This window comes from Adiantum capillus-veneris, chromosome 1 (genome assembly GCF_014529385.1).
Source record: "Adiantum capillus-veneris isolate H3 chromosome 1, ASM1452938v2, whole genome shotgun sequence".
In the NCBI taxonomy this organism is placed as follows: Eukaryota; Viridiplantae; Streptophyta; class Polypodiopsida; order Polypodiales; family Pteridaceae; genus Adiantum; species Adiantum capillus-veneris.
The window spans coordinates 56,313,537-56,385,625 of record NC_140931.1 but is presented as its reverse complement, the minus strand read 5'-3'; positions in this window follow the sequence as shown (position 1 = coordinate 56,385,625).

Here is a 72,089-nt window from a genome sequence, read left to right as displayed (position 1 = left end):
CTAATTGCATGTTACTCAAACATAAGTGCAAATGTGGACTAGTGCACACACTAAATGCTAATTAGTGTTATCTACTATTCCTTCATTCAACCCATCTAATGGTGGGTAGTGGCCTCTTGGGTCTACCGATAAAAAATATAAGTATATTATGGCCCATTTGTATGTAAATATTTCATTGTATATAGGGCCTAAATAAAAGGATTTTTCATAATTATTTTGGTATTTATTTAAATATTTCTACCTATGGTGTGTTATTTATGCTATGTACATTGACTCAACATTACCATATTTTTTCTTACCATTTTGCATACTCTTTATTCCATATAAAAATAACTTCATGCAAGCTTCTCTTATTTTTGGTGTAACTCCATCCCAACAAAAATCCAAAAGAACTAGTTTATTTATGTGTATATTTTTTCACTATTGTCATTTTTTCCTTCCTACATCTATTCTCTATTACTCTCATAAATTAGACCACCAAAAATATTCATCTTTTTATGTGTAGACTTATAATGAGAGAGATTTATTTTGACCCCTTTATATTTTTTCCACCTATATTATTTATATTTGACATGCACATATTTTTTTAGACCCCTCAATATTTGATTTTCTTAGTTGTACTATTCACTTATATCATGATCTCAACAATATCTTCAATTATAGACCTACCAAATAAGGTCAAGGGTATGTGGCATGCATGCATGCACTATGGGGGGCTCACTCTTGCAGGTATTCAAAAGAATCATCCAAAGAAGGACCTCACAAGGACTTTGTGCAGTGGAAAAAACAATCGGTTTTGCTGAATTTTTAAAGATCACATGCTCCCCGAATTTGAAAAAGTGATACAAAAAAAGTTGTAGCTTGTGAGCTGAATTTTTACCTCAAATGTTTTCATATTTTTTTGAGCTACGACCTGTGAGCTATGATTTTATTGGTGGACCCCAGTTTGCCCATGCTATGCAGCCACACTCCCTCTTCCACTTTATCATTTTCCTCTTTCACACACACTTCTCCACTCATCATCTCTACCTCTCTCACCACCTCCTCTCTGCACCCTACTCACCTTCTTCTCAACCTTGAAGAATAAGAGAAACCATGGTGAACTCATGTCTCCTACACACACTTCCATTCCAAAATTGACCACCTAGTCTCATTTTTCCTCATCCATATTACCCATATCTATCAAAAAAACCACAAAATTCAGCCTCTTCTCTTGAAAGAAAACATCATGGTGATTGATTACTCATGTTCACTTACCTTGGCTTCCAAGGAAGGTCAAGAGTGGAGAAAAAATGTACCGTCAAAGCTAATGGACCGTCAACAAGCGTCAAAATTGACCCTACTCAAGACACTTGGAGCATCAACATTGTAAGAAATCCATGTTTCCTTACCTATTAAGAGGTTTTTCTTCCTTATTTGTATCCTACAAGGATACTTCCATTGTAAATATCCAATTCCATTTGTAAATTAATAAAAATACTAACTCTACTAATTTACTAACACTAACCTACTATGAAAAGTCCTATCACCTCCACTTCTCTCCTCTCTTTCTTCTTCATCTATCCCCACCAACTTCTTGATAATTCCAAGCAAAAGAAATTAGATAAGTGTTGAAAATCTAACCTAACCATGGTTAGAGGAGTAACCCTAGCCCTCAAAATTTCTATAAAAGGAGGGTGTAGCTAGCACAAAAAGGGGGGAGCCATAAGCAAGAGCACTATGCTATAGCTTGAGAATCCAAGCTCAACCTCTCTAGAAGGATCTCTTGAGTGGAAGCTCATTGTCTTATGCATATGCATGTGTTGTATTAGGGGTGATTAGCAAGGGAACTCTATGCCATTGTAAGAGAGAGTGATCATTCAATTCAGAGTAGGAAATATATCATTTCTCCTACTAGTGTAAGCCCAACATTTTGCTGAATCAAGGAGGGTGGATTTGGACTAAGCTTGGATACTTTGTCTCTCTTCCAATGTAAAGTAATGGACAACAATGATGTGTAAGTGTCTTGGTGTTTTTTTAAGTTCTTGATAGCTTGTCTCTGGGTGTTGTCATCAATTCAACCATAAATTCCACATACTATAAGAGATCAACAGGGTGGAGAGGACTCCCCTGGCCTTAAGACAGTGATTGGGGTGGCTTTTCTTGTGATGTGTTGTGGTGTAATTTACTCAAGCTATGTTGAACAAATACTAATCTCACTTTGATTGGTCATGACAGATTTGTAAGAAGGTATTAATGCAACAAGCACCCCTCCCCCTTCTCTCTTTTTCTTACATATATACTTGTGTTTGCTTGATCACTGTTGAACATATCAAAGCAGCCCGAGCACTCTCTCTCTCTCTCTCTCTCTCTCTCTCTCTCTCTCTCTCTCTCTCTCTCTCTACTCGTCCTTAGTTCGCATCCAAAACTAGGTGGTGCCCCAAATTTGTGTAGGGTTAGGTTGCGGGTTTGTGTGTGTGTTTGTTGTTTTTTCCAACCCCAACCCAATTGAGCAGCACGGGAGCCTAGAAGGGTGCTTAGAGGCCACTCTTCTTGTTTCCCTCCCCGGACCGCCTCACTAGGATGGCATTCAAAATAATATGCAACACATCTGCCACATGTGCTAATATATGCGATTTCACATGCTTACTGGACTACTTCATATACAAGAGATGGTTCTCACATGCTAGTTGTTGGTGCTAAGCAAAAAGCCACAAACCCAACACATCTCAAGGTCAGTCCAAAAAACAATAGAAGCGGCCTCCAAAAATGATAAACTACCATTCTCGTCTAGACCTCGATTGGCATGTCGTAAAGATAGGCTTAGAGAGCATGTTGAGCACTATAGTTTTAGTCCGTAAAGTTTCATTATGGAAACATCTCTACACTCTAGCTCACATGAATCAAACCTCACTAAATGGCTTGAAATCCACATTTAGCAGACATTCTAATAACTTGATGTCATAATATAATCTTGGCATAAAACATAAGGTACCGAAACCCCCCTAAATTCATCTAGATCATAGTCTTTTCCCCATGCTCACAATCTTTCACAATAGTAGACTATATCATGTGGACCAATTGGCTACTGCCACATTGAATCTATAAGCAAGGACTCGTATGCTTCTATAGAGTGACAGACTTCCACTTGAGAAAAATTTAAACTTGAATTTTACTGCATTGTCCTTACCTTTATCTACCTTCTTAATGCACTTGCTATTTTCCAACTTTGTGCTTCTATTCAAAGGGAAATTTTTCTTTGTAATCTTTTTGGAAAGGCATTTGAGGCACACACTATCCTTCTTTTTCTTGGAAAAAAATTCAATAGAAAAAGAGCCTTAAGTGTCCTTAGCCCTCTTTGCACCTTCTTGATCATAAGAATATTCCTTGCATTATGGGTTTTATTATTTGTGAGAAGTAGTGCCGAGAATTCGCTAAGGAATTCTCAAAGAGGGGGATCAAGCATAACACTATCTCCCAGATCTATGCATTTAGGAAAAAGGAGAAAGAGAAAGTGAAGGAAGCATCACTCCGTTTCAAGTAGTACATAGAGAGATGCCCTACTCAAGAACTACCTCAAGATGAAAGAATATCATTACTTTTCATAGAAGGATTGCGAAATGACATGCTCAAAAAGGACTTGCACTTGAAGGCATGTGTAACTTTTGAGCAAGTCGCAAAGGAGGCGTTGTATCTGGTAGATAATTGCAAGGCATATGGAGAGATGACTGAAGACACAGATCAAGGGACGAGTAGCACATCTTCAACCACTAGTGAGTCCACAACAAAATTGGGAGGGCAAAACCCAAATGTGCCGGACGTTGATCAAATGATTGAGGAAGTGATCACGAGGATAAACCAAGGAAACATGACGAACCCGAATACACGACAACCGTCCACCCAAAAATGTGACACCTGTGGAGGAGATCATCCAACCAGTGGTGAAACCTTCAACAAAAGCTAGGAGTAAACGCATAGCGAATATTGAAGTGGTGTACTACCAAACAAAAATGGACAAACCATGAAACTCACAAATGTTTCTATGATCAGAACTATGTTAGAGAGAGACAATACGGACCACATGGAGGGCAACAATTTCCGCCCCCTCTGAGGTACCAAGTAGGGACAAATAATGCAATCTTGGGGCAGGAAAAAGCTCAACCTATGTTGGGACATCAACCTCACCTACCCTAGGAAAATAGGACTATGGTAAGGATTTCTCAACCCATGGAACCACCTTCTAATCAAAGTATGGTTTAAGTAGTCTCGTATCGAGAAGAATCGGACAATACTTTACAGAAGGGGATTTGATGGGAATGCATATGCTCCAGAGGGACACAATCCATGGATAATTCTTGAAGAGATACCCGATCCCTCATACATAGCACAACCAACTACAAATCACTACTTGGTCGATGAGAATATGCTCATGTTCATGGAAAATCAGGGCTACAAACCTAGGGGGTATCCTTCTAGAGCAGGACAACTGATGGGGGATCCATTAGCTTCTCCACCATCTGTAGGACCATGCTATGAATCGTGGTGATCATTGGGCGATAATTTTTCCAAACAAAGGAGAATGGGTAAAACTTTTTGGATTCTGTGATGGATGTACGATCGACCATCTCATTGCACACTGTCCAAAAAACCATGACAACAAAGGGAAAGCAACCATGAACAAAATGGGGATTGTGCCGAGCTCCAGTGGATCAGAAATAGAGCCAAACATTCCAATAAACGCGATCACTAGAGCTCAAGCACATGAGGCAGCACATAACGTCCAAGCCAGCCAAATAGAGATAGAAAACTTGTATGTCCGAACCCCTAGGAAATCCTGGAAGGCAAAACGAGACAAGGTGAAAGCCAAGAGAGAAAAGGAAAAAACAAAATTGGAAACCAAATTACTGGAAACAGAGGAATAGGGAAATAACGAGATTAAAAAAACATCGGATATACCATCGAGAGGTTCTTTCTTGGCAGACAAGGTGTTCAAACCTTTTAACGCAATGTAAAAGCTTACAAGGCAAGACTAAAGCCTAACCAAACCCAAGAGGATAGGTGGTTAAAGTACCCTCATCCAAGCTATGAGAAAGAGAGACTAAAGATGTGCAAGGAGCTCATGTAAGCCCCTCAAGCACTTATGGAACCATCAATTCCTATTGCTCCAAAAACTGAGGTATTTATCCGAGAACTGATACAAAAGTTAGATGGGGAGGAATTGAAAAGAAGGACCGATTAGATCCTGTAGATGAAACACCATTGGATATGAGGGTGGCAGCCAATACAATAAATGGAGTTTATTCTCAAGCACCATTGCCAATTCTGGAAGTAGAAGAATAATGGCCTCAGGAGATATGGAAACAGATCAAGAATAGAAAAGATGGAAGTGCTACACTTCTGTCAGCTCCCATCCTAGAGATTCACTTAGAGCATGAGCTCTACCCAAATGACATCAGATCACTATATGGCAGTGCAGGTACAACGATATTGAAAGACAATAAACCACTGTCTCGCTGAAGACTTTACCTTCATTTATTGGTAACCATGAAACTCGATCGGAGGTAGAAAAAAGTAGCATCTCAATGGAAAGCCAATCCTAAGATGATGGATACTAAAACTCTTCACGAGTTGATGTCCTCCTCTAAACCTGCTCTTCGAAAGACTAGGATGAAACTTCAAATGGCAGGTGGGTATTTAGAAAGGCCCATTGGCATCTTAGAGCAGATTGTGGTAACCTCTTGCGGAATTGTTTATGAACACACTTTTGCTATTATGAATTTTGATGAGAGAAAAATTTTTGATATCATATTGGGCAGACCACTCATGCGTCAGCTCAAAATGGTGCAAGATTGGGGTTACGACTATATCTATCTAAGGAATAAGGATATCACTACAAAAATTAGTGTCACAGATCATAGCTATAGAGATGTAGAATGAATCCCAGGAGAAGATTCGAACTCCCCAACTGACCCAGAGGCTATAGAACAGAGCTCACCAATGGACAAGAGAGGCTTCTGAAGGTGGAAGTTTGAAAAGGGAGAATTGCATTCTTGATAGGACTGCACAAGACGAGGCATATATACCAGAGGCTTTTCTAGAAGAGATGTTTGAACCTTTTGGATGACAACAAATACTATCCACTCTTGATGTTTGTGTCAACGAGGTGACCCTCACCAAATTCTATGATGAGGAAGGATATGATATCATTCCATTCCAAATGATGGGTGTCAGCCTAACTCCAAAGTCAGAGTGGAAAGTCCCTGACAAAGATGGGTTTGCCGAGTGCCGATGCCTAGTGGATGAAATCTTTGTAAGACCTTGAACAAACGGATGAAGAAGATTTCCAAGAATCGACTGATAAGCTTTAGAGGATAATGCAGACGAAAAGCTATCTAGTAGCTCAAGTCAGAGCATCAAACGGAAGGATCAACAGGTGATTTACTATGATTTCCCAAACCAAAATACTCAAAGACAACGCAAATATCAAGACAAACGCAGAAACTACCGAGACAAACACAACCAGGACTTAGTACCTTTGTTAACTGATAAAAAGAAATACTTAAGGTTAGTAGAAGCAACGAACTCCCTCAAGGACGGGATATCAAAGAGATACATGAAACCTAACTCAGCCAAAACAAAATTAAAAAAAGCAAACAAAAACAAAAACAAAAAAAAAGAGGACAATTCTGAGAAATCAATAAAGTTGTCCAAAATGGAACATAAAATCAAATACAATGAACTGAAACGAGCCTTGAAGGAAGTTTGGACAACAGAAATGGAAACTGACGAGGAATCGAATGATGATAAATTCGATGCACCTTCCCACTATAAGAAGTATACCATTCAGGATAGGAAAATCGTGGTGCAGAAGCCTAAACGAGATCCCAAGGAACCAGGAACTTCTTATGATGGGCCTGAAAAAGCCAAATGCATCAACTTAGCAGAACCAGGCAAGGAGCCTAAACTGGCATACATTGACATGTACCTTACTGACGAGGAAGAGCAACTTCTAGTCGATATGCTTAGATGATACAAAGATATCTTTGCATGGTCATACAAAGATCTGAAGGGGATAGATCTTGAGGTTTGTTAGCACACTATACCCCTTAGCACTAGGTTGGTAACCTAACAGGACATAAAAGTGTCCTTTCAGGGTTTTGAAAAAAACCTCCAAAACCATAGTAGATCCACTCATTTTGTAAAATCCTTTCATGAGGCTATAGTTCAAGGCCTACTACACATGGAAAAAATAAGAAACTTGTAAAATTTCTCATCTTTTGGTCACACCAAGCCTCCAAAGTTGATGGACCAATACATTTTCATCAAAATAGTCATTTCTTACGTTTTGTTGCACAAAAATAAGATTAGGGATTTTTGTAGGACTTGAGATAAATTCCCTAGTTAACTTCAATGGGTTGGCGATAAGAACATATGATTGCTTCTCAATCACTATTTTTTGTTTTTCCAAAATAAATAGGTACAAAAAAGTTGAATGTTTACCATTCTGCAAACCTATCATCAAAGTTTCTATAGCCACGCTCAATACAAATACTATATGCATGTTTTCTTAGTTCCTTATTGTCCTTTAGGTTCATAAGGAGCCATGGAGCATGTCAAAGGAATAATACATCTCTTACCAAGGGGAATCTTGGGGACAAAGATGAAGTGCTAAATACAGCAAACATGAAAAAACTGGGTTCAATATTATGAGTTGTAGAATCCCATAGAAACTATTCAATATCTAGCCAAATTTGATCTTTATCACTAGATATGGTTACTACCTACAAAATGCATGTAGTTGTCACAAGAAACTAACAATATTGAAAAAGCTATACTTGATATACTAGAATGTTTCGTTTTCTTCTATAATTGAAAAAATCAACCATCGTTGTCTACTATGCAAAATAGGGTATTAGGTGCCCCAAAACCCAAGACATATTAGCTTTATGTTGCAATATGCGACATAGAAAATCAAAACTACATTTGGATATCATGAAAGCCACCAAAAAAATCATAGAAGAGCTAAAATTGGCTAAAAACCAGGATTTGAGAATTTTTGTAATTTGGTCATAACTTACAACTTTAACATTTATTTCTCCCTAGAAGCATCAGGACATGTTGAGGACTACTAAAGATAGTTCTCTAGCATTATAGACCTCACAAACATGAATTCTAGAGTGGTATACTTGCAAAAAATTGAAAAAATCCAAAAACAGGACCCGTTTTTTCACACAGTTTAGGTTGTGAAATGTTGTGCAAGGACAAGGTGAAAGATGAAATTGATATTCCAAAAAAATGTTGAGTTTTTTTCAGCTCATGAGACAAATTTCTAGACAGATAGCATGTCAAAATCCATTTTGAAACTCTTGACATAATTCAAGGAAAATGGTCACTTCACAGGACATAAAAGTGTCCCATTACCAACCTAGTGTTAAGAGTGATGCCAGACCACATAGACAACGTCCTTACACATACAATGAAACTTTTTCCAAGAAAATTAAGGAAGATATAGACAAACTGAAGGATGCTGAGTAAATTTATCTATGAGATTGAACACACTGATTGGGTGTCCCCTATTGTGGTGGTACCCAAAAAGAATGGAAACCTTTGAGTGTGTATAAACCTCAAACAAGTAAACGCAGCCACCATCAGGGATAACTATCCTCTGCCAATAACAAATTATGTTATTGAGAGGGTAGCAATTAATTTCTGCTCCAATTTTTCAAGCCCTTGATTGGAGCAAAATCTTTCATGTTCATCTAGATGCATCAACCTATGCCATCGGGTGCATATTAGCCCAGCTAGGAGAGAAGAAAATGGATTTTCCCATTTGCTACTCTAGTCAGCAGTTAAACAACGCAGAGAAAAATCATACCACCACGGAAAGAGAAGGTATGGGGATGATTTATGCTGTCAAACAATTTAGACACTACCTTCTAGAAAACAAATTTGTTTTCTTCGTGCATCACCAAGCACTACTATATCTAGTAAACAAACCTTGCAACACTGAAGAATCATTTGCTGGTTTATATTATTTCTTGAGTTTGACTTCACAATCATCGTAAAAAAGGGGACCCACACACAAGAGCAGATCATCTTTCTCGACTATTTCATGGGGAAGAACCTGAGGGTGTTGATGATGATCTTCCTGATTCGCATTCGCTTAACATCGAAATGGTACCGAGATGGAGTGAAGAAGTTATTCCTCTACTCACAATCGCCTCATTACAGATAGAAAGACAACCATCAATTATACATCAAACACGAAATCTCCAGCTTTTAGCAGGGTGACTGTACAAACATGGTAAGGATGTGATACTAAGACTATGTGTACATCCCGAAGAATCCAACTACTACCTCAAACAGGCTCAGATACAAAATACAAGATTTCACAATGGAGAAACACAGACAGGCCAATGGCTAAAGAGACTGGGAGTCTACTGGCCAAACATGGAACACAGTGTCCATACATATGTAAAATCTTGCAATAGTTGTACAAAACAACCTCTAGTGGAACATGTCACCCTGTTTTGAGTAGTCCAATCACCCAAATGGAGTGCTCACATAGTTGAGTAATTAAAAAACAAGACCTTCCGAGTGGAATGGGGGAAAGGAAGAATGAAAACTATAGAAGAAGAGGCAAAACACTATCTGCTCATTGCCAAACAGCTATATAGGGGGGGGGGGGGGGAAGGAAAAACAACTACGGCTGTGTGCTACAAAAAGTGAATATTACATTATCTTAGACCAAGCACACTTAGGACAGCCAAGGGGACAATTCTCTACTGATAAAATGACAAAGCTTGTGCTACACTCAGGCATATGGTGGCCAATCATGTTTATGGATGCAGAGACATATGTTAAATAATGTGATGAATGCCAACGCACAAAACCACCCCTACAAAGAGACAAAATGCTACTAAGGCCAATGATGGGGGTACGTGCTTTCGCCAGATGGGGAATTGACTTCATTGGTCCATCACACCTCCAAGATACAGGAATCACGCACAATACATCATAGTAGCAACAGACTACATGACGAAATGGGCGGAAGCAAAAGCGACCCAAAAAAATGCTGCAAGAACTACAGCTCAACTCTTTTTGAAAAATCATTCTCATCTTTTTGAGATCTGGACGGCCCCATTTCTCCCAGATTTGCTTTATCGCAATCACAACTCCCGCTCCACTGTCTAGGATAGCTATCGTCTTTATATCTTGATATTCGATAGGTAAGGTTGTATTACCTTCCTCACCTTCATAGTAATCTCCGACCTTGTCTATGGGCACAGGTTGGGCTTTGGGTTGACCTTCTCGTTTTTTTTCTTCTATCGTAGGGTTTTTCTAAAGAGGAATCTTTATTCCTTTGTTTTCCAAATGTTTCCCCATGTCTTCCCATAAGTGTGGTCTGACTCTCAAGAGTTCTGACAGTGTGATTGTGCAATGTTACAGGTGTCGACAGCATCTCTTGAAGACTTTTTGAATCAATCATTTGTGGAATAGCTCTCTTCTGGGATGGAACTAATCTTATTTTCGATTGTGCCTCGTGTTCGCCTATAAATGAAGGCAGGGTTTTTAGGGATTGAGCTTTGCTTTCCATTGAAGCCTCCGTTCTTGCATCTCCATACAGCAATTGTATATCTCCTGGATAAAATTCGTTGTCCATGTTAACCTCAAGAATTGATGCAGATTGTAATGTCGCGCTTCCGTTCTTTCTATTTCTAATGGTTTCCCATAAGTGTTGTGGCCATGGTTCTTTCACTTCTGGAATTTTCATTGACTTAGTATCATCAGTGGTGTTCGGAACCACTTGGTGATCCAATGACAATATCGTTTTAGGCCTGGGTCCATTTACATGTTCTGATTCATCGATCTTTAGTTTTTCTTGCTCTTTGTGAATCAGCACTTCTTGTTCTGGGGTTCTAATCGCATTAGGTTCCATCAATGCGTGGGGTGTTTCAATAAGGTGTTTACACATTTCCAAACGCTTCGTATCCACTTCTAGTTTAGGATAAGTTAACCATCTTTGCTCTAAGGTTTGGTTTGTTTTTAGCCTTGCTTCATACGCTTGTAATAGAGCATCCAAAGGCTCTAGCACTTTCTCAACCAAGACTAATCCCCCCGAGCTTTCCTCGGCTTGTTGTTGTCCTCAGCAGTTTTACTATCTCTCTCTTGTTTCAGTTGCTCTTTCGTTTCATGTAATTCATTTTGCATGGCAATTTGGGTTTTTATCCTTCTTGCTTTCATTCAGTCTCCTTTCACCTTCCAGGATTTCTGCTGTGTTCTCACAGATAAACTCTCGTTTTCTGTGGGTATTGGCAACTCGACCTTTTCTTCCAATGCTCTGGTTACCGCATTGATTTGGATCATGGGTTCGGTTTCTCATCCACTGCTTGTACTTGGTAACACCCCCACAATATTCATAGTTAATTTTCCCTTGTTGTCCGGATTTCTTGGGCAATCTGGCAATATGTGATTCACACCACATTCGTCACAGAACCCAAAAATTTTCACTCTTTCGCCTTTGAAAGGACAACTACGCTCGCAATGATCTGTACTTCCATAGTTATAGCACAGTCCAATTGGTGGTTGATTTTGAGAAGGTGGTCCCATAGGTTGTCCCACCCTATTAGGATATCCTCTTGGTTTGTAGTTCTGGTTTGCAATGAACATTAGCGTTCTTTCGTCCATTAAATATTGATCCCTCGAAGGTTGTGCTACCTACGTTGGTGGTGCCATACCCTCGTTATTTCCCCACGATTGATAGGCTTCGTCTGTGTACATCTGTGATTCAGGTTCAGTTACGTAAGGCTCATTCGCTTCCTCGTAATAAGAAATTTGAGGTGTATTATTTGTTCCTGGTGATGCTTCGTAAGGTTGAACATACCTAATCATGGCCCTATTTTCCTGTGGTAAAGGAGGTTGTTGACCCAACACAGGTTGAGGTCTGTCTGCTCCTGCTACCATATTCACACTTGGCCCAACTTGCTATCTTGGAAGAGATGTCTGGGGTGGTCCTGCTGGAGGTCCATACGGTCTTTCCCTCACATAGTTTTTATTGTAAAAACACTCATCCATGCCATGGTTCATCCATTTTTTCTCTATTGCGCACCATTTCAGTACTCGTCCATTCGCAACTGGTGCTTTTGGCTATTGTGTGCACCACGACGTCGGGTGATCTCCCCCCACATATGTCACATTTCCTCATCTGAGACTGTCTCATCATCGGATTTGATCTCATATGTTCTTGCATTCTCTTCGTTACTTCCTCTATCATTTGGTCAGCTGTCGGCATCAAAGCCTCAGCATCTTTCTTGGTAGAGGGTTCACTCTTAATAGATGAAGAGCCACTAGTTACTAAATCAGTATCCTCTGACACTTCCCCATATGCTTTGCAGTTATCAACAAGATATAACTCTTCCCTTGTAGCATGTTCAAATGTGCTACAGGCTTTCAAGTGAAGGTCCTTTTTCAAGGTTTCGTTTCTAAGTCCTTCAATGAAGAGCACAGACAATCTCTCGTCCTACGGTAATTCTCTCCTTGGGCACCTCTCAATGTATTTCTTGAATCTCAAGGATGCTTCCTTCAGTTTTTTATTCTCCTTTTGTTTAAAAGCATATATCTGTGATACATTATTATGCTTTATACCTCGTTTTGAGAATTCTTCTGCGAACTCCCGTAATACATGTTCAATATTCGGACAAGTTTCAAGGTTCAAAGGTTGAAACCATGTTAAGGCCGTCCCTTCCAAGGTCAGCGCAAATCCCTCATATTGAGTATGGAAATCAGTGATCTGCTCTGTTCTTAAGAGTTGCTTGAAGAGCGACACATGGGCATATGGATCCCCTAATCCGCTATACTTCTTTGGCATGCACTTCGCTACCTAGGATGGCCTCATCTGTCTATGGTCTGCGACCAATCTCAATGCTTCCGTGTCTCGACTTAATCGTTCTCGTACGTCATGGATGTCGTGGGTTGCTCTCGTTGGCTCCCCTTCCACGAATCTACTACTAGGAGGCAAATGGGATGGTGTTGCTGCAAATGTCGGACCTATTGTGGTATGTGTAGAGATAGGAACTGCACTACCTCGATTCGTAGCCATTGATTCTCTGGAATGTAATGTTCCCATGGGGCTTGGCATAGAATACTAAGGTCAACTGAAATAATCAGCTACATGAGTCCTCTCTCCACCTGTTGCCATCGAGTCTGGCATTACATTTGTAGGTGTTGGTCTCGGTGGGCTTGGAGTGACATAATACTGGTGGAGTGGTCCCCCAAAGTACGTATATCCTTCCAACTCCTTTTTATCGATTGTTAGGTATCGTCTTCCATATTTGTCGTATGCGACGATTTTCGTTTATGATCCCTCTGTGTAGGTGAAGACATAAAATATTTTCCGCTCTGTCAACTCTTTGACATAGGGTTCCTCACATCTATAATAGAGATCTTCCTCTCCATTATTATACTTGTATAACCCCACGTAGATGTTGTCTGTGTTGACTCTCAAAGTTTCGTTTTCTCGCCTTAACCTCACATTAGGGAAGCTCATTGTTGGTGCTTTCTCCTCAAGTTACTCATCTACTTTGGCTTTCGTGCCCATCAATCCCCACCTGTCCACAATGTTAGGACTCAGGACTACCGAGTACATGATACCTTTGTCATCTAGGTACCTATCTCCGCTATAGCTCACAGGCACTAAGTCCTTGAACTCACTTGGTCTATCTTCTATTTTCACACGGTAGCGGTCCATACCATCTTTCCAGATCTTGGAACCTTGCTTGTTGTCATACTGATACTTGATGAACAATAGCTTCATTGTGGCCGACGGGTTTGATGGTCCTGCTACCATGTTTTCTCTTTCGTTCATGTTTAAATGTCCCAAGTGTTCTGTGAAATACTCGTAAGATCCCTCTGAAGAAGTATCGGAAATACTTTCTTCAAGGATCGGCTCTAACGGTTGTACTACACCTTGGTTTACACTCTCCTCCGTTGATAAAACACTTGCTTGATCCGCTAAATTTTGGTGTTGGTTGTTGATTTGTTTTCCCAATCTCAAAAACATGAAGAAAGTGGAATTTACCGATTGAATCCAAACCTCTTACCTGGAGATGGAGTGATCTTCCAACTCTCACGAACTGCATGGATTGTTACTTGATCGATCTCTGCAAATGAATACACTTGGTGGCTATGAGATCACTTTATCATTCCAACTATCAGCAGATTCAACAACTTCACAACGACTTCAACACAATTTTTCTTGCAGATTATTGACAGTATGTCCAATTTGGGTTTTGACAACTCCTGATATCTTAAATAGTCTAGGTCTATGAACAGACAAAAAATGAGTCAAATTTGGCACAGAGGTACATCGATCGCGATCGTAGTATAGTGCCCAAATTTGATGAAACTTTACCAGCTTGTTCACTAGGCTATTTTAAAGCTACCCACCAAATACTTTTGTATTCAAACCCCAAAAAGTCAAGCTTTTACCGGTTCTTTGTTTGAAGTGCTTGATTTTCCAATTTTATCATGTTTGATTGATTTTGATGTTTGATTTGGGATTTGAGAGATACCTAGGCTTGTCCTATACACAGGCTATCCCTCTGCATGGTTTCTTCCTAGTTTTGATGTGTTTTGGTCTACTGAAAGTCTCAATTTCCGACTTGGATCAATAATCAAATGATTTGACAAGTATTTTGAGGTTTCTTGCTCTTAGTCCTGTATACTTTTATGTTTATATACACCTGAGGATCTCACAAATGAAATCTGGTCAAAATCTGGCACTTAGGTACACCGATCGCAATCGTAGTTCTAAGCCCAAATTCAACCAAATTTGGCATGCTTGTAGACATTGATGTTTTAAGACTATCCCCCAAGTCTTTTTGCATTTGGATCACCAAAAGTCAAGATTTTACAGTTTTTGGGTCTGTCAGGCTAGTTTTACCCAAGTGGCCTGATTTCCTTGATTTTTTATGTTTTTAGGTGTGGTTGCTTTAAACAAACTTGTTTAGAATCTTATCAGGAAAGCACATGTCAAATCTTGTACAATTCTGACACTAAGGTACACCGATCATGATCGTAGTACCAGAGCCAAATCTGATCAAATTTAGTATGCTCCCTCTGACAAGTGTTTTACAGTGTTTTGTTCTACCACTTGGTGATTTGAATCAATATCAACCCTGTTTGGTCAGATTTTCTAATTTTCAGAGTCTTATGGCCTTTTTTGCAAAGTTATGGTTTCGTGGTTTCTCGACTCTAACTTTTGCCCCAAATCTGACTAGAATGCAAATTACTTATCCTACTCGTAAGTACAGAAATGAAAGAACATAAAGAAATGAATCAAACAAAACAAACAAGGTGGATTTCGAGTGAGATTTCAGTACTCAATCGAATTAGAGAGATTGAAGAGCAAAAACGCTTTGAACACTCTCACTCACAGCTCCCTAAATCTCCTAAGAGAGGATCTAGCCGGTCCACTGACTCTAGACTCCACTAAGCTCTAAACCCCTATCTAGCAGCCTAACTGAGGTGTAAAATGGATTTGTGGATTGATCTTCTTTCAAGGAAGCTAACTGCGCACTCGGTCACTCATCACCTAAGGTGCATTCCCCGGTAGTGGCGCCAATGTTTGCGGGTCGCCGCGACGGACGTCCATAGCATAGCTCTCACGCATCAACATAAAATATCAATGCAAGGGAAGCGACCAGGATGAGGCATGGAAACTCACTAGGGTGTCATTGTTAATTAAGTGAACTTGATGAGATGCAACTACTAACTCTGCAAGCAAATCATACGCATTAAAGCCAAGCAATCTGCCTATGTCCTTCTACACAGCTCTACAGTCATCACACCCGTTTACCATGCAAATCATGTCGGATTCACATGAAACTTGAAGGGGAGCTACAAGGGACTATTTAGAACCTATCCTATCACTGTCACAGCATTTTGGAGAGGTACAAAGATCACGATCGTTCATCCCAAAGTCAGTAAAACAATGAACAGGTGATCCTAAAGGGTCGTTTTAGGGTCCCTAAAGCCTCTCCTAGGGTCAAAACAACTTAAAATACGCATATAAGCACTCAAAACATTGATTTAAGGCTCCAAACACGTAGTTGAAAACCAACACCGAATCTTGAATGATTACACTTGAATGGAAGAGCAAAGTAAGAGGAACACAATGCAATAAACGAATCTGAATTTGGATTACCGTAGCCACAGTAGCGAAGATTACAAGTTGGAGCAAGAGGAAGATCTCAAACGTACGTTGTCTTCTCAGTTTGTGATAAAAAAAGATAATGTTCAAACTTACAAAACTTGACCTTTATAGTTTAGGTCTTTACAAATGGCTTGTCTGGCCAAAAGCTCCTAAACTTCTAACTGGCTCTCTAATATACAATTGCTCCCAGAAAAATAATCATAAATTCTTTTACAAGTTCTCGGCTTAGAGATGCTCTCTTACAAAATAATTTTACCAGGGTTTTCCACAAAAATGTGACTCCTTCTTTGGAAACCGTGGCTTCGTCCGCCAAACACATGGTATAGAACTAGGGTATGAATTATGAGGTGATTTGGATCAAGAAAAGTTGTTCATAACCCAAATTTTGGCTTTCACAGACTTCTTTGCGTTTTTTGACAATTTTGCAAGTAAAGGGTGGTCATTTTAGCTCATACTTGATTTTTGGCATGTAATAGGTGTGTACACATGATAGGTGAGGTGAATTGACAATTTCCATGCAAAAATGTTGCAAAAGTAAATAGTCGCGATTATTTACAACAGTGACAAAAACTTTGCATTTCACATAAATTTTGACCTAAACATGTTTCATACACCTAATACAAGTCCTAAATTGAATTTGGTCAAGTTTGGTCATCCCGGCATCACTTCTACTCTGTTGACTCTGAGATCACCTTCTTTTGTGACTACTTTGTCTATTGGGCTGGTCTGTCAACTTTGAGGCTTTGGAATTGTCCGTAACATCATCGTGAAGCTACCTGTCCAATTCTGGCTCATTTGGAGTCAGTTTGGCCTCGTGTGTCGAGTTTGACGCTTTGTAACCTTCGAGCCGTTTTCCACTTTTCGAGGGCTTTACTTGATGGATTTCTCCAAACCAATCAAAAAACCCTAATTCTCTACTGAGGACCCCCTTGACCCTAGCCGAATTATCATCTGATGGTATGGAATGGTTCTATCATGTTAGGGCATGCTAGGGTTCAAATCCCATCCAATTTGGTCAAGCTAGCAGGGCGCTATGGTCACTTTTAGGTCTAGGTCTTCGTGCACTGCTCGGCTTCTAGGATTTTTTCTAGGGCTTTAGACTAGCTACCGGTAGTACAAAATGGATCATTGATTATTAAGGAACTTACCCCTCATGTCTCGTGTGAGAGAGCGCTGAAAAAGGTCAACTGTAGGCTCCGGAAATGACGTGTGAAAGAAGCCGAAATGCTCTCTTTGCAAAGCTCCAAGTGGAAATGAGGTGGTTTTAGCCTACTCTGGCTATCTATACCCGGACTTTCCGAACCAAATTTCCCCAGATTCCCCCGTTAGTCTTATCAGTCCGTGAAATCTCTGTTATGCTCAAAAATTTCCCAAATCGGATTCTTGTAGCTCATTCTGCAAAAATTTTGTAGAAGTAGGCACGGCCCCCTAATTTAGGCTTCCCGCTTCCATCTTCTGATTTTGTTGAAATTTTTGTTCTTGTCCGCCTTGTCCACCTGATCACCATCGTGTCTTCCATTTTTCCATCTGAGCTTTCTTGCTAATTATTATTAATTTTTGACCTTTTTATTAGAAAAATTAGAGAAAATAGAAAAATGCTCTAAAAAAGCAAAGTGAAAATCCAATAATTACGAAAATCCCTTGAAAAACACAACTTTATTGTTTTTTTTGTCGGATTTCTCCATTTTTAAGCCTTTCTATAGTAAAAATGGTAAAAAATACCCAAAAAGGACTATTTTTGATGATTTTTTAATAGTATATACACTATTTACACTCATCGGGAAGATATTATCAGTGAATTTTTACCAGTTGATGAATTATAAGGGCATTATTAGGTAATTTTGTAAAATTCACACGTTAACATGAAACGTTTTCCTCCCTCTTAAAACATTGTCCCTAATTACTTAGTATTTAGTAGTACCCTTCAACCCCTCCTAGATGGCGTTCTCCGAGACGACTGTGTGCATAGGTTGAACAATTGTGTCTATGCATAGCCGTGATTGGCTCTACCAGGATATGAAGATCAATGCAATTCAACTCAATATGTTGTGCAAGAGTTGGGTCTTGAGTAAATAACTCAAGGGTTTTGGATGTCGAGGTTTGCTGCTGGTTTCTTCCAAAGAGGAAATCCTGTAGCCTTTGTGCTCTCTGCTTGATAGTACCACCAGGGTGTTTAAGCATGTTGATTGTCTGAGCTGTTGGTAGCACTTTAGACGGTTGTCGAGCTTTTTATCGCCATTGGTAGCTCGATTTACTTGGTGCATGGTGGTTGAGAGTCTGTTAAGACTTGACTCGCCATTGTCTGGTTGATTTCACGGTCTGTGGAGAAGATAAGCGCTCCTTTTTCATCCAAACCTTTTTTATGTTAGGCTCCATGATCATAGATGATCGATTCTGCGCTCGAATCCTTGGAACCGTCTTCTGCTTCTTTGGTGAAGTTTTAGGCACGCAGATCTGATTTAGTTTATCCACAAGTTGTGCTTTTGGTACCCAAATTTGCCTGACTCCTTGCATGCTACTTGTAGAATTTGTTTGTCGAGGGGATGGAGAAGATTTGCTTTGTGGATTGGTCCTCTGATTGCATCTTTTCCATTCCTCTTTTCTTGGTGCAATGGGAACAATGAGTTGCCCTTCTTTAAGTGATAGCTTTAGCTGATTCGTATCCCAATCTGGTACTGCTTTGTATGTTTGCATCCAAGGAATACCAAGAACCATCTTCTCATTCATGTGTTCATCTGGTAAGCATACAAATTGATGCGGACATGAACATCCATGTACTACCACATTCAAGTTTACCACTCCCAATGTTGGAGTCGGATTATTGGTGCATCCTTTGATTGTCGTTATTCCTGCAGTCAATGCTTGACTTGTTGCTTTCTTGTATGTGGAATAACTGACTGCATTCACTCTAGCTCTTGTGTCTACCAAAGCATTGGTGCTATGATTATTGAGTTGTACTTTGATGATTATTGAGTTGTACTTTGGTGCTATGATTATTGAGTTGTACTTTGATGCGCAGATCCATTCCATCTAACCAGTCATCATCTATTGAAACATTGTCTTTAGGTAATTCCCATTGTCGATCATCTAGTTCCAAAGTGTTGATGGGAATTGGTATCTGTTGATTCTTGAGAGCAGCTTTACACTTGAGCACCTAAAGTCTAGCTTCCTCTTGAGCTTCATCAATAACCTGTTGTCGCTTCATCTTCCTTTGTTTGGCTACATGTATTCTCTCTAGCAATTCATTGGTTAGTGGCAAATTGTATTTCTTTAAACGACATCCACTAATCCAATTATCCATTGGTTCACCATCTATGGTTGACAATTTTACTGCTCCACTTGGGGATACATCTTCAATGATAAATGGTCCATTTCCCTTTTTCTTAAACTTGGGAATGTGTTGCTTAATTAACACTAGGTTGGTAATGGGACACTTTTATGTCCTGGGACACTTTTATGTCCTATTAAGTGACCATTTTCCTTGACTTATGTCAAGAGTTTCAAAATGGATTTTGAGGTGCTATCTATCTAGAAAGTTGTCTCATGAGCTGAAAAAAACTCGACATTTTTTTGGTATATCAATTCCATCTTTAACATTGTCCTTGCACAACATTTCACAACCTAAACCGTGTGAAAAAATGGGTCCTGTTTTTTTCTTTTTCAACTTTTTGCAACTATACCACTCTAGAATTCATGTTTGTGAGGTGTATAATGCTAGAGAACTATCTTTAGTAGTCCTCAACATGTCCTGATGCTTCTAGGGAGAAATAAATATTAAAGTTGTAAGCTATGACCAAATTACAAAAATTATCAAATCCTGTTTTTTAGCCAATTTTAGCTCTTCTATGATTTTTTTGGTGGATTTCATGATATCCAAATGCATTTTTTATTTTCTATGTCGCATATTGTAACATAAAGCTAATATTCCTTGAGTTTTGGGGCACCTAATACCCTATTTTGCATAGTACTCAACGATGGTTGATTTTTTCAATTATAGAAGAAAACGAAACATTCTAGTATATCAAGTATAGCTTTTTCAATATTGTTAGTTTCTTGTGACAACTATATGCATTTTGTAGGTAGTAACCATATCTAGTCATAAGGATCAAATTTGGCTAGATATTGAATAGTTTCTATGGGATTCTACAACTCATAATGTTGAGCCCAGTTTTTTCATGTTTGCTGTATTTAACACTTCATCTTTGTTCCCAAGATTCCCCTTGGTAAGAAATGTATTATTCTTTTGACATGCTCCATGGCTCCTTCTGAACATACTGAACAATAGGGAACTAAGAAAACATACATATATTGTTTGTATTGAGCGTGGCTATAGAAACTTTGATGATAGGTTTGCAGAATGGTAAAAGTTCAACTTTTTTGTACCTATTTATTTTGGCAAAACAAAAAATAGTGAGTGAGAAGCCATCATATGTTCTGATCACCAACCCATTGAAGTTAACTAGGGAATTTATCTCAAGTCCTACAAAAATCCCTAATCTTATTTTTATGCAACAAAACGTAAGAAATGACTGTTTTGATGAAAATGCACTGGTCCATCAACTTTGGAGGCTTGGTGTGACCAAGAGATGAGAAATTTTACAAGTTTCTTATTTTTTCCATGTGTAGTAGGCCTTGAACTATAACCTCATGAAAGGATTTTACAAAATGAGTGGATCTACCATGGTTTTGGAGGTTTTTTTCAAAACCCTGAAAGGACACTTTTATGTCCTGTTAGGTTACCAACCTAGTGTTAAAGGAATAGACTAGAACTAAGTCCCCTTTCCTCAAAATTTTGGTGATTAAGTGGGAATCAAAAAACTATTTTTGTTTCCTCTTTTGTGCATAGATATGAGCTACGGCAGTTAGCCTTTGCTCGTCTAGCTTTTCCAAATCTTCTAGTCTTTCTGACAATTCATGTCCAGTCCACTCAAGAGTTTGTGCTCCCCTTAAGGTCGGCAATAGAAATTCTATCGGCAGTATGGCATCAAGACCATAAACAAGGTTAAAGGGTGTAGCATTTAAAGCCGTTTTGAATGAAACTCGATAAGCCCATAGAGCAGCATGGAGATTCATTTCCCAGTCTGTCCTTCCTGAACTAACCACTTTGGTTAGTACCGAGCTAAGAATTTTATTCGTATGCTCAGCTTGTCCGTTTGCTTGTGGGTGATAGGGAGCTGATTTGTTATGGATAACCATAAACTCATTGAGAAAATACTCTATTACCTCGTTGAGGAAATGAGTTCCCCGATCACTAACAATCTCTATTGGCAGTCCATACCTTATGAATACATACTCCTATAAGAATGCAGCAGTGGTTCTGACATCATTCCTTTCAGTCACTTTAGCCTCAGCCCATTTGGTCAAATAGTCCGTAGCTACAATGATATATTGAGCTTGGGTTCTATAAGCAGGTGGCTGTATCGGTCCAACAAAATCTATACCCCATTTTGTGAAAGCTCTAGCCCCCATCATTGGTCTTAAGGGCATGCTCTCTACCCGTGTTGGCATTTTTGCTCATTGACAAGCATCACACCTTCGAACATATTCTTTGGCATCTGCAAAAAGTGTTGGCCACCATATGCCTGCCATCAAGATTGCTCTTGTGGTGGTCTCACTAGAAAAGTGACCTCTAGCTAATCCAACATGTGCTTGTTCTATAATCGGAATATACTTGTTTTCATTTGCACAAAGACACAAATGTTGATCCTTAACTCTCCGATAAAATTGGTTCCCAATAAGAGCATAGTCTCTTGCTTCCCTTTCAATTGCTCTTTGACGGCGAAGCATCTACATGTACGTGGAATACCTTATCCCAATCGGGTTCTTTCAATATTGGAGCTGAGGTGAGAGCTTGCTTAAGCTTCATGAAGGATTCTTCACATGCCTCGGTCCATTCAAAGTGCGTAATCAAGCTATACATGGGTTTTTCAATTATAGCATACATGTAGATGAATCGTCGGTAATATCCACAATGTCCCATGAAGGCTTGTACCCCTTTGACTATTGTTGGTCTAGGCAAATAAGCAATGACATGAATCTTTACAATATCCGTAGCTATGCCATTTTTAGACACTATATATCCAAGAATTTTCCCTTGTCTTCCCATGAATGTGTAGCTATGCCATTTTTAGACACTATATATCCAAGAATTTTCCCTTGTCTTCCCATGAATGTGCACTTTTCCGGGTTTAAGAAAATCCTGTAAAGTCTATACTTCTCAAATACTTTTTTGCGATGTTCAAAATGATCAGCCCGATAATTTTCAAAGATACTCTTTGAAAGCATGACTTATCAATCTGTGGAATGTGGCTGAAGCATTAGTTAACCCGAACGGCATAACCCGATAGACAAATATACCCCATTCTGTTGCAAAAGCAATTTTGTGCTGATCTTTTGGGTCAACCAAAAGTGATTGTATCCCGAAAATCCATCTAAGAAGCTGTAACTTCTTTTCCTGCCACTCATTCTAAAATGTGCTCAGTTATCGAAAGAGGAAAGTTGTCTCTAATGGTAGCTTCATTCACGTTTTTTATATGGTATGTTATGTTGGCAGATTTCTAGATCAACACCCTTAATATCCTCGTAAGACCAAGCAAAGATATCCCGATATTCCTTTAGCAAACTTAACAAAAGATTTTCTTCTTCTTCTGCTAGGTCATTTGGAATGTAGGCTGGTCTAGGCTCTTCTCTTGGTTCAGCCAAGTCTACCCTTTTAGCTTTTCAGGTCCTTCGTAAGACTCGCCTTGTTTTCGTAGTTCCCTAATAGGTTGTTCGATTATGATTTTCCGATCTTGGAGAGTATACATTTTGTAATGGGATGGACCATGCATTACATCCTTACCATACTCCTTCATGGTTTCCATTTCGATGGTGTATATCTCCTTTAGAGCTTTTTTCAACTCTTGATATTTCTTTTCCGCTCGACTCTGGTCATGAGTGGTTTTTTATCCTGATGTTCTTCTTAAGTATCCTTCCTTGTTTTTCTCGATGTCTGAGACATTTTTGAGTTTCCGTTCGAAGGATATCTGCCAGTTATTTTGTCCTTGACACAATGTGTAGCATCTATCTGCATCAAGAATTGTGTTTTACTGGAGAATGATGGCATAGGTCGTTCTTTCCCAATTTTAGTGTCCTTCTTTCTTCTATACCATTTTTGTCTTCTTGATTTCTGTTTTGGAAAGTCAAAAAACTATTTCTCCCTTCCCTCAAACTCTTGGATGGGTGTTTTTAAGACATCTCTATAGGTGTGGTCCTTTAGATTGATCCTTGTTATAGATCCCAATCTTGGATAAGGTGTACCTGTCGCATGAAAGGTCTTCCCAATATGATTTCATAGTTGAGTTTTTTCCCAAAGTCTACTATGGCAAAAGTGTGTTGATATTCAATTCCACAGGAGTTGACTATCACTTTTTCTAGTAGCCCTAGCGGTCTTTCAATGTGTGCGTTAGCCAACTACAATTTCATTCAAGTTTGTCTAATGGTTGGCTATCCCAAGGATTCCCATACTGCTTTAGTGGCTATGGCTATGCCCGCTCCACTATCCAGTATTGCCATGGTTTCAATGTCATTATATTTCACTGGGAGAAGAGTGTTTCCTTCTTCCCCTTCATAATATTCTCCAACCTTGTTCATAGGAACTTATCGTATCTCTTTGCATTCCGCTTCATCTTTCAAGTGTCCTAGATTCTTAGAGATTAACCCCTTTATACCCACCTTCTCTAGGGTTTTCTGTAATTCATTCCATAAGTATGGCATGAATTTCAACAGTTCTCCCAAAGTAAGAGTGCATTGGATAGGTGTAGACATGATTGAGTAAATGTTGTCCACTTCTAAGGTCTGCTTGGCTCTTTTTACTTGAGTGGTCTTGCAAATGATGGATTCATCTTCGTTATCTCCCAAGTAAGAAGGTAATGTTTTTAATGTCAAAGGTTTAGATATTCCTAAAGCCTCTGATCCTCAATCCCCATACAAGGACTGTAAATCCATGTTCATATCAGATGGTAGTTTATCTAACCAGACTTCCTCTATAGGAGCTGACTTTAAAGTTAGGCTCCCATCATTGATCTCCCTTACTTTTTCCCATAAGTGTCCTGGCCAGTCTTCCTCCACGAATGGAATTCCGTCTAAGGCATCTTCAATGTCCGGCACTATGAGCTCTGGTTCATTTGTTTCAAGGTGGGGTTCTGCCACCACATGGGATTTTGCTTTCATTTCTTCTACCACAAGCTCTTCAAGTTTTGCAATACTTTCAAGCTTGGGTTTCTGTTTATCCAGCATTTCCTGCGTGATTCTTATCAAATTTTGATAAACTTCCAGCTTAGCTGCTTCCATGTCTGGAGATGGATAGTTTTTCCATTTGTTTTACATGTTTTGGTCTGCTCTAAGTCCTGCTTGGTAGGCTTCCAAGGCGGCATTGATAGGCTCACAAATTTTATCAACTAGAATGGATCCTCTAGATTTCATGGTTGTTTCTTTAAATTCACTGCCAGTTTCTTTCAACTTGTCTTGGTCTAGAATTCTTCATGTGTCCCAGATTCTTAGAGATTAACCCCATTATACCCACCTTCTCTAGGATTTTCTGTAATTCATTCCATAAGTATGGCATGAGTTTCAACAGTTTTCCCAAAGTAAGAGTGCATTGGATAGGTGTAGACATGATTGAGTAAATGTTGTCCACTTCTAGGGTTTGTTTTGCTCTTTTTACTTGAGTGGTCTTGCAAATGATGGATTCATCTTCGTTATCTCCCAAGTAAGAAGGTAATGTTTTTAATGTCAAAGGTTTAGATATTCCTGAAGCCTCTGATCCGCAATCCCCATACAAGGACTGTAAATCCATGTTCATATCAGATGGTAGGTTATCTAACCAGACTTCCTCGATAGGAGTTGACTTTAAAGTTAGGCTCCCATCATTGATCTCCCTTACCTTTTTCCATAAGTGTCCTGGCCAGTCTTCCTCCATGAATGGAATTCCGTCTAAGGAATCTTCACTGTCCGACACTATGAGCTCTGGTTCATTTGTTTCAAAGTGGGGTTCTACCACCACATGGGATTTGGCTTTCGATTCTTCTACCACAAGCTCTTCTGGTTTTGCAATACTTTCAAGCTTGGGTTTCTTTTTATCCAGCATTTCCTACGTGATTCTTATCAAATTTTGATAAGCTTCCAGCTTAGCTGCTTCCATGTCTGGAGATGGATAGTTTTTCCATTTGTTTTACATGTTTTGGTCTGCTCTAAGTCCTAATTGGTAGGCTTCCAAGGCGGCATTGATAGGCTCACAAATTTTATCAACTAGAATGGATCCTCTAGATTTCATGGTTGTTTCTTTAAATTCACTGCCAGTTTCTTTCAACTTGTCTTGGGCTAGAATTTTTGCTTTCTCTTCGTTTTCAACCCGTTGTTTTTGTTTTTTCATCTCATTTCTTTTGCTTCTGCTCCTTTTGATTCTTTGAGAAGAAACTTTCGTGTTCCCTGAATCATTAGAGGAATTGTGTTTCTTTTCCTTGCTTGGGCTCTAGTGATTACCTTGATTGGAACAATCGGTTCGCTCTCTGATGAGCTACTAGGCATTACTTGGACTACGTTGACTACATTTTTTTTCCTTGTTCAAAGGATTCTTAGGACAATCTTCTAGAAAGTGTCCTCCCTTTTTGCAACATTGTATGCAATAGGCTTCAATTGGTTTGAGGTTTTTGTCAACCTGTGGACATTCGTTTTTCCTATGGTCATCAGCACCACAGTTATGATAGCTTCCTGTTCTGGGATTCATCATGGGTCTTTCCATAGAAGGTCTGACACCTTGATTAGCTACATAATACAATGGTACGAGCTCTGGTGGAGAATAAGTCATGGTTTCCTCCATTGGTGGTGGGTGTGGACTATACCAATCTCCGTCTACCATTACTATAGATGGACGAGGCTTTGCATAGGATGTAATAGGCACTAATGCTTGTTCATCTATGACTCCTTTTGAGTGCATGTACTTTACAGGCACCACATTATGTTCTGGATAAGGAGGTTGTTGTCCCAACACAGGTGGAGGTCTCTCCATACCCATTGGCGGTCTTTCAACTTGAGCCATATTAGGCTGATATCTGTACATGGGTTGTCCTTGTGCCTCATGGGCACGTACTGAATATTCCCATCATACTTTGGTCTGAAGTAGCACTCGTGGGTCTCGTGGTTGGTCCATTTCCCCTCGATTGCACACCATGTTTGTGGCCTAATTGGTTGTCCCTGTGGGGATATCCCCTGTCTTGGTCCTCTCATAGGTGCTTTTTGCATATTGTTCATCATGTCATTCATCCTTTTTAGCATATCTTCTATGGTTGAGAGTGGTGCCGCAGCAGCCGTTTCCACTTGTGCTGGTTTTGTGGATACAGTCTTCTCGCTTTGGTTATCCTTAGGGACATCCTCTTCATTAAAGATCTCACAATTGTCTCCTAGGTCGATAGCATCAAACACACACGCCTCTAGGGTTGTATGCTTTTTACTATAGAGTATAGCATGAAGTTCTTTGTTTAACAGTCCCTCCAGAAACAATGAAACAAGTCGCTCCTCTGCAGGTATCTCCATCTCTGGGCATCTGGCAATGTATTGTTTCATTTGAGTTGTACAATCCCTAATAGACTCACCATGTTTCTGTTTAAAGCTATAGATTTGAGCTAGCGTATTATGTTTAATCCCCGTTTTAGAACAAGCAGCTACAAATCCTTGAGCTAATGTATTTAAATCCATAATTGACCTTGGTGGAATGTTTTGGAACCATGTCAAAGCTTCTCCTTCTAATGTCATTCCAAACCCTTCGAATTGAGTATGGAAATCAAATATACGCTCCGCTCTTAGCACTTGCTTGAAGCTTGCTAAGTGGTCATATGGATCCCCTGATCCACTGTATTTTCTGACCCATTTTTGGAAATCAGCTAGTCTGACACGTCTATTTGGTTCAACTCCAGGTCTTCTAGGAGTTGGTCCTGTTCTGAGTCCTTCAAACCGGTCTATCGGAAATAGTGACTCATGTAGGCCTGGACTAACCTAAGTGACACCCGTTTTTCTACGAGATGAGGTGGTTTTTGGTTTCTTCACATTACTCTCAGATGATCTCTCACGATGTTCGTCTCTTGGAGTGGTTTTCGGTCCTTGACCGAATATCCAATCCCTATGGAATACCCATGGTATTTGGTTTGTTCTACCTCCTCAGGAGTATCATAACAAAGTTGTTGTTATAACCATCCCTAAATAAGTAAGTTGGTAGATCCGCAGATCCCTTATCTTTGATTTTGAAGATATAGATGATCTTCATGGCCGTTAATTGTCCTGGTCTAGCATGAGAAGTCCACAAAAGATCTGTTATGTTTCTATCTTCCCAGCAATAGACTCCGATCCTAGGATTATCCGTACTAAGCCGTTTCAAGGGCTTCAAGTCTACTTGATCATATCCCTCGAATTCCAATGTTGGTGGTTCTTCTTTTGCTGACATATCCGGGATTATAGTGTTCACTTCTAAGCCCCATTTGTCTACCATATCAGGATTTTCAACCTATACATATTGAGTTCCGTTTCGATCCATGTACATTTTTCCTTGTTTGTTTGCCCTAACCTCTTCTTTGAACTCAATACCATGATCATCAATGCGAATAGCATACTCTTCGTTAGGATCCAAGTAAACCTGGGCTCCATGACGATTAGTCTTGTAAAAAGAGAGTATATGCTTATAGTGCATTGTAGTTCCGGTTTTAGAGTGAGTCGAGTAAGAAGACATTTCGGATGTTGAATCTAAAAAAGTGTCTGAGACTTCTTCAGGAATTGTGTGCAAGGAATTGCCTTGATTCACGCTTTCTTCAGTGGATACTCTACTGGTGTTTCCCCCGAATAGGCCTTGATTTCCTATTACACGACCGGATCTAAGGTTCATATAGACGTATGAAGCCCTGCATAGACTACTCACGTGGGATTGACTTGTCGTCAATTTCCACTTGACTCAATTGCAACTTTCTGTCAAGCCACTTATTCCTCGTCTACAACCTGATTCCTGTACAAAATTTGTCAAATTAGCTATTTTTCTATAGGGACAGTAGAGCTCTTGAGAACTCTAGTGATTGGTCTCCGTATTTCACTTCAATTCGTGCTATGGAAGTCGAAATTTTGACTTTCAGATTCAGCTTAGCAAAATCGAAGGTTTAATATGCAATCTGTAAACTGAGTGTATCTGTACCAATTTTGATCCAATTGAACCCAAAATTTCCCAGTGGCCTTATTTTATGTTGGTCTAACATTGTATAAGCCCAAAAGTCAAATTTGAAGTCTCTGAATAGCAGAAGTAAATAATCACGATTATTTACTTTTGTCACTTTTTTGCACTTTCTAGATTGGTTTGGCAAGTATACAATTTGTTAAAGCCCTTGGGAAAGTTTCAACAAGTTTGGACAAAATTTGATCAAGTTTACCCACTGTTTCGTGTCCGCAGACTCTGATTTCGAGAATCTGGCTTAGGTTTAACTTTTGTGGTCCAAATTTCACCTAAATTGATTTGTGGGGTTCAATTGATGTGCTTGACCGTTTGGTATACTCAAATTTGCAAAATCACCAAGTTTTGAAGCAAATGTAAATAATCACGATTATTTACTTTTGATACTTTTTTGTAAATTTTTGTCCCAAATTTGACACAGATCTATTAAGCACCTTATATTAAGGCCACTAGCCAATTTTCATCAAGTTTGGACAATTTCTGGTCAAGTAGTCATCAATTATCTTTCTGCAGACTAACTTTGCAATTTTTGCCACAGTTTTCACCCCAATGATCCAAATCTTACCAAATTTGATTTGTGGACTTATTACAACATGGTAAAGCTAGTGGTATGTCAACTTGGTCAAAAAAGTTCAAAAACAGGGCAGATGTAAATAATTTCAATTATTTACTTTTGTCAAATTTTTGCAATTTTTTGGTGAACTGAGCATATACACATGTTTATCACATCAATATAAGCCTATGAATCAATTTTCAATAAGTTTGGATAAATTTTTCCTCTATTCACACTCAAGATTCAAAAAGTCAGTACAAACTTTAGTTTTCACCCAGTTTTTTGTCAGTTTAGTGATCCAAATCTCTTGGGCCTTTACAAAAGTTGTTTGTACATATGCAATGAGTCAATGATATGAGCCTTGGCCAAATTATAGCAAAAAGTTAATAATCACGATTATTAACTTGAGGCTTGAAATGAGCACTTTTTTGAAATTTTCTCAAGGACGGTCCTTTTATGATGTGTTTTAAGCCTATGAATCAAGTCAAAACTTAGTTTGGCCTAAAAAGTCAAGAAAAAGTAAATAATCTGAGTTTTGATCAAATTCTTGAAATTTTTACCTCGAAGTGTCCTTGAGCTTACCCAATGGTTCCGACAACTCTTAGGCTTACTCCCTAGTTGGATTGAGTGAATTTGAGTCTTTTCGTGCTATTTCTAGGCGTAGACCTGAAATTTTGCAACATTATGTAACATTTAATGGCCTAATAACTTATGTGTAGCGGAAATTAGCATGAACATAGTGGGCATTTCATTAGAATAGATTCCTAATGAGAATTACAAGAGTGCTTGGGTGGAGAGAGAAACAAAAAGCATAACACCTAGTTAGATAGCATCGACAATACTTTCAAAAGAGAGAGAAATTAAGCTAATGACAACAGTTAAGGACCGGATTTGCATGGAGCCGGTCCCCCCTCCAAAAGGATTTGTATTATGGTTTCTCTCATCAAGAGAGACATTGTACAATACAATTCTTTGTGTTCCTTCAAGACTAGCTAGTGCAATGAAGATGAAAGCTTCATGCACTAAGCAAAACACTTAACAAACACAACTTGAATTATCCCCGTTCTCAGACCCAAGACCTCACACACCTTCGAAGATGGTGAGAGCTAGCAGGGTATGAGAGTAGATTGAGAGGAAGAAGGAGTATCTTACGAGAAAGATGTACATCTCCTCACATAATCACTCATATTAGCATAGATTAGCTTAGTAATTAGCTTCGTAGAGGAGATGAGCATGCATTGAAGCTTGGCTCTTGGTTGGATTTGCATCCACATGCCAAGAGAGTGTTGATGTAGGCTTCTATCTCACAAGCTTGGAGTAGGTGATGAGTTCTCCATTAAAGCTTGGGAAGAGATAGTCTTCTCTTTCTTCACACCTGAGATTGTGTGAGTGTGTGTGTGATAATGCCTTGCAAAAATCAGCCCCCTCTCTCTCTTGGGCGAGCCCCCTTGCTATTTGCTCTTTCTGCAGCCTCATTGGCCCTCCCCAAGTTAAACCAATTACAATTAAGCAGCATAAGTGATAGCCTTCTGACATGTGTCCCCCTTTCCCCTTTTGTGAGATCTTTAGGTAATTAAATAATTAAACTAAACTCTCATTGGACCCCTTTGCCTCCTGGCCAATAAGAATCAGGCAAGCCATTGGGCTCTTGAATGCTCATTGGACCCCTTGGGAGATGCCCAATAGTCTTCTAGGATACTTAATTCTCATTGGTTTCTTTTATTAAATGTTTTTAAATTAATTAAACTAGATTTACTCTAGCTTAATTCTCATTGGTCCACTTCAAGGGTCATCCAATAGAAACTGGGCACACCTTGTGGGCATCTGGGCTAGGGAGCTGACATGTGTCCCTCATTCCCTTTGTGTAAAGGGAGCCTGTGTGTGTGTGTGTGTGTGTGTGTGTGTCTTTCTCTCTCATCCCCTAGAAGAAGGGCTCGCCCCCTCCCATGTAGGGATGTGCAAAGACTTTTAGGGCACACACAAAGCATCCAATTTTTCCTAGGGTTGACCTTTGGACAAAACCTTTGAATTTTGGAACCTTAGCATTTTGGAAGTCTTAATGGGCTCAACCTTAGGGTCTTTTTAGCCCATTGTTGCACATGGCTCTTTTGCAGATGCCCCCCCGCCCCCCCCTTTGGATCCCTATTTTCCCTCCTTTGGATCCCTACGGTGGCCGGTCTGCTAGCTTCACCAATATTCTAACCTTTTCTCCCCTGGCAGTTCCCCACATTAAATGATCAGTTTAATATGAGATAGTCATTTAGGAGAATTAGATATTGATTATTATGACATTACCTCTCTCTTGAAATCATAGTCGTCCTCGACTATGGTGTAGAGAAGATAAAGCATGTTCATGAGTCCTTTTCTTAGCGGGTAGAGGATCCCTATGTTACCCTACGACATCATTCCACAATGGATGACTAGTCCATTTGGCGCTTGAGAGCCTAAGGCTATCGCAAGCATGTCTGCACATTAGTCCTATCAGTCTTCCATAGTAGAGTGACAAGCTCTACTTGGTGTTTGGGAGACGTCGTCTCCGCAAACTTGATCTAATCATGCATACTACTTCATTTTTGTGCACAAATAAAGAAAAAGAGAGTCTTATAAGACAAAAACTTTGTTCATTTTTAACATTTTGTACATTTGCTTACTCTTGGGAAGCATTGTAAGCATTGACAAGGTTTAGGTTATTCTTTAATTGTATGCCTTGCATCCATCTAGCATCTTCAAAAGGATAATTCGTAAACTTAATAAGATATCGTCGGATAGTCTTACCGCCTCTTAATACCTTGTCTTCATGTCGGAGAATGGACTCGGGCTGCAACACCTCTCTTGGTCCTAGATCTCCGGTGGGTCTTCAATAGTTGGTTCTTGAGGTGGCTCTCCTTTGTAAGGCTTTAATAGGCTCACATGGAAAGCATTGTGGATGAGCCAATGATTGGGCAACTTGAGTTGATAGGCCTAAGAATCTGGAAGGGCTTGGGCTCTTCTGTGCTTGTCAGGAGCAGCCTTTTGCCTTTGCTGTGAGATAGAGATAGCATCCTTAATCTTTTGAAAAGATTCTTGTAGATCTCGGCTATACTCATCTGCAGCAAAGATCTTCCCATGTACCTTAAGTAGCAAGGGACTTTTTTATCTTCTCTCAATTACCTCGAAAGGTGCTTTTCCCGTGGAAGTATGTACAGTGTTATTGTAAGCATACTCCACTAAGGGTAAGTACTTCTCCCATTGGGATCTTTGATCTACTTCCGTTACATAGGCTTTTAGTAGATCGAGAATGGTTAGGTTAGCTATTTCACTTTGGCCATTCGTTTGTGGATGATAGGCCGAAGAGAAGTTTAGCCTTGTCCCTAAATTCTCAAAAAGACCCTTCCAGAAATTACTGGTCATTCTAGGATCTCTATCCTACACTATGGACATTGACAAGCCATGGTACTTGAAAATTTGTGAAATAAAGAGGGTTGCCATTTGATGGGCTTTGATAGTCTTTTTGACAGGTATAAAATAAGCTTGTTTACTGAACCTGTCTACTATCGTCCATATTCCCGTATTCCCATGGATAGACTTAGGCAATCCAAAGATAAAATCCATGGATATGCTCTCCCATGGTGAATTAGGGATTGGCAAGGGTTGAAGCAATCCAAGTTGCTTCCCTCTATCAAATTTTGTCTTTTGGCATACCACACATTTGGAAACATACTCTTGTATGTTCACTTTCATGGTAGGCCAATAGAAATATGTTTCAATTCCCTTTGTGGTAGACTGAATCCCTCTATGCCCCGCATAAGGTGGAGCATGAGATTCATACATTACTTTCTCACGTAGTGAGTTAGTAACGCATAGTCTATTGCCATAGAGAAGATAACCATCTTGTAAAGTAAATGGTTCTTCTTTCTTCCCTAATGCAATGGCTGAAATAACATTTCTAAAATCGGGATCAATAGCATACTCATCTATCATTGAAGATAGATCATTGTGAGTTACTATGGAAACCGCATTCACTCTCGGCCGTCTTGAGATTGCATCAGCTACTTGATTATGCTTGCCAGCAATGTGAGCAATATGAAAATGAAATTGCGAAAGGAAATTTTCCCACCTCATTTGTTTGTCAGAGAGCTTGGTCTGCGTCATGAAGTACTTAAGACTTTGGTGATCCATTCGCAGAATGAAAGGAGTCCCCAATAAATAGTGCTTCCATGAGTCTAAGGCATGTAGAACTGCAAGGAGTTCTTTTTCGTATATTCCTAGAGCTTGCTCAACAGGGTCGAGCCTTCGACTCTCACAGCCTATGGCGTGCCCTTCTTGGAGCAAAACAGCTCCAAGAAGCATCACATTGGACCTCAAATGGTTTTGAGAGATCCGATAGTGTAAGCACAGGTTGAGAGATAAGCTTTTCTTTAAGCTTTCCAAAAGCATTGTTCTCTTTAGCAGACCATGTATACCTAACGCTTTTCTTTGTTAGGTCATGTAATGGTCCCGAAATTTGTGAGAACTTTTCTATGCAGCGTCTATAGTATGCAGACATACCTATAAAGCTTCTTAGTTCATGAAGATTCCTTGGTTTAGGCCATCCTTTTATTACCTCTAACTTAGATGGACCCATTTGGATGCCATCTTGAGAGATAATATGACCTAAATACTGAATCTCTTGCAAGAAAAATTCACTTTTCTTTCGATTAACATAAAGTTTATTCTCTCTCAAAACTTGAAATATTACCTGAAGGTGTTTCTTGTGTTCCTCCAATGAATAAGAGTAGATGATAATATCATCAAAGAACACTCTAGTGAAGGTTCGATGAGGCCTGAACAGCTTCTCCATCAAGCGGTTGAATGTGGCTGATGCATTGGTCAAGCCAAAAGGCATGACAATGTATTCGTAAAGACCAAATGTGGTGCGAAATGCAGTCTTTACAATGTCTTGATCAACTATCCTTATTTGATGATAACCACTTTTTAGGTCAATCCTACTAAAGTAGGCCGATCTGTGTAGCTTATCAAATAGGTCTTCTACCCGTGGAACGGGAAACCTATTCTTGATAGTGATCCTATTTAGTGCTCTATAGTCGACACACATACGATATGTGTCGTCTTTCTTTTGCACTAATAGCACAGGTGAGCAAAATGGAGATGAGCTTGGCCTAACCATACCCTTCTCAACTAACTCATGCACTTGCCGCATAATCTCCTCTTGTTGAGCTTGAGAAAATCTATAAGGAGGTTTGTTAGGCAGTGAACTTCCTGGAAGAAGTTCAATTGCATGGTCATCATTACCTCGTTTAGGAGGTAGCTCACAAGGGATGTCGTCAATAAAAACATCTTGAAACCCCTTGAGAAAATTGGATAACTCTACTTCCTTTTGGTTGCTTTTATTTTCTTTTGCTAAAGCATTAGGTTCATTTTGAGAATCTTTAACAAAAATCATGTACACTGAAATAGAGCTCTTTATTGACTTGTTGAAAGCTGGTGTATGTACAATGGGGATAGTGTTACCCATTTCCTTAGCATCTATATACATGTCTTTTTCCCTGAACTTAAAGGAGATTCTCCTTTCAGGAAATTTAACATCGGCAGCCAGGCGGTCAAACCATGGTGCCCCTAGGATTACATCCTCATGCTTGAGAGGAGAGATAAAGAAGTCCTCTTTGTCCACATAGCCTTGGACATGAAGCCTCAATTTTCCAATTAAGGGAGTGACTGAAGCTTCTTGCCCCTTGAAGGCACTATCTACGGGTAGGACATCTGCCATCTCATAGGATTGTATGCCTAGCTTGGTGGCTAACTCCATAGATATGAAATTGTGAGTAGAACCAGGGTCAAAGAGAATAAAAGCATCATGTTCTCTTACCTTTTCCCAAGCATGGCATAGAGGAGATATTTTGTGGTGAGTTTGGTGAGTCTCCTCCTCTTGGATTTCAACCAAAGAAGCTCTAGGATAATCTTGGCTGTTGTTCTTTTGGGGACAAGTGCGGTACGCATGCCCTTGTTCGCCGCACTTGAAACACCGATTATCCTTACGATAACGCTCAAGCTCTTCAGGAGAGAGTTTATTCTTACCTTTGTAAAATCCCTTCTCTTTAGCTTTGTTGGAGTTGCCCTTAGGAGACTTTTGGACATTGTCCTTCCCCTTAGGCTCATTGGAACCCTTGTTTTCCGGGGGCTTATTATTTCTTTTAGCCCCCGTTTGGAAATTGATTCGAGAGGCCACCATAGTGTGGTGTATTACCACCGATATGGTACGTGGCCTTTGGGAGTTGACATACTCCGCCATTTCTTCGGTTAAGCTCGCACAAAATTGTTGCTTTTGCTCTCCAAAATCCAACTTTTTGAAGACAGTGGATTTGAGTTGTAGGTCCCAAAACTTGTCTACATATTTGTGGATGGATTCATTGGGAGAGAGCTTTAAGCTTTGCCATTCGGTGAGTACTTTGTCTTTGGCATCGGTGGCCAAAAACTGATTCATAATGGAAGCTCTTAAAGTTTTCCATGTTCGTGGAGCTTCACCGTTTGCTCGTAGGCTAGACCACCATTGTCTGGCAGACTTTTGAAAGTGCATAGCTACATGGCGTAGCTTAGAGGACTCCGTGAAGCCCTCATCTCCAAACGCCGCATCGAATTGTTGGATAAAGTCCAAGACTTTGTCCAAAGCACCAAAGGTACCATCATAGGTAAGGAAAGAGATGCTCTTCCCTCCCTCTTTGAATTTATTCAACTTGGATGACCTCTTCCATGCGGCATAGGATTTCCTATGGCCTCTTCTTTTTGATGGTTCAAAGGTTGCACCATCACTTTCTTCAGAAGGTGAAGAATTTGAAGAAGGTGGAGAAGAGGGTGACCTCTTTCTCGCCTTTTTCTTGTCTTGAACTTTGTCGTCTTCACCATCACTTTCATAAGAGGAAGAGGATGAAGAAGATGGAGAAGAGGGTGTCATCTTTCTCGCCTTTTTCTTCTCTTGCTTTTTATCATCCCTCTTTGAATTGTGGTGAGGAGAAGATTACGATGGTCTTCTCCGCTTTGGTGGTGATGGAGAGCGTTTAGCCCGTCGTCTTCGTGGAGCCATCTCCACCGAGGTGGCAGGAGACTCGCTTCTTTCTCGTTCCTTCGGTGGAGGCTCTTGAGTTCTCCTTTGGAAAGGAGATGCATCATCAAGAAGTAAATTCTTGAGCCCTTCATAAGGATTCTCTTCTTCTTCCCGAATCGGAGAGAGACCTCTTTTGGTAGTCTCACAAGGAGGCTTCCTAGGTGTTCTCTCGTCATGGTGATGAGCTTGGAGAATCCCGTGAGCACGGAGCTGCCGTTGCACTTCACTTTGGAGAGATGGATTGCCCATGGCTTGTTGAAGCCTAGAAACAAGATAGTTAACAAGCATTGAAGCATCATTAGTAGCTTGCTCATGAGCAAAATCAAAGTTATCAACATTAATTTCACTCTCTTTACTATTGTCAGCAATTCTAACAACCTTTAGGTGTAAACTTTTTAGGTGTACTTTGGCACTTCAAGCCCTAGTTGCTACTCCTCTTTACCCCTTTAGCAAAAGCACTCAAGCTACTGTACCCGCGGCTTGAATACCATTAATTGCAAGGAATAGAAGAGAGGGTCTTTCAACACCAAAACAGCACCAGTTCCTGTCAAGCTTCTAATAGCTCAATAGTGGTTAAGCCGTAGGCAAGCCCCGTAGGACTCCACTATTAAGACCATAGCTCTCGACGGTGATGCCCCGTTAACTGCACAAAGGCAAGCGCACTGCAAGGCTGAAAAATCCCTATTCTACTTACTCACAGGCAATTAATAATACCAACCATTTGTAGCTAGCTTGAGGACCTCCATTCTTGAGCAAGAAAAGAGAAACCTTGAGCTCTGATACCAATGTAACATTTAATGGCCTAATAACTTATGTGTAGCGGAAATTAGCATGAACGTAGAGGGCATTTCATTAGAATAGATTCCTAATGAGAATTACAAGAGTGCTTGGGTGGAGAGAGCAACAAAAAGCATAACACCTAGTTAGATAGCATCGACAATACTTTCAAAAGAGAGAGAAATTAAGCTAATGACATTAGTTGAGGACCGGATTTGCATGGAGCCGGTCCCCCCTCCAAAAGGCTTTGTATTATGGCTTCTCCCATCAAGAGAGACATTGTACAATACAATTCTTTGTGTTCCTTCAAGACTAGCTAGTGCAATGAAGATGAAAGCTTCATGCACTAAGTAAAACACTTAACAAACACAACTTGAATTATCCCCGTTCTCAGACCTAAGACCTCACACACCTTCGAAGATGGTGAGAGCTAGCAGGGTATGAGAGTAGATTGAGAGGAAGAAGGAGTATCTTACGAGAAAGATGTACATCTCCTCACATAATCACTCATATTAGCATAGCTTAGCTTAGTAATTAGCTTGGTAGAGGAGATGAGCATGCATTGAAGCTTGGCTCTTGGTTGGATTTTGCATCCACATGCCAAGAGAGTGTTGATGTAGGCTTCTATCTCACAAGCTTGGAGTAGGTGATGAGTTCTCCATTAAAGCTTGGGAAGAGATAGTCTTCTCTTTCTTCACACCTGAGATTGTGTGAGTGTGTGTGTGATAATGCCTTGCAAAAATCAGCCCCCTCTCTCTCTTGGGCGAGCCCCCTTGCTATTTGCTCTTTCTGCAGCCTCATTGGCCCTCCCCAAGTCAAGCCAATTACAATTAAGCAGCATAAGTGATAGCCTTCTGACATGTGTCCCCCTTTCCCCTTTTGTGAGAGCTTTAGGTAATTAAATAATTAAACTAAACTCTCATTGGACCCCTTTGCCTCCTGGCCAATAGGAATCAGGCAAGCCATTGGGCTCTTGAATGCTCATTGGACCCCTTGCGAGACTGCCCAATAGTCTTCTAGGAGACTTAATTCTCATTGGTTTCTTTTATTAAATGTTTTTAAATTAATTAAGCTAGATTTACTCTAGCTTAGTTCTCATTGGTCCACTTCAAGGTTCATCCAATAGAAACTGGGCACACCTTGTGGGCATCTGGGCTAGGGAGCTGACTTGTGTCCCTCATTCCCTTTGTGTAAAGGGAGCCTGTGTGTGTGTGTGTGTGTGGCTTTCTCTCTCATCCCCTAGAAGAAGGGCTCACCCCCTTCCATGTAGGGATGTGCAAAGACTTTTAGGGTACACACAAAGCATCCAATTTTCCCTAGGGTTGACCTTTGGACACAACCTTTGAATTTTTGAACCTTAGCATTTTGGAAGTCTTAATGGGCTCAACCTTAGGGTCTTTTTAGCCCATTTTTGCACATGGCTCTTTGCAGATGGCCCCTCCCCCTTTGGATCCCTATTTTCCCTCCTTTGGATCCCTACTGTGGCCGGTCTGCTAGCTTCACCAATATTCTAACCTTTTCTCCCCTGGTACTTCCCCACATTAAATGATCAGTTTAATATGAGATAGTCATTTAGGAGAATTAGATATTGATTATTATGACACCTTCATAACAACTCACACTTGATTCTTTCAGAGAGAGCAATGCTATGAAATCCACCTCGGATCCTACTTACCCTACTCCTAGTTTCTCATGCAATGGGGTTGTGGAAGTGTCCACAAACACTCGTTTTCTTGTGTTTTTTATGTTTTTCAGAGTTTTGATCTTAAGACTTGTTTTGTCTACCAATCATTCTCCAAAACATAATCTAAATCTACAATCCTACAATCCTAAAGGTACTCAGCAAGTACGATTACTTCCAAGCTACCTCTACACAGCAAAAGACGACCATCTTAAGCTATGGGGTTTCTAAAAGAGAGTTTTGAACTCTAAGCGAACCTAGAGAAAGTTAAAGGACAATTACACAAGACGCTCATGTTTTTTTCTAGTTTAGGTCTTTTCGATCCTCGACAGCGGCGCCAAATGTGGGACGCATGTCTAACCTCACTATCCTATCTTATTGCAGTATTAGCGAGAACCACGATTAATTTGTCAAACCATGGGACGAAGCTAACTCGACTAGTGCATAGAGGCTACAAGAGGTTGTCAATCTCTCGAAAAACAACTAAAAACTCGCATCTAACTCAAACTACACTCAAGTGACTGAAATCACCAAAAGCCAATCACTCATCCAAAGCAAATCATATCCGTTACAGCATCAAATGACATCCAAACGTAACGAAACTTCTAGGACAAGTTTATAAGACCTAAGCACACATACCTATGGCCTCAAACCCAACTTTAGGTCAAGTTCCAAAATCGCGATTATTAACAGCAGTGGATTTTTGACCTAGTCCTTTTTGACCCAGAATGCACCTAAATGCTTACACTCATGTCCCAATACCCCGCCTATGATTAGTTTTCGTTTTAAAAGTGTAAATTCCTAGTTATGATCAAATTAGGCCGCGGGTCGTCGATGCCAAAAGCTACGAAATACTGTGAATGGCTTACGTCAATGGATAGAGCTTTTACCTGCGGTGGCATTGCAACAAACAAATTCGCGGGGATTATACTGGTGTTTTCCCAGAATAGGCATTGATTTCCTATTACACGATCGGATCTAGGGTTCATATAGACGTATGAAGCCCTGCATAGAGTATTCACGTGGGATTGACTTGTCATCAATTTCCACTTGACTCAATTGCAACTTTCTGTCAAGCCACTGATTCCTCGTCTGCAACCTGATTCCTGTACAAAATTTGTCAAATTAGCTATTTTTCTATAGGGACAGTAGAGCTCTTAGCAAATCTAGTGATTGGTCTTCGTATTTCACTTCAATTCGTGCTATGGAAGTCAAAATTTTGACTTTCACATTCAGCTTAGCAAAATCGAAGGTTTAATCTGCAATCTGTAAACTGAGTGTATCTGTACCAATTTTGATCCAATTGAACCCAAAATTTCCCAGTGGCCTTATTTTATGTTGGTCTAACACTGTATAAGCCCAAAGGTCAAATTTGAAGTCTCTGGATAGCAGAAGTAAATAATCGCGATTATTTACTACGGCTATGTGCTACAAAAAGCGAATATTACGTTATCTTAGACCAAGCACACTTTGGATAGCCAAGGTGACATTTCTCTACTGATAAAATGACAAATCTTGTTCTAGACTCAGGCATATGGTGGCCAATCCTGTTTATGGATGAGGAGACATATGTTAAACAATGTGATGAATGCCAACGCAAAAAACCACCCCTATGAAGAGACAAAATGCTACTAAGGCCAATGATGGGGGTACGTGCTTTCACCAAATGGGGAATTGACTTCATTGGTCCATCATACCTCCAAGATACAGGACTCACGCAGAGTACATCATAGTAGCAACAGACTACATGACGAACTGGGCGGAAGCAAAAGCGACCCAAAAAAAGGATGCAAGAACTACAACTCAGTTCTTTTTGAAAACTTCTTTACGAGATATGGAATACCTATCAAAATAGTGAGTGATAGGGGCACACACTTTTTAAAGGACATCATTGAAAACCTCCTCGACGAATTCATGGTAGTCCATCGCAAATCGGCACCTTATCATCCACAAGCTAACGGGCAAGTAGAGAGTATCAACCAAATCTTATGCACAGTACTCACCAAAATCGTCAGTGACTCAAGAAATGATTGGGATCAAAAGCTACACACAGTCTTATGGGCTTATAGAATAGAATTTAAAACTTCCATTGGCACGACACCCTTTAGCCTGGTATTCCGGATTAATGCGATCCTACCATTGGAATTCCTAATCAAAACCCTAAGAGTAGCGACACAATTAGGATGGATGGGCCATGGGTTGTCAGAAAGACTAGACACCCTGGAACAATTAGGTGAAACCCGACTGAGAGCCATAGTTGGGACATATGCTCAGAAAAAACAAATGAAGGCTTTCCATGATCAACACATGATCGGCAAGGAGTTCCAAAAAGGGGATTATGTTTTGATGTATACCCTCAAACAACACTCCACAAAACTCAAAAAGTGAGGGATGGGGCCTTTTGTAATAGATGATATATCACAAAGTGGCGCCATCAAGCTTGCAACATTAGCAAGAGAGGAGATGCCTAATTGGATGAGTGGGTGAAGAAATATCTTCTTTTGCTGACACCAGAGGAACTCGCAACAATACATGCAGCATCTTAGCGCAGAAGTCAAGCACATGACATTCAGGAACATGCATAGAAGGAAGCCAAAATCAGAATATTAAAGCGCAAGGAGCAAGTAAACTTTTAGAGAAAAGAACAACCGAACGATGCTATTGAGACTACTCCAATAGCATCCATACAAACAGCAGCTACATGGTTAGGGGGAATGGATATACGCATCAATTTAGCACTTACAAATGGCACTATAGAGCGAGCATTAGTGGACATTGGGGCTAGAGCTAATGTGGTTAACTACTCCACTTTTAGAAAAATAACGCGGGAGAGTTCGGGCCACATCAATGTACCAATCACCATTGATAGTACAGTTTATCCGCATCAGTTTCATGTGGTCAACGATTAGCATCTTAACAAAGCAGTTATTATGAGAGTGTCGTGGATGCGCACTTATCAAGCAACACCAAACTGGTAGGACAATGCCTTACTGACTAAAAAAGAGGGCCAATCTTTCACCACGCCATTCGTACAAACAGACCATGTGTGGGAACCTCTACCATCGCCACAGGCACCAGCTCAACAATATTTCACAACAACGGTCAAGGAAATATGAGTTAAAAAATCCATCATGCAAACCAATCCTAAGCAATTGTGGATACCAAACCGACAAAAAAATACAAGTCCGCCTACATTGCCTAGATAGAAGTCATACCTTGGCAAATTGCCTATGGCTTTTGTTAGACAAACTAGGCCAATGAGACACCATTCTCAGCCACCCAAAAATGACAAGTGGGTATGGAAACCAAAGCAAACTCGCTCACAAGATGCCTCTTCTAGAGAAACCACAAGCAAACAATTTCAGTGGCAACCAAAGCAAACCCAACCAACCAACAACCAGTAAAATAAAAATTTATGCAGGTCACCTTTCAAACACAGGGCGCGTCTTCTCCAATTACTACTGTTTGGACCACGTTGCTTCAAAGCAACCTCACCACTAGCAGCCACTGAACATATTGTTTAGCTCCTCTCTCTTGTACAACATTTTGTTTCCCCATGCATATCCTCCATCAGCATCATAGAGCCACACTATACAACTATGCATAGACACGTACTTTGTTCCCATGCACTCTACCACATGCTCGTCGGGGACGACTCACTCTAGGAAGGGGGGAAAATGTGGAAGGACTATCATTTGTATTTATTATTATTATCATATTATTTCTTTTCTTTTCTTTTCCTTTCCTTTATTTTTCAGAACCTTACAAACTCTTAGTTGGCATAATCATGAGCCATACCATCACCATTCAATACAGCATAAGAGTATGTATATAAGGGGATTACACTAATTTTGGCTAATTACACTAAAAAAAAGCAAAAAAATGATAGATAATCAATAAAAATAGATATGTCGAGCCGGAAAGTCGGAATTGACTTTTGAAAGCAAACGTCAAAACTTCAAAGCAAGGACTTTGAACATGGCAAATATGGAAAGATTCGAGTCAAGATGAATTTTGACCCAACTTCTAAAGGATCAAAACTGCAGATTGAATGCCAATTTCCAATTAAAGAGTCAGAATGATGAACGGTTCGAACCGTAGGTGATATGAAAACCAAGATATGATCAATGGAGGTAAGTATAAATGGGGCATTCCGGGTTAGTCTAGAACATATAGTCAAATGGGACAACATAAGCTCGTTTGCATTCAGAGAGAGAGAGAGAGAGAGAGAGAGAGAGAGAGAGATAGAAGCATAGAGTTTTTGTATTTTTTCTATCCTTGTGACCACCTCGGTGGATCTTACTACACCAGATTTGACAAATATGATCATTAACTTGCAAGAGCATGTGTGTATGTCCATACTGCATCAACATGGCCAAAACAACATATCATAGCAGTACAAAGTCACAAAATTGATAAACTAACAGGGCCAATGGGGATGTCCAAAACCCATCAAAAACCAAAAGATTTTACCAGTAGACCCCAAATAGCTGGCAGCAGAACCAGTAGGAAAAAAACAACAGCAAAAGGTGGTGGAACATGGATCACGATCCATGTTCCCAAAACCCTAAATCAGAGAAAATTGTACAAGAGCTCCCACAAATGGCTAGGAACAAACTCCTATAACTGGATTTCCAAAAATGCATCATATGGCATGGATTGCGATCCATGTTCCTTTTTGCCAAAATCAAGGCACGGGTGGCTCACTAGCTTGGGAATGCAAAAATAGTACTGGTGTTGAAAGAACGATTACAAAAATTGTTCTTACGATCATCAAATCCTCTCGGTTTGCTACTTTCAGACTACAAATGGTCTTTTGGTCAATATTAAATGCTACTGAGGTCGAACACAAACGATGGCTTGAAGCCAATCGAACCTCACTAATGAGCAGCTAGAAGACATCAAAAAGGCTAGACTTCTCTCTAGGGAGATTTATTTGCAACCGGAAGCCTCCAATCAAGCTCAGGTTTTTAGGTCTCTAAAAATCAAGAAGAGTCGGGGCCACGTCCGCTCGATCGATGATGAGAAAGGGACAGCAGTTCATAACTAGGATGAAATGGCAGGGATGATGCTGAGCTATCTCAGTCAAATCATTGGACGGCCAGAGAACCAGTCCCAAGAAGTGGAAGAAGCCAGAGGGACCTTACTCTAGAGTGTTAAAAAGGAAATTCCCCACTCAGAAGCTAATAACTTGGAATGGGCATTTTCCGAAGAAGAATGTTCACTAGCTCTGGCCGGAAAGCTCTGGCCCTAGTGTCCACTCATGCTCGCTCTGTAAGTTGTAAATTGATGTGTAGATCCATTCCTCCTAACCATGTAGCTGTTGTTTGTATGGATGCTATCGGAGTAGTCTCAATAGAATCGTTCGGCTGTGCTTTTCTCTAAAAAGTTTACTTGCTCCTTGAACTTTAATATTCTGATTTTGGCTTCCTGCTGTGCATGTTCCTGAATGTCATGTGCTTGACTTCTGCGCTGATCTACTACATGTATTGTTGCAAGTTCCTCTGCTGTCAGCGGAAGAAGATATTTCTTTAATCTGCAGTCACTCGTCCAATTAGGCATCTCCTCTCTTGCTAATGTTGCAAGCTTGATGGCGCCATTTTGTGATATGTCATGTATTACAAAAGGCCCCATCCCTTGCTTTTTGAGTTTTGTGGAGTGTTGTTTGAGGGTATACATCAAAACGTAATCCTCTTTTTGGAACTCCTTGCCGATCACGTGTTGATCATGGAAAGCCTTTATTTGTTTTTTTTGAGCATATATCCCAGCTATGGCTCTCAGTCGGGTTTCACCTAATTGTTCCAGGGTGTCTTGTCTTTCTGATAGCTCATGGCCCATCCATCCTAATTGTGTCACTACTCTTAGGGTTTTGATTAGAAATTCCAATGGTAGGATCGCATTAATCCCGAATACCAGGTTAAAGGGTGTCGTGCTGACGGAAGTTTTAAAAGCTACTCTATAAGCCCATAAGACTGTGTGTAGATTTTGATCCCAATCATTTCTTGAGTCACTGACGATTTTGGTGAGTATTGTGCATAAGATTTTGGTGAGTACTATGCATAAGATTTGGTTGATACTCTCTGCTTTACCGTTAGCTTGTGGATGATAAGGTGCCGATTTACGATGGACTGCCATGAATTCGTCAAGGAGGTTTTCAATGACATCGTTTAAAAAGTGTGTGCCCCTATCACTCACTATTTTGATAGGTAGTCCATATCTCGTAGAGATGGATTATTTATTTTGGCTATTAGGTATTTATTTTACTTATTTGTCAAAGAGTGGGAAGGGAAATTTATTGAGGTTGCTATAAAATCAACCCCTTGCCGCCATTGTATACACATTCATTTATTCATTGCCAAGGTTGATTGGTTCAAGGGACTCTCTCTCTCTCTCTCTCTCTCTCTCTCTCTCTCTCTCTCTCTCTCTCTCTCTCTCTCTCTCTCTGGTCACGCTTCTGCATCATCGACTTTGATAGATGTGGGCCCTAGTCCTGCACCATATTTTACAGCGCATGAACAACCTTCATAGGATAGCATCATAGTTATTATCAGTACCAAATCCTACTATAGCAAATATATGTTCATACTCAATTCCACAAGAAGTCATTACCATCTGTTCTAGAATACTAGTTGGCTTTGCAATATATCCATTTGCTAGTTGCAGTTTCATCTGAGTTCTTGTAAGCGCAAGATTTCCCATTTCTACCAAATCAATTTAGTAGCAATGGCAACCCCCAATACACTATCTAGGATCAGAATTGTTTTTACTCCTTGGTGCTTTATGGGCAGAGTTGTATTCCCTTTTTCGCCTTCATTCACCAATTTTATTTATGGAAACTGGATTTGCATCTTTTTTGGGTTGGTTCCACTCCTCCATTTCCCGGTTTAGAGTTTTAGGTGGGTTCTTTATTCCCATTTTCTCAAGATATTTCTTGACATCTTTCACATGTGCAATTTGATTTTTAGCATCTCAGCCACTATTGGCGTGCATCTCACTGGTGTTGACATGAGTTCTTACAACCCTTGAGAATCTATGGTTGGTCTGGAGGTTTCTCATCGATATTCCTTTAGCAAACTTAACAAAAGCTTTTCTTCTTCTGCTGCTAGGTCATTTGCAATGTAGGCTGGTCTAGGCTCTTCTCCTGGTTCAGCCAAGTCTAACCTTTTAGCGTTTTCAAGTCCTTCGTAAGACTCGCCTTATTTCCGTAGTTTCCTAATAGGTTGTTCGATTATGATTTTCCGATCTTGGAGAGTATACATTTTGTAATGGGATGGAACATGCATTACTTTCTTACCATCGTCTTTCGTGGTTTCCATTTCGGTGGTGTATATCTCCTTTAGAGCTTTTTTCAACTCTTGATATTTCTTTTCCGCTCGACTCTGGTCATGAGTGGTTTTTTATCTTGATGTTCTTCTTGAGTACCCTTCCTTGTTTTTCTCGATGTCTGAGACATTTTTGAGTTTCCGTTCGAAGGATATCTGCCAGTTATTTTGTCCTTGACACAATGTTTAGCATCTATCTGCATCAGGAATTGTGTTTTACTGGAGAATGATGGCATAGGTCATTCTTTCCCAATTTTAGTGTCCTTCTTTATTCTATACCATTTTTGTCTTCTTGATTTCTATTTTGGAAAGTCAAAAAACTTTTTCTCCCTTCCCCTTAAGAGTAGTTGAGCTCTCGTATGTTCTTTTACAGATCCCGAATCTTCGGAGGTAGCTGAGTGTTCATCCAACTCACCAGTTGCATTGTAATAGAGGTTAGAAAAGACTTGTTGAGATTTCATCAAGTCCTCTGTTTCCTCATCCTTATTTTCAATGTCAAGGCCTGACATCATTTTGATGGGAATTATGTCGTAGCCATCCTCATTGCAAAATTGAGTAGGCATAGATGTATTCACACATACATCCATTGTCACTAAGATTTGAGTCCACTCGAATGGTTCCAATAAATGCTGTGGAAAGGATTCAGGATGTAGGCTTCGTCTGTACAGTCTCTTTTGTAGGATACATTCCTCTCGTCTTAAGCTTCCATTTTTTGAAGCTCCGCACATCCAAATAGGAGTGTCTTTGTTTAGCCAAGATGGAAGTTTAGTTTTAGCCGAAGAGACTGAATCAAACTCTTAGATGGGTGTTTTCAAGACATCTCTATAGGTGTGGTCATTTAGATTGATCCTTGTTATAGATACCACGTGCTTTAAGTACAGATAGTCGTTTCCCCAATCTTGGATAAGCTGTACCTGTCGCATGAAAGGTCTTCCCAATATGATTTCATAGTTGAGTTTTTCCCCAAAGTCTACTATGGCAAAAGTGTGTTGATATTCAATTCCACAGGAGTTAACTATCACTTTTTCTAGTAGCCCTAGAGGTCTTTCAATGTGTCCGTCAGCCAACTGCAATTTCATTCGCATTTGTCTAATGGCTGGTTATCCCAAGGATTCCCATACTGCTTTAGTGGATATGGCTATGCCCACTCCACTATCTAGTATTTCCATGGTTTCAATCTCATTATATTTCACTAGGAGAAGAGTGTTTCCTTCTTCCCCTTCATAATATTCTCCAACCTTGTTCATAGGAACTTATTGTATCTCTTTGTACTCCGTTTCATTTTTCATGTGTCCCAGATTCTTAGAGATTAACCCCATTATACCCACCTTCTCTAGGATTTTCTGTAATTCATTCCATAAGTATGGCATGAGTTTCAACAGTTTTCCCAAAGTAAGAGTGCATTCGATAGGTGTAGACATGATTGAGTAAATGTTGTCCACTTCTAGGGTTTGTTTTGCTCTTTTTACTTGAGTGGTCTTGCAAATGATGGATTCATCTTCGTTATCTCCCAAGTAAGAAGGTAATGTTTTTAATGTCAAAGGTTTAGATATTCCTGAAGCCTCTGATCCGCAATCCCCATACAAGGACTGTAAATCCATGTTCATATCAGATGGTAGGTTATCTAACCAGACTTCCTCGATAGGAGCTGACTTTAAAGTTAGGCTCCCATCATTGATCTCCCTTACCTTTTCCCATAAGTGTCCTGGCCAGTCTTCCTCCATGAATGGAATTCCGTCTAAGGAATCTTCACTGTCCGACACTATGAGCTCTGGTTCATTTGTTTCAAAGTGGGGTTCTACCACCACATGGGATTTTGCTTTCGATTCTTCTACCACAAGCTCTTCTGGTTTTGCAATACTTTCAAGCTTGGGTTTCTTTTTATCCAGCATTTCCTACGTGATTCTTATCAAATTTTGATAAGCTTCCAGCTTAGCTGCTTCCATGTCTGGAGATGGATAGTTTTTCCATTTGTTTTACATGTTTTGGTCTGCTCTAAGTCCTGCTTGGTAGGCTTCGAAGGCGGCATTGATAGGCTCAGAACTTTTATCAACTAGAATGGATCCTCTAGATTTCATGGTTGTTTCTTTAAATTCACTGCCAATTTCTTTCAACTTGTCTTGGGCTAGAATTTTTGCTTTCTCTTCGTTTTCAACCCGTTGTTTTTGTTTTCTCATCTCATATCTTTTGCTTCTGCTCCTTTTGATTCTTTTAGAAGAAACTTTCGTGTTCCCTGAGTCATCAGAGGAATTGCGTTTCTTTTTCCTTGCTTGGGCTCTAGTGATTACCTTGATTGGAACAATCGGTTCGCTCTCTGATGAGCTACTAGGCATTACTTGGACTATGTTGACTACATTTTTTTCCTTATTCAAAGGATTCTTAGGACAATCTTCCAGAAAGTGTCCTCCCTTTTTGCAACATTGTATGCAATAGGCTTCAATTGGTTTGAGGTTTTTGTCAATCTCTGGACATTCGTTCTTCCTATGGTCATCAACACCACAGTTATGATAGCTTCCTGTTCTGGGCCTCATCATGGGTCTTCCCATAGGAGGTCTGACACCTTGATTAGCTACATAATACAATGGTACGAGCTCTGGTGGAGCATAAGTCATGGTTTCCTCCATTGGTGGTGGGTGTGGACTATACCAATCTCCCTCTACCATTACTGTAGATGGACAAGGCTTTGCATAGGATGTAACAGGCACTAATGCTTGTTAATCTAAGACTCCTTTTGAGTGCATGTACTTTACAAGCACCGCATTATGTTCTGGATAAGGAGGTTGCTGTCCCAACATAGGTGGAGGTCTCTCCATACGCATTGGTGGTCTTTGAACTTGAGCCATATTAGGCTGATATCTGTACATGGGTTGTCCTTGTGCCTCATGGACACGTACTGAACATTCCCATCATACTTTGGTTTGAAGTAGCACTCGTGGGTCTCGTGGTTGGTCCATTTCCCCTCGATTGCACACCATGTTTGTGGCCTAATTGGTTGTTCCTGTGGGGATATCCTCTGTTCTGGTCCTCTCATAGGTGCTTTTTGCATATTGTTCATCATGTCATTCATCCTTTTTAGCATATCTTCTATGGTTGAGAGTGGTGCCACAGCAGCCATTCCCACTTGTGTTGGTTTTGTGGATACAGTCTTCTCGCTTTGGTTATCCTTAGGGACATCCTCTCCATTAAAGATCGCACAATTGTCTCCTAGGTTGATAGCATCAGACACACACGCCTCTAGAGTTGTATGCTTTTTACTATAGAGTATAGCATGAAGTTCTTTGTTTAACAGTCCCTCCAGAAACAATGAAACAAGTCGCTCCTCTGCAGGTATCTACATCTCTAGGCATCTAGCAATGTATTGTTTCACTCGAGTAGTACAATCCCTAATAGACTCACCATGTTTCTGTTTAAAGCTGTAGATTTGAGCTACCGTATTATGTTTAATCCCTGTTTTAGAACAAGCAGCTACAAATCCTTGAGCTAATGTATTCAAATCCATGATTGACCTTGGTGGTATGTTTTGGAACCATGTCAAAGCTTCTCCTTCTAATGTCATTCCAAACCCTTCAAATTCAGTATGGAAATTGAATATACGCTCCGCTCTTAGCACTTGCTTGAAGCTTGCTAAGTGGTCATATGGATGCCCCGATCCACTGTATTTTCTGGCCCATTTTTGGAAATCAGCTAGTCTGACACGTCTATTTGGTTCAACTCCAGGTCTTCTAGGAGTTGGTCCTGTTCGGAGTCCTTCAAACCGATCTATCGGAAATAGTGACTCATGTAGCCCTGGACTAACCTAAGTGACACCCGTTTTTCTACGTGATGAGGTGGTTTTTGGTTTCTTCACATTACCCTCAGATGATCTCTCACGATGTTCGTCTCTTGGAGTGGTTTCTGGTCCTTGACCCAATATCCAATCCTTATGGAATACCCATGGTATTTGGTTTGTTCTACCTCTTCGGGAGTATCATAACAAAGTTGTTGTTATAACCATCCCTAAACAAGTAAGTTGGTAGATCCGCAGATCCCTTATCTTTCATTTTGAAGATATAGATGATCTTCATGGCCATTAATTGTCTTGGTCTAGCATGAGAAGTCCACAAAAGATCTTTTATGTTTCTATCTTCCCAACAATAGACTCCGATCCTAGGATTATCCGTACTAAGCCGTTTCAAGGGCTTCAAGTCTACTTGATCGTATCCCTTGAATTCCAAAGTTGGTGGTTCTTCTTTTGCTGACATATCCGGCATTATAGTGTTCACTTCTAAGCCCCATTTGTCTACCATATCAAGATTTCCAACCTATACATATTGAGTTCCCTTTCGATCCATGTACATTTTTCCTTGTTTGTTTGCCCTAACCTCTTCTTTGAACTCAATACCATGATCATCAATGCGAATAGCATACTCTTCGTTAGGATCCAAGTAAACCTAGGCTCCATGACGATTAGTCTTGTAAAAAGAGAGTATTTGCTCATAGCACATTGTAGTTCCGGTTTCAGAGTGAGTCGAGTAAGAAGACATTTCGGATGTTGAATCTAAAAAAGTGTCCGCGACTTCTTCAGGAATTGTGTGCAAGGAATTACCTTGATTCACGCTTTCTTCAGTGGATACTCTACTGGTGTTTCCCCCAAATAGGCCTTGATTTCCTATTACACGACCGGATCTAAGGTTCATATAGACGTATGAAGCCCTTCATAGAGTACTCACGTGGGATTCACTTGTCGTCAATTTCCACTTGACTCAATTGTAGCTTTCTGTCAAGCCACTGATTCCTCGTCTGCAACCTGATTCCTGTACAAAATTTATCAAATTAGCTATTTTTCTATAGGGACAGTAGAGCTCTTAAGAACTCTAGTGATTGGTCTCCGTATTTCACTTCAATTCGTGCTATGGAAGTCGAAATTTTGACAGTAGAGCTCTTAAGAACTATAGTGATTGGTCTCCGTATTTCACTTCAATTCGTGCTATGGAAGTCGAAATTTTGACTTTCAGATTCAACTTAGCAAAATCTAAGGTTTAATCTGCAATCTGTAAACTGAGTGTATCTGTACCAATTTTGATCCAATTGAACCCAAAATTTTCCAGTGGCCTTATTTTATGTTGGTCTAACACTGTATAAGCGCAAAAGTCAAATTTGAAGTCTCTGGATAGCAGAAGTAAATAATCGTGATTATTTACTTTTGTCACTTTTTTGCACTTTCTGGATTGGTTTGGCAAGTATACAACTTGTTAAAACCCTTGGGCAAGTTTCAACAAGTTTGGACAAAATTTGATCAAGTTTACCCACTATTCCGTGTCCGCAGACTCTGATTTTGAGAATCTGACTTAGGTTTCACTTTTGTGGTCCAAATTTCACCTAAATTGATTTGTGGGGTCCAATTGATGTACTTGACCTTTATGTATACTCAAATTTGCAAAATCACCAAGTTTTGAAGCAAATGTAAATAATCACGATTATTTACTTTTGATACTTTTTTGCAAATTTTTGTCCCAACTTTGACACAGATCTATTAAGCACCTTATATTAAGGTCACTAGCCAATTTTCATCAAGTTTGGACAATTTTTGGTCAAGTAGTCATCAATTATCTTTCCGGAGACTAACTTTGCAACTTTTGCCACAGTTTTCACCCCAATGATCCAAATCTTACCAAATTTGATTTTTGGACTTATTACAACATGGTATAAAGCTAGTGGTATGCCAACTTGGTCAAAAAAGTTCAAAAACAGGGCAGCTGTAAATAATCGTAATTATTTACTTTTGTCAAATTTTTATAAGTTTTTGGTCAACTGAGCATATACGCATGTTTATCACATCAATATAAGCCTATGAATCAATTTTCAACAAGTTTGGATAAATTTTTCCTCTATTCACACTCAAGATTCAAAAAGTCGGTACAAACATTAGTTTTCACCCAGTTTTTTGTCAGTATAGTGATCCAAATCTCTTGGGCCTTTACAAAAGTTGTTTGTACATATGCAATGAGTCAATGATATGAGCCTTGGCCAAATTAGAGCAAAATGTTAATAATCACGATTATTAACTTGAGGCTTGAAATGAGCACTTTTTTTAAATTTTCTCAAGGACAATCCTTTTATGATGTGTTTTAAGCCTATGAATCAAGTCAAAACTTAGTTTGGCCTAAAAAGTTAAGAAAAAGTAAATAATCTGAGTTTTGGTCAAATTCTTGAAATTTTTATCTCGAAGTGTCCTTGAGCTTACCCACTGGTTCAAACAACTCTTAGGCTTACTCCCTAGTTGGATTGAGTGAATTCGAGTCTTTTCGTGCTATTTCTAGCCGTAGACCTTGTGCGCTCCTTGCCGCACTGTCGAAGCAAGGGACTTGCCAATACACCGTGTGCGAGCCACAAATGGCTTCAAGCACACAACAAGCCTAAACTAGCAAGCTCAAGAGAGCAAAGGGTGTGTCACTCACCGCTCTACGCTCGCCTTCGTGGTGGATTCCTCGCCGCGAAGAAGAGGGAGACGCCGCTACACCGTGCTCAACCGCCTTGCCGCCGCCGTGCCTTCGTAATGCTCGATCGCACACACACTCTCCCTCTCTCTCTCTCTCACACACACACACGAGGAGGTGAAGAAGAATAAGATGGAGATGGAGATGGAGCAAGAGCTCACCCCATTCACACTTGGGCGCCCATGCTTAGCCAAGTAATCCCTTGAATGTCCGAGTTAGAGTGAGCCTCTCATCGGCGATCACTCTTAGCCTTTTCCTATTGGTCCGACAAGCCCGGTACCTGACTCTACCAAATACATAATACGCATCCGTCGTAGGTGATGGGGTGTCCGTGAGCCGTGAGGGTTAACATGCCCCCCCTTCCTGATGTAGATTCCGTCCTCGGAAGCTATTGAGTTGAAGCTCGTTCGTCGAGGTGGAAGAGAATTTGAGATGAATGTCCTTAGCCTTCTTCAGTCACTGCAAAATCAAACAACATTGGCACAATAATTGCATTCTCATAAGTGGTTAAAAAGCATATGCAGTTTTAGGTAGACACATTGATTGGTAAAAAAAATTTCAAACAATTTGTCAGCAATGAACATTAAATTGCAATGTAATCAAATGCATAAACAGATGTAAAGGTAAAAAATTAAACAAGTCTGGGGTCGCTAATTTGACGGTCGAAAGGCACTAGAGATCGAATATTAATACCATGGGTAAGATTCTTAATTTTCAGTGGTCAATTAAGTTGTTTAATCGCGAGAGCCAAGTATTCATTTTCGAGGGCTGACTAGAGGCTATACCTAGAAGACTTTGTAGTTAAGCTACGATAAAAGGAATTTCTCATGAAATCATCGCCTGAGTGATTACCTTTTCGTTGACCCCCCAAAGTCTTTTCACATTGATTCAATTATGATGTGTGTGCTTATTTTGTATGCCTTGGGTTTTTTTCTTTTCAAGGAAAAGCACCCACACTGGGAACCTCTAGGGCTCTAGTACCATAGGCGATACATGTGAGTGAAGTACCAATTTAAGCAGGGATTTCTCTTCCAGCTTAAAATTTTACATTGTGGCACTTTGATTTTTTATTTGTTCATTTTCAGCATTTTAATTTTGTAACTTTGCGGGGTCATATAACACTGTTACCCTCCCCAGGCTCATCACATTAGTAAACTCCCTTTATAATACTTAAGCTAAAGGTCAATAGGGTTAAGCCCACTAGAAAGCCCTAGTACATTTCATACAAAGCTGCCTAAATCGGATTAAGAACCTAAGTAACCATTGCTTATTAGGAAGGCATTCCCCATGGTATTAAGAGAAGATTTCTAATACCTAGCTTGGTCAAACTAGCTTAGTCGGACTGCTTGATTTTTAAACCTAGACAAGTGATTATGACAAAACATTACATTGAATTAAATGTTTGATACTAAGCCAATGCGCTGAATATTATGCTACCAATCACAATCAAAGCAGACAAACATGGATGCAAAAAGATAAGGGCAATGCTAATGGACATAAAACACCTGTTTGTGTTGATGGTCGTGCTTGATTTGAAGTGTGAACGAGAGAAAGGTTCCATGAAGGTCCAACTCCTATCAATAGCAACACGCTCCTGTACACACTAGGAAACAAAAGGAATACCTCCAGGAGGCACATTAGTGGGAAAAGAGAACTTCGCTAATCTCTCAACTCTAAAACAGAAACACTCCTATCGTACTAATCTTACCTACCCTCCATCACTCAAGTGATGAGGATCAAAGGTGTTTTATGGCATAGGTTTCTGTTTCACTGTACCAGATGTGACATGTGTAGGTCTGAGTCAATGTTTTGACTTTTAATGTGCATACTCGTTTGGTAGTTGCTCTTACTCTTTTTTTTTTTTTGTGAGTATAAAGCTTTATATGTACATTCCCTAAGATTGGGAGATATAGAGGTCAGGGAGAAAGGTTGAGAGGGAAGCAAGTGAATGATGGATGTCCACAAACACTCCCTCCTTCCTTGGGTAGATCATACCATTTGAAATGAGCTTGTCACCCTTTGAAACCAATTGTTCCAGTTGGTAATAGGTGAGGATTTTTGCCAGTAGTTTTCTATTACCCTAGGTGCCTCGTCAAGCTGCAAGGGTGGTAAGGTACTCTCCCAGGATCAAACTTGAAGTGGTTCATCAGGTGATTCTTGAACACTGGGAGGTGTGGATTCTTTTGTAGCTTCATGGAGGTCCACTACTATAGATGGAGGCTGTGTAGAATCTTTTACCTCTATGGATGTATTACATGAGGAGCTAGAAGCTTCATGGGACTCCCCCCTTCCTGAGCTAGGTGGAACAAATCGTTCTTTCTTTGGTACCCAAACTAGCTCGGGAGCGGGTGTGTAGCATTCTGTGATTTTTTTCTTTCCACGATCATTGATTTGTTTTGGAGCTACGGGATTGGGCTCACTTGGGTCAAGTGATAGTGATAGCCGTTTTTCGGCTTTTTGTAATTGCCACAGTGAGTTACCTCACCCTACCAAATTCACCCAAACGCTATGGCTATCCCTACCATTTCACTGTACATAGGCGTGTATGAGTTAGGGGGCTTTTCCCATATCTTCTTAAAAACCCTCAGCTAGCTAGTCACTAGGCTAGTTGAGCCAAAAAAATAAAAAATAAAATAAAAAAATAAAAGTATATTATGGCCTCTTTGTGTGTAAATATTTCATTATATATATGGCCTAAATATAGGGATTTTTTATAATTATTTTGGTATTTTATTTAAATATTCTACTTAGGTGTGTGCTTTATTAAACCTATGTACACCTTTTTTCATTCTCTTACACCATAATTATATTTTTTGCCAATATTGTACATAATCTAACCTCATATTTTTCCTTTATACAAATCACTCCCACATTTTCATCCTCACCCTCGTGAAAACAAAAAATTGATTTCTACTCATTGGTTACTTTTATTATATTATTTACTTGCATACCTTTTCCTCTTTCACCCAAAATAATTCACGGAGGGACCATATCATATGATTCCAATATCTTTCCATATCCATAACTCCTCCATATTTTTATTATTATTTTTACTCATTATTCTAACACCATGTGCTCATTGAGCTAAAGTCCATGAATAGTCTATACACTAGTCCCACCATGTATATATTTCTTTATTCACCAATAATCCTCCTCCATGCATGGGTCAAGGGCAACTTGGATGCTTTGTATTATAATATGACAAAGGAGGGGCTCACTCTTGGATGCATTGTACAAATTCAACAAAGGAGGGGGCCACTAAAAGACTTCTGCAGGCATAAAAAACAGGCTTTTTGGTGAGAATTTTGGCACCTATCTCCACTCCGAATTTGGAGCGGTGGTCAAAAGAGAAAATGTAGCCCACGCTCTGAATAATCACCTCAAATGTTTTCATGATTTTTGGAGCTACCAGCGGTGAGCTATGATTTTTTGAGTGGACCCTAGTCTACCCACTTTTCTCACAAGTAGCCCTTAGTCTTCTCTCACCCTTCCACACACCTACTCACTCTTACACATCCCTCCCTCTCCTTCCCTCACTCAAACCTGCAATTTCCATGGCTTCTCCCACCCTCTTCACCATTACCCTTCTCTCTCATCCCTATAGTTCTTTTATGAACCTCTACATACATACACCCTCTCCATGTCTCTCTCTATTGCTTCTATGTTACAATTTCATTTACCTCTCCTAAAATATCTAAAATTCAGCATCTTAGCCATGATAACTTCTGCAAATTGAGGATTTTTCATCAACAAATCCTCTTTTCATCGTGGTGGTCAACCGTGGCGGCGGCGTAAAGAAGCGAAGAAGAAGAAGAAGACCAGCGGTCATTTTTTCCACAATCTACACAAGGGTGAGTTCAAGCTTCTTCAAAGCTTCACCATCTCAATGATTCTCTTTTAATTCATCTCTCTTCTTTCATCAAATCAACTCACTCTACCCATTGTAAATGTAACATTAACTTTCTAGTGATTACTAGCAACTAACATACTAACACAAAATAGCATTGACCTAACCATAAAAGACACCTCACCTCAAGACATGTATAGTCTCTCTCTCTCTCTCTCTCTCTCTTTCTCTCTCTCTCTCTCTCTCTCTCTCTCTCTCTCTCTCTCTCCCCTTCCTTGAAACTTACTTTCACCTTATCTACCATCAATAATGCTCTCTTTTGAGCCCACACCCATGACTCAAGCAAACAAAGAAGGCCCACAATGTTTTGATATTCAAAAAATCATAATCCTGATTTGTTAGCTTGTAAATTAGGATTTCCAATAATCTTAATGAGGGGTCTCCAACCTATAAATAGGCCCCTCTCCTTCTTGTAAAAACAACCTCCAACATCTCACATAGCACCCCAACACTCTATGCACGAGGAGAGACTTAGGTGTAGCAACCACTTGTGAGCTTCACTCTTGGTGTGAGAGAAGCTTTCAAGCTACACATTGCAAGTGAGAGAGCGTGAGTTTCACAAATCTCAAAACCACTATTGTATATGCTCCTTTATCATCAATAAATTGAGGTTTGGTGCATCAAAGGCGTGATTCGACGTTCAAATCTTCGTCCGTCCATTTGTGCAATACGGTTTGGTGAATTCAAGGTGACTTGTGTATTTTGAGTTTTTATCAGTTGATCTTGATTTTAGAAAGTGTTTTAGTGTGTTTTTCATTGCCAGTTTTGTGTCCATTGTAAGAGGGTATTGTGGTGAGAGGTCTCCCACACCCTAAGACAGTGTGTTGGCAATGTTTAGCAATCACTAAGCATTGAGGGAGTTTTATACAAGTTCTACGATAGCATCATAACGAACCGTCTCCATTTGCAAGTCACAAATAAGGTATTACGCAAGATCCTTTTCTCTCTCTCTTCCCTTTGCTCTAGCTCTCTCTGGTCCAGTTTGTGTGTGTCTTGGTGTGAGGTTGTTTGTGTGTGTTGTGTGGTGCATCTTCTTGGTTGTGCCAAAATCTCTCTTGCATCCTAGTTCGCATACCATAACTAGGTGGTGCCCCTATCTTGTTTGGGTTTGGCTGTGGGTTTGTTGTTGTGTTGTGCTTGTGGTTGCCCCAGCCCCAATTGAGCAGCACGGGAGCCTTGAGGGGTGTTAAGAGGTTGCCTCTCTTGTTGCCCGCCCCGGACCGCCTCAATTTTGGTGCCCCCACTGAGGATAGGCTTGTGTATGTTTTGTGTAGTCTCAACCTTTAGCATAATCAAGTAGCTTGCATGAATCACGAGAATTTGTATGATCCCTTCATTCCCATTGCAAGGCAAAAGGTACACATAATTGTTAGTACTAAGTTGCAATTTCAACGTGTAATTCGTAGAATTTTAGGTCCTCTTAGGTTGGCAGAGATAAACGCATCAGTAAATCCTTTTATTTTGCCTCTCATTAGGTACGACCTTAGTTTGGACGTCTATATTTTTGTTTTGTTTTAAGCATAAGGTCATGCATAGACAATGGATAATGGCCCAAGAATAGAGGTTTTCCCCTTTCATTTCACTCCACACATTAGAATAAACATTGCAATTAGTAGAAAAATCCATTTTCAACAACGTATGGTGTTCATGTTTGGTGCCCAAAGAGTAGGAGAAATTCTCGCGTCACCAAACCCTGTCATCCTACCTCTCATTGATTATCATAGGTCATTTGATGTGAATATTTTTATTTTGTGTAGAATAGATTGCAATTTAGAGAATATTATTGTGTAGATCTTTTAAAGAAAGAAAAAACAAAATGCGTCACTTTGAAATCAATTCAATGGAGAACCAACGCCAAATGTCTGGATATCCTCTTTTCTTTGGAGAGCCTGGAGAGGATGCAGAATTATTTTTGGCAAATTTCAAGATGTCTTGTCGTATCAAGAGGATAGTAACTGATCAAGAACGTGTAGAAATGTTTGAGGTAGTCCTTAGGAAAGATGCTAGCACTTGGTTTGACTCTTTGCTTGAGGAAGTTAAAGAAAATTACATGGAAGTTGTCAATCATTTCAAGAGATACTTCTTTGATCCCCAAAACACTCAAAAGCTATGGCAAGACATTGTTTCTCATAAGCAAAAAGACTTAGATGACTACTACTTGTACAAGCAAGAGTTTCTACGTCTTTGGGCTGTATGGGTGAGAAATTTTGCTAAACCTGGTGATGGTGCAGAGTTCCTAAAGAAGGAGAGGTTCATAGCCGGACTCTTTCCTAACCTTAAGGTAAAAGTTGAGGTGGGTGCACCTGCTACCTTTGATGCAGCTGACATCAACATGTAAGGAGCTTCCTGAGGTAACGGCGGAAGTGATTTAGAAGTTAAATGAATCTTTAAGCAGCTTATCAATTCACCTTGCACAAGCTGTAGGTCCAAAGGGACAAGCAAAGAAGTCTGAAGAGCGAGACCCACGACCTAGGAGAGTCTTGCAATGTTGGAATTGCGGTGAGTCTGGACATGGGATGTATAATTGTCCTTGGCCCCGTGGGGAGCTAGGGAGACCTAACTTGAATTACCCAGTGATGAATGCAGGTGAAGGAAGTAGTCAGCAACCACGGCTTATACAAAGGCCAAATGGAGCAAGACCACCTCCACAAGGAGTGGAAGCAGTTCCACCTTTGCCAGACCCAAACGTGCATGTGGTAGAGGTGACAAATTCAAGAGAGGTTGACATGGAAGCAAATGGCATTAAGCGTGGCCGAGGGAAAGGTAAGGAGAAAGAAGGAGTTAGATCACAAAGTGACCATGGACGAGAAAAGAAGGCAAAGGAGACCAAGGAAGCTAAGAGGACTCGACGTCATATCAACCTCCAAGACTTTCCTCTTGGACATGGAATGGCTCCATACAACCTGTTGGAAGACATGAGAGGTAAGGGTCCTGATATCTCATGGCCTCAATTTCTTGCATTATGTCCACAAGTTAGGAGGGATTTAACAAGGGCAGTTAGCACTAGGAGAAGGGCAAAAGAGAGTGTGCCTGTTGTAAAAATTGCACAAGCTGAAATGAATGAGGACATTACACCTGTGCTAGATTGTTACATAAAAGGGAGATTGGTTAGGAAAGGTCTAGTGGATGGGGGTGCACAAATTTGTATCATGACAGAGGGACTCATGCAAAAACTAGGCATGCACATCCATGAGACACCTGAAATTAAGGTCAAGATGGCAAACAATAGCAAGGCTAGGTGCGTAGGCATTTGTAAAAATGTTTTTGTAGAGGCCTTTGGCATTAAGAAGGCAGTGGATTTTTATGTTATGTCGACCAAGGGAAGTGGTTATCCATTTATCCTAGGAAGACCATGGCTAATGAAAATGCGAGCTTTGCAGGATTGGGAGAGTGGGAAATTAATTTGCAGGAATGACAATCACAAGAAGGTTGTCTTTGACATGAAGGAGCAACGCCAAGAGGAGCTCCATGAAGAATCATCTCAAAGTGAGACGGAAGAAGGTTGGACCGATAGCACTTCAGAAGAAGAAAGTAGCAGCAGCATTACTGAAGAGGAGTCTTCCATCGAAGTCATGGGGGTAAGGTTTAAGCCAAGCAACCAAGAGACCTCTTGTCAAGGCTTGGAAGAGGTAGGTTCCCAAGAGAACCAAAAGGTGGAAGATGAAGGAATGTTAGAAGGTATGTTGTCTACAACACTTACAAAGGATGAAAGAGAGGAGTTCAAATGTGTGCTAAGGAAATTTCTCAGGCTTTTTGCTAAAGACTACACCGATGTGCGTGGAGTAGATGTTGTTCAACACAAGATTGAGTTGAAGCCAGAGGCCACACCTAAGGCTCAAAAGCTACGAAGGCTAGGAGTCATTAAGGAGCAGGCTCTACTCAAGGAGGTAAGAAAGCTTCTAGCAGCAGGTTTCATTTATCCAGTGGAGAATTCAGAGTGTGTCTCTCCCGTTGTTGTCACTCCTAAGAAAAACGGCAAGTGGAGGGTGTGTGTGGATTATCGTCCACTTAATGAGGCAACAAAAAGAGATCACTTTCCCCTCCCATTTCAGGATGAGATACTAAATGAAGTAGCTGGTCATGAGAAGTACACTGTGTGTGATGGCTACTCGGGTTAATTTCAAATAGGTATCGCATTGGAGGATCAATTGAAAACAACCTTTATCACTCCTTGGGGTTGTTATGCTTTTAGATTCATGCCATTTGGCCTGACAAATGCTCCTGCAACTTTCCAACGCTTCATGAATATGGTGTTTCAAGCATTCTTTGGAAAGTCAATTAGGGTGTTCATTGATGATTTCTATATTTATAGCTCAAAATCATTGCATCTACAAAGGGTAGAAGAAGGTTTAAAGAAGCTCTACGACATGGGAGGTCAACTCAACCCCGATAAGTGCCATATAGGTGAGGATGAAGTAATCTTGCTTGGTCATAAAGTTTCTTACAAAGGCATTGAAGTGGATCCTTCAAAGGCAAAGGCTCTTATTGAGCTACCATCACCCAAGAGTATTAAGGAGGTCATCTCATTCATTCAAAAGGTGAAGTATATGTCACGCGTCATTCACTTAGCCTCGGAGTTGCTTCATCCTTTGCAAAAGTTGACACAACGAGTAGAATTTGCATGGTCTGATGAGCTTGAAGAGTATTTTTGTAACATTAAAGTCATTTTGTCAGAGCTACCAACACTCATGCCTCCTTGTTGGGAGTACACATTCTTTATTAGCTCTAGTGTTGGAAGGGAAACAATTGGTGTTGTGTTGCTACAGCAAGATCCCCACAGTACAAGGATGCGACCCATCTACTTTGCTAGTAGGGTCATGAATGCTTTGGAGAGAGACTACACAGAAGCAGAACTCATGATGCTTTCTCTCATGTTTGCGGTGAGAAAGTTTAGATCCTACCTACTACCAAAACCTTTTGTAATTCTCACTGCAGAAAATTTGTTCCCTTGGGTGTCATCTCAAATGAATCTTAGTACTAGGATCTCAAAGTGGATTATGGAGTTGCAAGAGTTCCAATACTCTTTCAAGGTAGAAGATAGTGTGCGTGCACAATTGGCAGGGATTCTCACTTATAGGGTACATGAGAAGGAAATTAAGGTGCCTCAAGTAAAGACCCTACCATTGCCACCACCAAAAAGTATTCCCAATGCTTTTACCTTGTTCTTTGATGGAGCTTTTCGACGAGCCACAGGAAAAGCAGGGGGAGGGCTAGTGTTGCTCAACCCAAGTGGAGAGGTGGTCATGAAAGAGAAGGTCAATCTACCAGGCTCAACTAGCAACAATGAAGCAGAATACGACACACTACTTCATGGTTTGAAGATGTGCATTGGCCAAGGGATAAAACGTCTCATGGTAAAGGGAGATGCACTTCTCATTGTTAAACAGATTTTAGGCATTTGGGCATGCAAGAATGAAAGCTTAAGGACAAAAGTTCATGCCATTCGTAAGATGTTTAATCAGTTTGAAGAAGTGCAACTATATCATATTCCGAGGAAACAAAATGAAGATGCCGATTTACTTGCACAACAAGTAGTTACATGTGTTGAGAGAGAAGTGCAGGTCATCATGGTGGCAGCAGCTGTCAAGCAACCGAGATACCAGGGATTGGAGTCATTGGATCCCATTATCGGCTACATTTTGGAGGGTGAGTTTCCACAAGACTTCACGAAGGCTCAAAAGAGGAGACTCATGAAGAAGGCAAGTTTCTATCTCTTCCTAGAAGGCTCCCTCTATCAAACAGGGAAAGATCAAGTGTGCGGAAGAGTACCAACTATCGAGGAAATTCCAGCCATTCTAAAAGGTTTGCATGAAGAGGCATGTGGTGGTCATTTTGCCCAAGAATCAACTGTGAAGAAGATTTTGCTTGCGGGGTATGTTTGGCCAAGCTTGCATGTGGATGTTCAACATTGGTGTAAAAGCTGTCACAATTGTCAGATAAATGGAAATAGAAGGTTGGTGCATGGCCCGAGGCAAATAGTTCTTGCAAATGGACCCTTTGAAAAGTGGGGCATTGATGCTATGGGTCCTCTGCCTAGGACAAAAAATGGTAAACTCTACATTCTAGTGGCTGTAGACTATATGACTAGGTGGGTGGAAGCTCAAAGTGTGGCAAGAGTTAATGAGAGGACAGTTAGCAAGTTTGTGTACACTCACATTTGTTGCAGATTTGGCACACCTTTGGAGATCGTTTCTGATAATGGTCCAGGATTTCGGAAGGGCTTGCTCACAGAAGTTTGTAATGAGCTTCACATTCTACATCGGCATAGCACACCCTACTATCCTCAATCAAATGGTTTGGTAGAGAGGGCTAATGGTGTCATTGCAGGAATCATTAGAAAGATGGTGCAAAACAAGACAAAATTATGGGATGACTTCTTGGATGGTGCCTTGTGGGCATATCGAACCACATATAGGGAAGCCACAGAGTTCACACCATTTCACTTGGTCTATGGTCAAGAGGCTTTGCAGCCTATCGAGCTCAACATTCCAACAATGCGACTTCATGGCAAAGGAGCACAAGATGATCAAGAGGTATGGATGGATCGACTTCTTACGTTAGTGGAGCTTGAGTGGAAAAGAGAAGCAGCATACGAGTGCTACAAGAGGAAAGCCACACAAGCGAAAGAAACGCACGACAAGAAACTGAAGGACAAAGGCATCAAGGAAGGAGAGCTTGTGCTAAGGTATGAAAATCGACTTGACAATCGTTTTGATGCCAAGTTTGAAACTAGATGGCAAGGGCCATACATAATCAAGAAGGCTTTCAATTCTAGTTACTATCAGCTTATGGACTTGAATGGTAAAGAGCACTCCAGGAAGGTAAACGGGTATCGCTTGAAGCCCTATTTGAGTCGCCTTCTACCAAAGATCTGTCAAAAGGCCACTGTCTCATGTAAGTATTGTTACATGAAGCATGAGTGTAACTCTAGCAAAAATTCTGAGGGGCCAAACAATAAAAATCTCGTCAAGGACTCTGAAGCACTCTCTTTGGAAAAGATGCTCTATGATGGTACATGAATATACTATCATCCAGGGGGAGGGCTAATGATAGCCGTTTTTCGGCTCTTTGTAATTGCCACAGTGAGTTACCTCACCCTACCAAATTCACCCAAACGCTATGGCTATACCTACCATTTCACTGTACATAGGCGTGTGTGAGTTAGGGGGCTTTTCCCATATCTTCTTAAAAACCCTCAGCTAGCTAGTCACTGGGCTAGTTGAGCCAAAAAAATAAAAAATAAAATAAAAACATAAAAGTATATTATGGCCTCTTTGTGTGTAAATATTTCATTGTATATATGGCTTAAATATAGGGATTTTTTATAATTATTTTGGTATTTTATTTAAATATTCTACTTAGGTGTGTGCTTTATTAAACCTATGTACACCTTTTTTCATTCTCTTACACCATAATTATATTTTTTGCCAATATTGTACATACTCTAACCTCATATTTTTCCTTTATACAAATCACTCCCACATTTTCACCCTCACCCTCGTGAAAACAAAAAATTGATTTCTACTCATTGGTTACTTTTATTATATTATTTACTTGCATACCTTTTCCTCTTTCACCCAAAATAATTCAAGGAGGGACCATATCATATGATTCCAATATCTTTCCATATCCATAACTCCTCCATATTTTTATTATTATTTTTACTCATTATTCTAACACCATGTGCTCATTGAGCTAAAGTCCATGAATAGTCCATACACTAGTCCCACCATGTATATATTTCTTTATTCACCAATAATCCTCCTCCATGCATGGGTCAAGGGCAACTTGGATGCTTTGTATTATAATATGACAAAGGAGGGGCTCACTCTTGGATGCATTGTACAAATTCAACAAAGGAGGGGGCCACTAAAAGACTTCTGCAAGCATAAAAAACAGGCTTTTTGGTGAGAATTTTGGCACCTATCTCCACTCCGAATTTGGAGCGGTGGTCAAAAGCGAAAATGTAGCCCACGCTCTGAATAATCACCTCAAATGTTTTCATGATTTTTGGAGCTACCAGCGGTGAGCTATGATTTTTTGAGTGGACCCCAGTCTGCCCACTTTTCTCACAAGTAGCCCTTAGTCTTCTCTCACCCTTCCACACACCTACTCACTCTTACACATCCCTCCCTCTCCTTCCCTCACTCAAACCTGCAATTTCCATGGCTTCTCCCACCCTCTTCACCATTACCCTTCTCTCTCATCCCTATAGTTCTTTTATGAACCTCTACATACATACACCCTCTCCATGTCTCTCTCTATTGCTTCTATGTTACAATTTCATTTACCTCTCCTAAAATATCTAAAATTCAGCATCTTAACCATGATAACTTCTGCAAATTGAGGATTTTTCATCAACAAATTCTCTTTTCATCGTGGTGGTCAACCGTGGCGGCGGCGTAAAGAAGTGAAGAAGAAGAAGAAGACCAACGGTCATTTTTTCCACAATCTACACAAGGGTGAGTTCAAGCTTCTTCAAAGCTTCACCATCTCAATGATTCTCTTTTAATTCACCCCTCTTCCTTCATCAAATCAACTCACTCTACCCATTGTAAATGTAACATTAACTTTCTAGTGATTACTAACGACTAACATACTAACACAAAATAGCATTGACCTAACCATAAAAGACACCTCACCTCAAGACATGTATAGTCTCTCTCTCTCTCTCTCTCTCTCTCTCTCTCTCTCTCTCTCTCTCTTTCCCCTTCCTTGAAACTTACTTTCACCTTATCTACCATCAATAATGCTCTCTTTTGAGCCCACACCCATGTCTCAAGCAGACAAAGAAGGCCCGCAATGTTCTGATATTCAAAAAATCATAATCTTGATTTGTTAGCTTGTAAATTAGGATTTCCAATAATCTTAATGAGGGGTTTCCAACCTATAAATAGGCCCCTCTCCTTCTTGTAAAAACAACCTCCAACATCTCACATAGCACCCCAACACTCTATGCACGAGGAGAGACTTAGGTGTAGCAACCACTTGTGAGCTTCACTCTTGGTGTGAGAGAAGCTTTCAAGCTACACATTGCAAGTGAGAGAGCGTGAGTTTCACAAATCTCAAAACCACTATTGTATATGCTCCTTTATCATCAATAAATTGAGGTTTGGTGCATCAAAGGCGTGATTCGACGTTCAAATCTTCGTCCTTCCATTTGTGCAACACGGTTTGGTGAATTCAAGGTGACTTGTGTATTTTGAGTTTTTATCAGTTGATCTTGATTTTAGAAAGTGTTTTAGTGTGTTTTTCATTGCCAGTTTTGTGTCCATTGTAAGAGGGTATTGTGGTGAGAGGTCTCCCACACCCTAAGACAGTGTGTTGGCAATGTTTAGCAATCACTAAGCATTGAGTGATTTTTATACAAGTTCTACGATAGCATCATAACGAACCGTCTCCATTTGCAAGTCACAAATAAGGTATTACGCAAGATCCTTTTCTCTCTCTCTTCCCTTTGCTCTAGCTCTCTCTGGTCCATTTTGTGTGTGTCTTGGTGTGAGGTTGTTTGTGTGTGTTGTGTGGTGCATCTTCTTGGTTGTGCCAAAATCTCTCTTGCGTCCTAGTTCGCATACCATAACTAGGTGGTGACCCTATCTTGTTTGGGTTTGGCTGTGGGTTTGTTGTTGTGTTGTGCTTGTGGTTGCCCCAGCCCCAATTGAGCAGCACGGGAGCCTTGAGGGGTGTTTAGAGGTCGCCTCTCTTGTTGCGCGCCCCGGACCGCCTCAATAGGTAAGAGCACAATCTACGTTTTGGCACCCAGATTTGATCATTTCCTTGATAGTAGCCTTGGGCTTCCAATAGTCGTTTAGGGATCCATCGCAACATTTTCTTACTTTTCTTGGAGCGAGTGGTACGTTTCTTACAAGGCTTCTGTTTTTTAGCACTAGTTATGGTCACTAAAGAAGCTTTAGGGACCCACTTGTATGTCTTCTTCATTACATTAGGATGAGTCTTGTCGGAAGCGATATGCATTGCTTGTAGCATATTTAAGGGTATAGGTATTTCATCCCCCTCAGGTGTTACCCAGGTCGTCCCCCTATTTCCCCAAGTGTATATGGTTGCTGCTAGGTGGACCCAATCTACATTGTCCGACTCAGTCATCCCAGGTAGGATATCCATATAAGGAGAATCTTGGCCAATGTCTGTATCCTTCTTACAAGTGTAACAATATTGTAGTGGGGCCGAGTGAACTGTGGTGTCAGAGCGATGATCAATAATGGTTTTACTCCCTAAGGGGTGTACCTTACCAGTCACCAAATCCACTCTAAGGACAGAGTCTTGGAATTGCAAATAGACATTTTTAGACCAATCATGAACCATTTGTGCTTCCCTCATGAATGGTCGTCCTAAAATCATTTCATATGACATAAGGTGTTTAGAGAAATCCATTACAATGAACGTATGTCGTACCTTGTGTCCTAGAACTTTGATCTTAAGATCCTTGAGCATCCCCATAGGTTTGGCTATGGTACCATTTGCCATCTTTACCACAATGTTAGTAACACTGAGGCGGGGTTTTCCCATGGATTCCCAACAATCTTTTGTAACGATGCTAACTCCCGCACCACCATCAAGAATTCCCTTTATAGTTAATCCCTTGGTAGTGATGGGTAGGGTTGCATTAGACTCGTCGCCTTCAAAATACTGCCCTAATTCGTTAATGGGTACCTCGATCACAGACTCGTGTCCATCTAAGTCAAGTGATTGCACATGATTTTCCTCATCAATCATAATCGAGTCAGGCCTATTTGGTTGCGCAAACTACGGTAATCCCGTTCGTAGCTCTCCGTTAAGGAATGCTCGAAGTGCAAGGAATAACTCAGGATCTCCATACAGCTTTGCTATGATCGTGGTTCGGACCTCAGAAGACATGAAGTCCACTAGTTTGGCAACATTCATTGGCATTTTGCAGGGTGTAGGTCCTTGACTAGGAACTGGTGAGGATGGAATCTCATATTCCTCAATGAGATCAGGTATTCCTTCGTTAAACATTCTTTCCAACAAGAAGGGTGTATGCTCACTTTCTGATGTCCCGTCCTCACTCCCTTCTTGGATGATACTAGATATGGCTAACGGTCTATGGTTCATGTGGGGTGGATGAACTTGCGTGGGAAACACTGTGTCATCAATTTTGACATGCATGGGTTCTGGTTCTAGTTTCCTTTGAGTCTCCTCCACTAAACCTCTTAGATGTTTCCCTGCTCAATCTCGTCTACTGGGTTTGGGTACGTCCCAATCTTCTTTTTACGATTCTTTCCTTTTTGCCCCTGCGGTTTATCTTGGGGGTCTTGGATTGGATTTGGAAACACTTGTGGTGTTTTCAGAGTCTCTTTATGGTTTTCTCTTATTCGGTTTTCATTTGGTTCCATGTTACGGTTTTCTTTGTTGGTCTTTCCTTTGTGGTATTGGTTCTAGTCTCCATTGTCTCGATTGAATCTGAATCATCCTCGAGGTCATTCATATACACGGGGTCATCTCCTGTTCCTATGTTTGTTTTGGAACTTGGCTTTGAATTTCCCGTATTCTGCGACCTCTTCCTTCGTGTCTTCTTTTTCTTTGCTTGGATAACTGACGCGGTATCTCTCTCTTCGAGGATATGGCCTGGCCCTTGAAGCATGGACCGTGTAATCGCATAAGCGGGTGCGACGGGTGGTATTGGCGATGTCACACTAGCAATTTCGACCAAATTCAGGGGTGGTGATTTTAGGCCACGATTACATGTGAGTATTGGCATTGCAGACGTGCTCCCTTGATTCATTTGCATCTGTGCAGCATTCTTTTGCAGCCTAATAGGGCACTCCGCTGCCGATGTGGTCCACCACACTCGTAGCATTGAAGAGGTGGCCTCCTAGCCTGGGTGTTGATATTTTGACCTCTGGATGCGAGAGCAGCAGCTTGATAAACCGGCTTGACTTGTCCCCAACAATCTTCCATGTAGTATATAGGACACTCTTCCAATGTATCAAGTCCGTAGGCAATACTAGTGTCTATTTCCTCCTCACATCCATCTGCATAAGCATTTGATGGCTCGCAACCCACTTGGTTCATAGGGGCGACTCTTGGATGCGGGGGCTGCGGTCCTAGCACAGGAGGTGGTAGCGGTGTAGCTTGTACAACATTTTGAGATCTAGGGACCATGTGTTGCGGTAGTTGCTCAACAGGTGGAGCAGGCATCAATACAGGAGCTCGAGGCGCATCCGTCCAGGCTACAGGTGGTCTATTTGCCATCATACGTTTGATCATTAAACAATCCTTAGCTTGGTGACCATACCTACCACATGCGTTGCAAGTTCCATTAAATTTTACTCTAAACGTAGGGCACTCACTAGTGCTATGTGGACCTAAGCAAATGGAACACCATTGTTGCTCCCTTCTTGGATACATGTGACTATTTTGAGGGGGTCGATTATCCTTAAGAGACTCTTGGATTGCCTTGGTGAGGTCTGTCAAGAATGTCTCAAATACCTTTGGCTCATTGGCAATGGGCTTTGCAGTCATGGGTTCATACTCAATGGCTTGTGAGCTAGTGGATCTCGTGTCAGTAGACACCCTCATGCCTGCTATCATCAAGTTGTCCTCTAATTGGATTGCATTGGCAGTGACATCTTCCAGGTTGTGATACCTCTAATCACTAGTCCATTATAGATTCCTTCATTCCTCAACCCTCGAATGAATCGATCAAGCAGTTGGTTATTGTTGAAGCGCTCATTTACAGGGCAGCGAGAGTTTAAGTGCTTTAGACGACTAATGAAGTCCTTTACTGACTCTCCTTCCTTACGTTCGGCCTTCTGTAGCTGAGATGCTACACCCCAAAGCACACCTTCTCGTATGTACTCCTTTAGAAACAACCTTCGAAGGGTAGGGTAGATTGTTTTCTCGTCCACCCTTAGGGTTCTATACCAATCTCCAGCCTTCCCACTTAATGTCAAGCTTAAGGCATTGCACTTATGTAGTTCGTTGCGTTCCCCTAAGGAATCACATACTTGTTCAAACACTTCAATGTGGTTTCTAGCATCTTCGTCCCCATTGAATTTTTGCGTGAGTTTGGCAATTTGTACTGCCTTACTTCTAGGCTCTCTATCAGATGCATGACGCATATTTTCCGCGATAGATCGACCTATGGTTTGAGCAAACGCTGCCAAGTCACCTATGTGAGGAGGCAGGGCCGGTGGAGGTACTCTTGGAATCATATGTGGGAGAGGGACGGGTACCGGTCTTGGCATATGTGTGGATGATGCAGGATATGGAACATAACCGGGCATAGGTCCACTCGGATAAGGGCTAGGGAGCGGCACTCGAGGAGCATGAACAAGTGGTACAATTGGAGGTGTGGGGGCCATGTGTGCATAAGGGGCTAGAGGCACATACGGTCGAGGCCCCATATTAGGTACTACGACACTAGGTAGTGGCACTGCGCTAACCGTAGATGTCATCGGTACATTCTCTGTCAGGCTTATCCCTGGAGTGAGCACTGTGTTTTCCTTAATAGAGGGTTGAGCCAAGTTAGGGAAGCTAAAGTTGTCGCTCGGAGGCTCAGATTGCATAGAGACCCCAGGTGAAATGACGTAAGATGGGTCCATGGGACTCATTAGAGGAGTCTCCATTTGTGATAGAGTAGGCTGTTGAGCCTTGCTCGTATCCAGAAATCTCATGGGGCCAGTTGAGAGTATATTTACCCCTCGGTTTTGCCTTTCTGATTGAATAATGCCATGGATAACATTACAGATCATTTTCTGTTGATCTTCGATGCTCGTGGCACTAGAGGTGGATTGTACAATCTCTATCCATCCTACATGGTAGGCGTGGCCAGAGTGTAGATCCGTCAACACCTCAGTGTGGAGGTCGTATGTCCAATGATCATTAATGAACAATCCTTCTAGAGTCGACGTGTTAACGGTTTCTTGTGAGGTAGAAGCAATGTTGCTCCCCGTGGTTTTACTTGTCACCAACGGTACTCTAGAGGGAACTTCTGAAGGAGGCAGCTCAACAGGGCCTTCTTGGTAAGAAGTTGGCAGGATATCCACATGGACACTCTTTGGGGGTGTGGGGTCCACGTGCGATGTGAAAGGAGAGTCCACTTCCCCACCCCCTTCGTGTGCTTCATTTGCATCAGGTTCCGAGCGAGTAGCTCTACCTAATGTTTCCATGAAACGGCTAAACATACTAGTACTAGGCTGTGGAGCTTCGGGAGGTGCATGGCCTTCTCTCTCAGTGTTTTGGGTAGGGTATGCTTCCATGATTTTTGAGTCGGAGGAGGAATCACTAGCGGCTATTTTAGGGTCTTGGGTGGTGCTACCTTGTGTCCCCGTTGAGGGTCTAGAGCCTATCGTGGATGGGTAATGGGTGTCCGTATGAACAGAGGCACCCTCAATATGCTCGTGTTCTAGCACCCGCCCAGAGCGTAAGTGCATGTGCTTTTGATACCCTAAGGTGTCAAAAAGCTGCTCTAGGAGGCCTTGTGACTAGTTTTTTGCGTGTTTTTTGTTTGTGTTTTTGCTTAGATTTTTTAGAGCGTGTCGTGGAATGGGCCGTGTGATAGCTCGAAACGAGCGTATCGCTAGGAGGGACGCGCTGTGCTTTACAGCCCACCGTTTGGTTCTATTTTGCTCCAGAAAAGCCCGAAACTCTTTTCCTAGCTGGGGAACTAGGCTCCAAATAGCAAGTCTAAGGGTGCAAGTGGGAAGAGAAGGGAGGAGAGTGGAGGACTTGTCCCACATGCTCTCATTCCTCTTGAGGGAGTAGGGTATATATATAAGAGTGAGTCTAGTATATATCATAAGACTGAGAACTGGGGCCTGGGCCTGGGCTTGGGCTTGGGCTTGGGCTTGGGGAACCGATCCCGATCTAACTTTTATACAAACCAACCCGTCCGTTTTTAAAACTCACGTTTTTTATTTTCGAAAATTTAACCTCCCCCTCACTCACGTTTTTATTTTTCGAAAAGATTGTTTTTTTTTTCTTTTTTTTTTTTGGTACGCGTTTTGGTGCGCGTTGACCTCACCTACCTACTTTCTGTCTCACCTAATTACTAGCCTACTTAATTAACTAACTGTGCGTATAACTGTGCAAAACCAGAAACACAGAAAATGCAGAAAATTGAAACTTGACAGAACTGTGCAGTGCAAACCAGAAAATGCAGAAACGCAAGAAATGCTAACTATGCAGTGCAAACAGAAAACACAGAAAACGCAAAAAACAAGAAATCTCCACACAACTACACACACTCATTCCCTGCCTTTCCTATGATAGAAATTGCACCACAAGAAAGCGTAAAGTGCTTAACCGAGCTTAGTGTAGGGCATTTCCCCGGCAACGGCGCCAAAAAATGTGCGCTCCTTGCTGCACTGTCGAAGCAAGGGACTTGCCAATACACGTGTGCGAGCCACAAATGGCTCCAAGCACACAACAAGCCTAAACTAGCAAGCTCAAGAGAGCAAAGGTTGTGTCACTCACCGCTCTACGCTCGCCTTCGTGGTGGATTCCTCGCCGCGAAGAAGAGGGAGACGCCGCTACGCCGCACTCAACCGCTTCGCCGCCGCCGTGCCTTCGTAATGCTCGATCGTACACACACTCTCCCTCTCTCTCTCTCTCTCTCACACACACACACACACACACAGGAGGTGAAGAAGAAGAAGATGGAGATGGAGATGGAGCAAAAGCACTCTTCTATTGTACAAATGAGAGAATGAGTGAATTTTAGGTTTAGTTGGCTTTTATATGAGCTCACCCCATTCACACTTGGGCGCCCATGCTTAGCCAACTAATCCCTTGAATGTCCCAGTTAGAGTGCGCCTCTCATCGTGATCACTCTTTCCCTTTTCCTATTGGTCCGACAAGCCCGGTACCTAACTCTACC